The following is a 72,089-nucleotide window of genomic DNA, read 5'->3' on the forward strand; positions in this document are numbered from 1 at the left end:
TTGGTCTCTATTCCTAACTTAATGTCAGAGTTAAAGACCTATGGCACATTATCGGCTTTCAAAGTTAACATCCAAAAGTCGGAAGCATTAAATATTTCCTTGTCAGATTCCTTGTTTAACCTTCTAAAACTAGACTTCCCATTTAAGTGGGCGGGGTCATACATTACATATTTAGGCATCCGCCTACCGTGTAAGGTGGAGGACACGTTCGCAATTAATTTTCCCCCACTACTATCAGACATTAAAAAGGATCTTCTGAAATGGCAATCAGGCATGTTCTCCTGGTTTGGTAGGTGTAGCATAATAAAAATGAACATCAGACCACGTTTATTATATCACCTCCAGACCCTTCCCGTCAAGGTTCCAAATGCCTTCTTACGTACTGTAAACAATACTATAGGTAGGTTCATCTGGGCCCAGAAACGTCCAAGGTTGGCACAGGCAATTCTAAGACTACCTAAAACATCAGGTGGCATTGGCCTACCAGATGTGAGATTGTACCACGCTGCGTGCCACTGGTCGAGAATTCTGGATTGGTGCAAACACGAAAAACTTAAACAATGGATTCAAATAGAGCAAATTCTCTCGGGGTTAGAGTTAAAGGGGTTACCCTGGTGTCAGAAAAGCATACCAGCTCAAGTAGCTAACCACCCTACGGTAGGAGAGACTTGGCGTATTACTCAGAAGACTAATCGAGAATACCGGATTGCACCGGCCCCTTCCCCACTTACCCCGGTAATAGGGAACCCGGACTTTAGGCCGGGGTGTCAAGACGACAGTTTTCAGGAGCTGAAAGGCAGTGACAGGAGCCAACTCCGACACTTCATACTGAATGGACAGTGGTTGACCAGGAAAGCTATTATGGAAGACCCGCTCTTAGCCTGCCTTTCATTCTGGCAAAAAATACAATTAGCTCACTTTATTAAAGCACAAATCCCACCGCCACCGTATCTGAGACCCCTGACACCTTTCGAGCAGATAAGTCTAGACCAAGAACCAATGCGACACACCATCTCGCTCACATACCAACTCTTGATCGCTACTCCCACAGGCTATAAGCCCCCCTACATAATCAGATGGGAACGGGATCTGGGCATACAGCTTACCGAGAAGCAAGTGGAGAGAATGCTTTTTTTCACTTTTAAAACCTCAACTTGCTCGAACCAGCAAGAAGCGGGATTTAAAATACTGTCCCAATGGTATCACACACCAGATAGGCTACACCGGATGTTCCCCCAGAGCTCGGATCTCTGCTGGAGGTGCGGAGAGGAGGTGGGCACCCTTCTCCACATCTTCTGGTCCTGCAAACACTTATCATCCTTTTGGTCCGAGGTACATAGAATTGTTCAAAAGTTCGCGGACAGGGAGCTACCCAGGAGCCCAGAATTCTTTTTACTGCATCACCATGACATCCCGAGCAAAGCTTACAGGAAGTCGATTTTGCCCCTGTTGAGCACTGCAGCAAAAAGTTGTATCCCATTGCTCTGGAAGCAAACGGAACCCCCGACAGTCGCGATGTGGCTAAAGAAAATTGCCGACATTTACGAAATGGAAGACCTGATAGCAACAGACAAAGGAAACAGTGAAAAATTTCTTAAGAAATGGTACTATTGGCGTGAATTTTTCTACTCGGAGGAGCACACGGGGCTGTTAGTGTAAACACAGGAAAACAATTGACGAAACAGGACGAGGAGGCACAGACAGGTAACAGTGGTGCCTGGTGGTTGACCGGGGGGGGCCGGGGGGTGAGGAGAGGAGACCGGGTTGACCCCCCGGGTCGCCCCTCACCCTTCCCTTTCCCCTTCCTACTCTTTCCCTTCCCTCCCCCCCCTTCTTAATTTTTTTTACTTTAATTTATTTATGTTTTGTTTTCGCCCCCTCTCTTTCCACTTCACTTTCATCTATTGTTTTTTCTTTACCCCTTTTTAGCATTCTCAGGACCACTAAGGTCACATTATTAATAATAGAAACTAATGACCCCGTGGTCATACCTTGTAAGTTACTGGTTTCATACTTATAAGAGATTAAGCACACAGGGGACTCAGCGGGCTCCCATACCTTGAGATAGCTTACCGAGCAAAGTTGGTTTAGTCCTTTTTTTCCAAAAAGGCGTTCAAGGTGGGAGGGATGCGACCAGAATAACAGAGATTCATCGGTTTTGAACTAATATAAAGTTGTAACCTCTGTGTTATTACATTTGATTGACTATATTTGTATGATTTGCAATATAACGTGTATTTCACAAATAAAGAATTTAAAAAAAATAGCGCCTGCAATCCGCCCTCAAACAGCTGCAGCATTGTCTCCAGTGTGAAAGCCCGAGGGCTTTCACACCGGAGCGCTGCGCTGACAGGACGGGAAAAAAAGTCCTGCCAGCAGCTTATTTGGAGCGGTGTGCTTACCGCTCCTCCACCGCTGCTCCCCATTGAAATCAATGGGGCAGCGATGGGATACCGCCGGCAAAACGCCGCTATTGCGGCGCATTGCGGGCGGTTTTAACTCTCTCGGCTGCTAGCGGGGGTAAAAGCGCCCGATAGCGGCCGAAATGCGCCGCTAATCTGGCGGCGTTTTACCGCTGACGCTTCGGGAGGCCCGGTGTGAAAGGGCTTTAAAAACTCCTCAATTAAAAAAAGGACTCTTATCAAAACCTTTGGACCCTATTACAGAGTCAGATCTGCATGTAGATCATAATTTTATCCTGAAGGATCTATATGGAAGCCATTTTCTGAAAATCCTATGATATCTCCCACTTTCCAATATGTGCCAGATTAATGCCATCCACGGGTTTTTAATGGTTCACCATATCATGAAATTAGAGTAGGCAAACTCATAGTGTAAAACTTTAATAAAAGCCAAGAACAGATGAACTACTCGTAAGTTTAAAATTAATAAGCACTTAGTATAAACATGCCAATCCCGAGAGACAATCCAAACACTTCCTGATACAGACAAGCATGGTGATGTCACATGCATTGGCACGTGATGACGTCACCACACTTGTCTGTACCAGGAAGTATTTGGATTGGCTGTTAATGTTTTACACTATGAGTTGCCCTACTCTAATTTCATGATATGGTGAACCATTTGAGGACATGTGGATGGCATTAATCTGACACATATTGAAGAGAAGAGAGTCCTCCTTAATTAAGGAGATGGTGCCCCTGGGGATCACGAGTATTGGATCAACACAGTATTCATACCTACACAGTGGTGGATTTCTACACAATTGGGAATGATACTTTTATATTTACATTATTTTATATTCCTTAATTTTGCACTGTATTTTTACATCATTGTTATCTCACTTACGAGTCTTTAAAGTGTCACGTATACCGCAGCAATCTGTATCCACAGTTTACGTATACTTTAACTGTAAATAGCCAATCATATTTAAAGGGAAATAAAAAAAAAAAAAAAAAAAAAAAGGACATTTGCACCTTGCATGTTGAGATTCCAAAACAAACATTCAGCTTATTCACCAACAATCACTTTGATAAAGAACCAACTGCTTCCAATGCTTTAAAGAAAAAAAAAAAAAAAATCAGCCCCAATTTCTGCATAGAAAGAGACACACACAACATGGTTTATATAGAAATTTTAATTCTCCCCCCCCACATCTCCTACAGAATTAATATTTTTAAAAAGACAGACTTTACATTTCAAATATATTACTGGCTCTGAATATTAAAAAAAAAAAGAAAAAAAAAAAAAAGTAAAAACTCAATCTACAAGCCATGGCACAAACAGTTAATAGCAAAGAAAAGTGCAATTTGTTAAGCATGGACACCCTGTGGCCCTCCAGCTGTTGGATACAAGCTGGGACTTGGTTCCTAAGAAGCTAAAAGGACAAAGTTACACAATCTTGAGGTAAACAGCATGTTCAGCAGCTCATCGGTTCAAGTTACTGCAGAGGAAGACATGGGATCACAGGGCATTGCATAAAATGGAATTACTGTATAGAAAGTCATTCTGCTCCTAGAAACAAACCTCCATTTTCCACCCTGCCCTAGCCCAGTGCTGTGACAGAACATAAGATTAAAGGGGAGCTCTGCCGCTTTATTGGAGTGTATGTGGATCGTATGAATTGATGTGAACCTGACTAGGTCTGAAAAGTGTACACACGTATCTTTGTTTAACCAGATAAACAGATAACATTTTCAGACAAATTATGCAGAATCAGACAAAATACAAGCTGTGGGTATTGTCAACTGAAAAATCAAAGGAGCCGCATGAAAAATGGTCAGCCAAACAGTGACCGCATCCAATCAGAAGCAATTACTGTTCAGGTTTTCAGTCAGCCCTGGGTGTCTGCACACAATAGCCAGCAGTACAGATGCCCCCATCCACCCTGTTTAGCATGGATATGGGGGGGCAGGTCTGATTATTTTTCTCTTGTTCAGCCCACAGGGAACAAGAAAAATGCAGCCATGTTAACTGGCTTTTGCCTTAGGCTTGGTACCTGTGATTCTAGGGCTTGTGATGTTCTGCAGGTCAAGATTAAGGGCTCATTCATACCATGTCCATTGAGCTGCATTGGTAAATGTAGATTAACACAGTGCAAGGACATAATAAGTAATTATTTTCTATGTGCCCTGTTCACACTAAAGCATTGCATTGAGGTGGCTTGCCGTGTGCTGCACCTCACTGCATGTGAATGCAACACCCTACAGTGCATAAAGTTGACTAAAAGTGATACTAAAGCTTAGTTTTTGTTTTTTTAAATAACAAACATGTTATACTTTCCTGCTCTGTGCAAGGGCTTAGCACAATGCAGTCCCAGATCCTCCTCTTCTAGGGTTCCTCGCCAGTGTTCTGGGCTCCTCCCTACTGCCGTGTGCACTCACTCCCTAGCCCTGCTCTGTGTGTCCATAAGACAAACAGAATAGGGCTCGGCCCCACCTCCACTTCCTCCTCACTGGCTGTAATTAATAGCAGCGGGAGCCAATGGCTCCTGCTGCTGCCTCTGAGCCAATGAGGAGGCAGAGAGCCAGGACAGCAGCCACTCTCATGCACATTGCTGGATTGGGCTCAGGTGAATATTAGGGGGTGCTGCAAAAGGAGCTGCATATTGAAGGTTTTTAAAATATAGAATGCAAGAAGGTATATACATTTTCAGGCTTTAGAACTACTTTTGAAAAAAAAAAAAAAAAAGTAAACAATGCGATACTTCACTGTCTCTACACAATGTACACCAGTGTTTTAGCATGCAGGCCGATATGATCAAATCCAAAGCCATGCTCCCTCTTGGCACCAAGGCCCATCCCGTGTCATCAAACTCTCAAATACCAGAGCTTCATTGGACAGTAGGCGCTCTGCTATTAGACATGTGAATGACAGGTCTGGGCGTAGCAGGGAGGACAGTGATACCGATTTCCATCCAGGAAAAAATTTCAGGCCATGCGTAGAGCCCTGACTTTGGATCCAGTTGACTCTACAGGGAGCAATTTAAAAATTAATGCAGGTACCACATCTGTACATAAGTACTGTTAGAACTTTAGGAACTTTTTGGGCTAGGTCATGTGGCTAGGTCATGTTCATTTCATGCTTTGCTCCTGAACGCCAATGCATTAGCAGTAATTCCTGGCCATCTATAGTTTACTTCCTGCTCATTCTTAATGCAGGGGCAAAAGAAGCCACACCATTCCACAGAGGCCCATCCCAGAACACTATTTGCCTAATATACTTCCCTACTTTTTAGCTGCTACTTGCTCCATGCCAAATCAGCCGTCACTCAAAACTCGCAGTATGACTGTCTACACGAGAGTTCCATAGAAACAAATGAGCAGACAGGCAGAGGACATAGGGACAGGTTTCAGGGTGGGTAGGAGTGTTGCTTGTGCTTCTCCTATGGAACCGTAAACCTCTGCTTTAATTTTTAAATAAAAAAACTCAAGCCAACTAGCCCTGTTCAATAATACGAATTCATATTATGTGAAGTAACCCACAGCAACCAATCAGAATCCATCTTGCGCTGACCTAGGCACAGTGAATTATGACTGTTTGCTACACGCTACTGCACTTTATTGAATAAAGCAATAAAAGAAATGCTCAACGTGCAAGCAAAGTAACAGCAATGGCCTTTCAACTTGAAAGTTTTAAGAATTAAAAGAGATGATCATACAGTGAGTGACATTACTATAACAAAATTATTATCCCACTCAAAACCAGTGTGGAGTTCCCTTTCTAAAATCAGTGCACCACAAGAACACAAATTTTCTACACTTAACATTTACAAATAATAATAGCGTCTTTCTAACCCTGATAACTTATCCCAACAATGGTGAATGCAGCTTCAGGGCCTGTCAGTTCTTTAATCTAATAATACAAGAAAGAATTGATAACCTCTCTATACCGACACAAAGTTACATGACGAGTGAAAACATTAATTTCAATGGCAGCTGTTCCAATCAATGCGACTTTTAAAAAGGCTCCTTCACTCCTTTGATGTGACTTAGAGTTCCATACACTCTAATGTAGCATGAAAGTCACAAGCAATTCGTGCTGGAAATCACACGACAATGGAGTTACAGCAGTGTAAACCAATGCTTAAAATGGAACCTACAAATTCTTGCCCCCAATAAAGGTTTTTCAGCTTATGTAAATATACTTAGAGTGTTAAAATGTTTTAAAAAAAGAAAAAATATAATTCTCTTTATATTTTGTACATGATTACAAAATAAAGAGAACTGCGTTTTTTTTTTAAAGTATATTTACATGTGGCATTCGCACATATTTGTAAGTATGCATGCAAAAATACTGACCAGCAACTCAGATTTCCATTACTTTTTTACTGATCAATACACAGAGCACGTTTAGGGACCTGTGTGCAAGGGCACAATGAAAACGATAGGCTGCATTTTAAATCAGTAAAAAAAAAAAAAAAATGCTGTATGCCGGAAAACTGAGTGTTTTCAGGCAGCAGTGTGCAAGAGGCTTTACAGTTCTTTCCGTACAAGGCTATCCTTTTGCACAGACTGACCAAGAAATGATTGACGTGAGAGGACTGTCAGCCAGTTTGACCAATGACTCTTACGAGTTATCTCAGCTGCTGCTCCGCTGGAATGTCAACTCCACTCCACAGCGCTTTACCGCCGACAACGCCCCCGCCCCAGTGTGAAAGGACCCTTACAGATGTAAATAAAAGAATAGGAGTAAAGGGCGATTCCTGTACAGTCAGCTCAAGAAGTTACATGTCAAGAGCAAGTAAACACACAATAGAATGTATGCAGGTGTACACACACAGTATGTGACTTGCCAAATCTCTGTTGTGTGGACTTTGTTCATTTGCATAAAGATTTGAGGAATGGGCAGAAACAGTCTGATGACTTTAGTCAATCCAAAAAAAGAAAAGGAAAAAAAGAAAACCACAAGTACAAAAAAAATGACCGTTATACGTATAAAAAGGAGTGTATTACTACCAACCCCCTTTGACAGCGATGGAAAGCATCAGTCAGTTGCTCAGCTGGTGCAAATGTCAATATGTGAAAGGAGTTCGCGGTGCTGGCTGGTGGGGTACATGGCTTGACAACGCGGGCACTCTAGAAAACTTTCATCAAGGAGATTTTTGGGTTTTGGAGATGGGTATTTCTCTCTCGTGGACAGTTTGTCAAACTCAGATACGAAATGGTTAGATGTATCGACAAAATAAAAGTCACGTTTCTGTGAGAGACCAAAAAAGAAAAATGGATTAAAAGATTTGTTAACTTCTGTGAAAATTTAAATCTCCTGCACATCTCAGAGTGTTTGAAGTAATTACCAGAAACAGGCAATATAGACTGCTTATGTTTGCTGCCCATTGCAGTCACTATTTAGACATTAACTTTATCTTAATAAAGTAGTTAGGCTGTTTATTACCAGAAAGGTCACAGTTTGCTAGATTGCAAAAGGGGGGGGGGGTTTCCACCCAAAAATAGAACGTCCGCTGTCCGGATCTCCCCCCCAGTGTCACATTTGGCACCTTTCAGGGGGGAGGGGAGAGCAGATACCTGTCTAATACAGGTATTTGCTCCCACTTCCAGTGATAGATCGTCGCAGTATCTGCAGCTATCTATGCCATGTCCGCCCCCCTGCCTTCTGGGAGACACACAGGTCCCAGAAGACAGGAGGGACCACTCAGAACGCGCAGCGCAACTCGTGCATGCGCAGTAGGGAACTAGGCTGTGAAGCCACAAGGCTTCACTTCCTAAATTTCCTTACTAGCAATGCCAGTGCCTCCACCCGGAGCTGAGGGACGGGTCGGCTTCAGGTGAGGACATGCAGCTGCAGTATTTGTAGCTGACTTAATTTTTTTTTTTCTTTAGGCGGAACTCCACTTTAAGCTGCCCTTACATGGATCAAAATTCGGCCAGTGTCTGATGATCAGGACGAATTTCAATCCATGTATTGTCATTACCATTCACGAGAAGTCGATTGGGATGAGACTGGTGGAAAATTTCAGTTCGATCAGGGCTGTAGCCAATAGGCTGCAGCCCTGATCGGGGGGTGTGTGAATGGAGGAATCTGTTCAGTTTTTCCCTTCAGCCGGCTGGCTGAACGAACAAACACTAAACCATGTATGGGCAGCTTTAGCATGCATATAAACAATAGATGGCAATCTAATGACATGCAGGGCAATCTATATCCTTGCACAGTTGGCTCTGATCTGGGAAAGGTCTTCTAATTTGTTCAACTGATTGTTTCTCTGACAAAAGCCAGTTGTGGCATTTGGGAGAACCTGGAGAGCTTCATGAGATTTTAACTTAAACTAGGTATTTACAATACATATTTATAGGCAGCTTTAGGAGACTTAAGAATAAAAGAGGTCTCTGCACATTATTACCCCTCCTGCCACCAAGCATCACTGATCTCTGCAGGACTGGAAAGAAACTGCTGGCTGAAGAATCCAACACTTCCCAGGGTGTCACAATTCTCATCTCCCCCTGGGCTCAGTGGTTCAATCCACCAGGTCCTACTTCATAACTATGTTCATTAATACTGTAACATGCTAGCAAGGAAACAAAGCATGCAGCAGGAGACCAGGACGTCAACACTGCCAAACTGTTGGATTCTAAAGATTATTAACCAATAGTTCCTCCTTACTACAGCAGAAATAGGTGGCATGGGTGTAAGGAGAAACAAGCTTTACATTTCTAAATTAAGAGAAAAACACAATTTTAACATCTATATTAGCAACAGAGTTTATTTAAAGTGTAAGTTCACCTTTACAGAAAGGTGAACTTACACTGGACCCCCTCCTCATCCCCCCCGGTCCAGCTAACCTGGAGTCCAGCGATCTCCCGCACTGACAACTCATATCGCCGCTGTATCGGTCCTAGGAATCCCCACGGCTTTCTCTCCTCTTTGCCTGGTGACAGGACAGGCTATGGGGGTTTTGATTGGTCAACGACGACCAATTAGAATATGCTTCTAAACATACCTCCTGACAAGGCACGTTTAAGAGATTAAGCCGAGGGGATTTCTAAGCCCTGGACCGGTGAGGCGGCTATACAAGGTCTCCTAGCGGATGATCGCCACTCTCCAGGTCAGCGGAAAAAAACATCTCAGCTGAATCTCAGGGGTGGGTATATTGTTAAAAACTAAGACAACAGCTGCAGACCAGGCTAGCAGTTGTTTTAGCTGTATGCATATGATAGAAATAAGAACCCAAATAGAACCTAGGCTTACCCCCGGCTCCAGCTTTGTTATCTGGTCCTGAGTCTTACGCAATTCCTTTAGAACTTTATACAGTTGGTGCTGAACGTTCTGCCTGTCAACCTTCTCATTTTCCAAGTCAGCGGTGCACCTCTGGATCTAATCACACAAGAAACAACGTGATAAACCAGCCTCTTTAAAAGTGTTATTCATAAAACTCTTACATTACAAAATGCTATGTACAATATACTAGGTTAGTAAAGGTTGTGAAGGGGTAGGGGGAAAAAAAAAAAAGGGGAGGGAATGAGGTTACAATTCACATGCTAAGAAACAAATATTTTGGTAACATGCAAGACAGATATATAGGTATAATGGTAAATAATTAGAATTTTAAAATGTGTGATCGCAAACACCTTTTAATGCCAACTAACATCATTAGTCTAATGCAAAGCTTTAAAGTACCAAGACGCCAAGTCTCAATGCTGCAAAATCTGGTGCTGTAAAAATATGTTAGCCATTTAAGGATGCCTTTATTTTTCATCTACAATAAACCAATGCCTCTTAACATGGTAAACAAAACAAAATGAGGTTTATGCACAACACAATCTAAACCTCTCACAAAAAGCATAAGTCCGTAAAAAAAATACAAGGATATCTATGAATGATGGCAAGTGACCCACTGTGATCAGCGCGCAGAGGGAAAGCCACTCACACAGATCTGAGGAGGACCAGGAAGATTGTGGCCATCATTTTAGTAGCACTGACTACTATAATGATTGTCTCCTTCCCGAGCAGCCTCTCAAGTATGAGACAGGCATACTTAGATGCACCAATGTGCTTTTGCAATAAAGATCATACACTAGACGAAAGGTTCATCCAAGCAAAGTTTTAAATTTTAAAACTAGAATGAAATGGAGTTTTATAAACTAAATTGAGCAGGCTGAACAGCTAGATCAGGGTGGTTACGTTTAAGGGAATGTGCGCAGCATTATGCCCCGTACACACGGTCGGATTTTCCGATGGAAAATGTGTGATAGGACCTTGTTGTCGGAAATTCCGACCGTGTGTAGGCTCCATCACACATTTTCCATCGGATTTTCCGACACACAAAGTTTGAGAGCAGGCTATAAAATTTTCCGACAACAAAATCCGTTGTTGGAATTTCCGATCGTGTGTACACAAATCCGACGGACAAAGTGCCACGCATGCTCAGAATAAATAAAAAGAGACGAAAGCTATTGGCTACTGCCCCGTTTATAGTCCCGACGTAGGTGTTTTACGTCACCGCGTTCAGAATGATCGGATTTTCCGACAACTTTGTGTGACCGTGTGTATGCAAGACAAGTTTGAGCCAACATCCGTTGGAAAAAATCCATGGATTTTGTTGTTGGAATGTCCGAACAAAGTCCGACCGTGTGTACGGGGTATAAGAGTACACCCCTTTTGAAAAAGTACGATTTTAATCAATATCTCAGAGAACATGAGAACAAAATTGCTCATCTTGTCTCTTCAGAATCCCCATAGGTGTTCGATTGGGTTCAGATCAGGAGACATACTTGACCACAGAATCACTTTCACTCTGTTCTTCAGAAACACAACAGTGGCCTTAGATGTGTGTTTTGGATCACTGTCATGTTGGAAAATTGCATGACGACTAAGGGCACAGAGTGATGGTAGCATCTTCTCTTTCAATATAGAGCATTACATCTGTGAATTCATGATGGATACCATCAATGAAATGCAGTTCCCCGACACCAGCAGCACTCATGCAGCCCCAAAGAAGGACACTGCCACCACCATGTTTCACTTTGTACTCCTCACCTTTGCGACGCCATACAGTTTTGAAGCCATCAGTTCCAAAAACATTTATCTTTGTCTCATCACTCCAGAGTGCAGAGTCACAGTAATCATCTTTTTTAACATGGACCATGGCAAATTCTAGGTGGGCTTTTTTGTACATGAGCTTTTAGGAGAGGCTTCCTTTTTGGGCGACACCCATGCATGCCATTCCTCTGCAGTGTACGGCGTATTGTGTCACGGGAAACAATCGCCCCAGTTTGGATTTCTACTTATTTAGATAACTAAAGTGAACTTGAATGGCGATTTTTTACAACTCTTCTCAACTCCTCCGTGGACGGCCTGGATGTCTCCAAGATTGTTGCAGTTCCATCTTTGTTAAATTTTTGTATCACTTTTGGCAGGATCAGCCAGGTATTTCAGGTGATACAGGGGGCCAAAATTACACAGCACAAGCACTGTTCTGTATAACATGCTTTAACCACTTAAGGACCAGCCTCGTTTTAGATTTTAGGCATTTACATGTTTAAAACAGGTTTTTTTGCTAGAAAATTACTTAGAACCCCCAAACATTACATATGGTTTTTTTTTTTCTAACACCCTAGAGAATAAAATGGCGGTCGTTGCAATACTTTTTTTTGCACCATACAGCGGTCTTATAAGCGCACTTTTTTTGGAAAAAAATTCACTTTTTTGAATAAAAAAAATAAGGCAACAGTAAAGTTAGCCCAAATTTTCTTTATATTGTGAAATATAAGGTTACACCAAGTAAATTGATACCCAACATGTGATGCTTTAAAATTGTGCCCGCTCGTGGAATGGCGTCTTTTACCCTCAAAAATCTCCATAGGCGACGTTTAAAAAAATTCTACAGGTTGCATGTTTTGCGTTACAGAGGAGGTCTAGGGCTAGCATTATTGCTCTCGCTCTACCGGTCGCGGCGAAACCTCACATGTCTGGTTTGACTACCGTTTTCATATGCAGGCACTACTCGTGTATGCGCTCGCTTCTGCGCACGAGCTCGTCGGGACGGGGGTTTTTTTTTTTTTTTTTTTTTTAAATGTATTTTTATTATTATTTTATTTATTTTTACACCATTTAAAAAAAAAAAAAAAAAAAAAAATTGTGTCACTTTTATTCCTATTACAAGGAATGTAAACATCCCTTGTAATAGAAAAAAGCATGACAGGACCTCTTAAATATGAGATCTGGGGTCAAAAAGACCTCAGATCTCTTATTTACACTAAAATGCAATAAAAAAAAAAAAAAAGACATTTGAAAAAAAAATGACATTGAAAAAAAATATGCCTTTAAGAGGAGTGGACGGAAGTGACGTTTTGACGTCGCTTCCGCCCAGCAGTGTCATGGAGACGAGTGGGCGCCATCTTAGCCTCACTTGTCTCCAGGCAGAGGACGGAGACGGACGCGATCGCCTCCGCCGCTACCGACGGCTCCGGATCGCGGCGGAGGGCACCCTCTCCCGCCACTGATAAAAGTGATCTTGCGGCGAATGCGCCGCAGGGACCACTTTTATCAGAAAGAGGACCGCCGCTCAAAAACGGGGATACCAGAGTTATGGTAGCTAGCTGCTGCAATAACAACGATATCCCCCTTCAAAGTTTGGACGTCCATCGGCGTGCGGCGGTCCGGAAGTGGTTAAAATGAGCAGGATCCATTTTTTTTTGGGGGGGTGTTAACAAACGTTTAATGTAACGCCCTTTTATAATCAAACTGTCTGCTGGACACCTGTTTCATGAATAATTATACTCGCCTGTAGAATAATTCTTGTTAATTAGGATTTTGTTGTCTAAAATGTAACTTTCCTCCTAGGACTTTCATTGGGGTGTATTCATAGTTGCAACATGGTCTTCAATGAATTTGTGAGCAAAAATACTGTCTGCCAATTAACCGCTTCCCGACTGCCGCATGCTGATCTACATCGGCAGAATGGCACGGGTGCACCAATAGGGCGCACCTGTACATCCCTTCAGACTCGATGTCTGCCAGTGGCCCGCGACGATGAGAGGCAGAACGGGGAAATGCCTATCAAGAACACGCTGAGGGAAAACATTTAACCCCTTGATCACCCCCTAGTGTTTAACCCCTTACCCTGTCAGTGACATTTACACAGTAATCAGTGGCTATTTTTTAGCTCTGATCTCTGTATAAATGTCAGTGGTCCCAAAATAGTGTCAAAAGTGTGCGATCCGTCCGCCGCAGTCTCAATAAAAATCGCAGATCACCGCCATTACCAATAGAAAAAAAAATAATAATAAAAATGCCAAAAAATCTATCCCCTATTTTATAGATGCTATAACTGTGCAAAAGTTATCGTGTCTAAAAAAATAGGAGATAGATTTATGACTTTTTTTTTTTTTTTTTAAAGTAATGGGGGCAATCTGCGATTTTTATCGGGACTGCGACATTGTGACAGACAGATCGGACACTTTTCGGACCATTGACATTTATACAGTGATCAGAGCTAAAAATAGCCACTGATTACTGTATAAATGTCATTGGCAGAGAAGGGGGTTTACACTAGGGGGCGATCAAGGGGTTAAATGTGTTCCCTTAGTGTGTTCTAACTGTAAGGTGAGGGGACCAAATGGGGGAGGAGACCGATCGTTGTTCCTATATACTAGGAACACACGATCTGTCTCCTCTCCAATGCCAGAACGGGGATGTGTGTGTGTGTTTACACACACCCCCCCATTCTGGCTCTGTCAGGAGCGATTGCGGATGCCTGGCGGACATCGTGGCCACGCGCATCAGCTCCTCAGCGACGCGGCACACGCCCCCTATACCCCTTAAAGCGGCCGCCATACAACTACGGCGATTTACGCAGGGGTGCCATTTTTGCTGCCGTCAAAAAGAGGTTAACAAATCTTGGTTGACATCAACAGCCCACATTTTTGGGAGCATTTTGTAGTATAGTGTCCCATAGAAAAATGTTGATTCTGGGGTGTATTATTTTATACTGAGCACTGTGTATGTATAAATTTAAAAAAAATGAGAGATTTTATATATATATATATATATATATATACACACACACACACACACATATACATACATATACACACACATATATATACACACACATTCTATAACCCCCCCCCCCATCTTTAGTCAGGTAACTATAAGCTTTTGCAAATTAGTGCTTTATATCCCTAGAAATTAGGGATCTACGATTTTATTTTTCCCCACTGAGCACCGACTGCTCTCCTCTTTCCCCAGTTTAAAATTATAGTCCACCTTTCTCACTCACATGGTCACTTTTCACAACTCCCCGTCCTCCACACACTTGCCTGAATTGTGGGTTCTTCTCCCCATACACAACTGCTTTATTTTGAATTCAACGTTTTTCTGCCCACACAGCCATGTCATCCAGTCCCAGATCCATTCATGGGGAGCTGTGAATTGAAAGACTACTAGCCCCATGTGCCAATACAGCATAGATCTCCATAAACAACAAGTTCTGTGATGCCACAGCACTTATAAGTCTGTGGTTTACTCCCTCCAGCTCCAAATCAGGTCCAGGGAAGAGTCTACAGGAGCCTGTGCATTACAGACACAGAATGTAAACATTTATACAAAGAAACAGAACAATCATTCACCTGCTGCTCCAAAGCTGCCACATTCTGCTGGTCCTCTTGCTTCCTCAACAGCGAGTTCTGCATCTGCTCAATCTAGAGAATTTGAAAAATAAAAAAAGACTTCTGTGTTAATTAAATGCTGATAGTTGTGGCACAACAAAAGAAAATAGGTGTATAGTCGCTATTTGGCCGCATCATGAAAAACAAAATCTGTTGCTATGGGTGTAAAACAAGTACAAAGATTAATGCTTACATTTTTGCACACAAAATGCACATGGATGGATACACAATTGACATAATAAATGCTCCCTTTGCACTGCATTTCTGTGAAAATCACATGCGATTCTATGCGGTGCGATTTAAGTCTTTTGGTTTTTTTAATGGCTCAAATTGATTTTGCATCTGCACGAAAAAAGGTGACAGCAGCTTTTTGTTCACACTGGAACCAGATCTCATAGGTGCTTACACCTATGCGATCCAGTTCAGGCAAATGCACTGCGTTTTGCGACCTGCTTTTGGGGTGTCCTCAACTTTTACATGAGCACAGTGCCATTGCTGTGGTGCAGGAAACGCTGCATTTCCTGCACTACATCAGTACATAAGGGTCTGTTGACACTAGAATGCAGTGTGGATGAGCTGCATTTCTGTGTGGCTTCCCGTACTGCATTCCAATTGCATTGCCCTTGCAATCTGCTGCAGGGGTCAGTTCAAAGTTAACGATACCCCAAAAGCAGGTCACAAAACGCAGTGCTTTTGCCCACGCGGTACAAAAGTACCAAGTTAAAAAAAAAAAAAAAAAAAAAAAAAAAAAAAAAATGTACTGCACTATTTTTGGTGCAGTGCGATTTCAGCTCATTAAAAATGAATGAATTGCCCTGCACAGAACTGCATGTAAATCGCACAGGAACTGTGCAGCATTCCTGTGCGATTCACATGCAGTTCCCAGTGTGAATGGGCCTTATTTTTTTTCCTTTTGCCTTGAGAGGTGTTAACATGGGCCAGCCTGATGTGGAGAAGAACCCTTACTCTCTGTGGGAAGTAGTGACCTCTTTCCAGAGATCTTCCACCCCCCTGAGCAAGAGCTCTCTAATGAGCAGAGAGCATGCGATTTTCTAAATGTAGAACTATGCATGTCTGACTCAACAGACCTCTGCAATAATACTGCTTCCCCACAGAATGCAAGGGTGCAGCATTCTGGCAAGGAACAGTCTTTTCTACACAGGCTATGACTGCTTTAGTAAGAAAACTATAAGAATATGAACACACTTGTTTTGATGCATCTGAATTGTAGCAGATTTACATTAATGGTTTATTGGGCTTTAACATCTTTATTTTTATACTTGGCCTGTTTGCAGCTATCATTGTACTTAGTAGTGGACAATAGAGTTGCACCGATAACCACTTTAAGACCGAGTGCAAGTACCGATACTGTTTGTTTTTTTTTTTTTTTTTTTTTTATCTCATTCGACAGTGGCACTAATGAGAGAAAATACATATACATATATACACACACACACACACACACTTCTTTTTTTTTTTTATCAGCCGACTTTGGTGAGATATCAAGGGTCTAAACAGACCCCTGCAATCCCCCTTTGAGACAGTGAAAGGGACTGAGGACACAGATTCCCCAGTCCCTTTCTCTGCAGCCTCAGCTGCACTGAGAATGAATGAACAGGAGACAGTGGCTCCTATTCATTCACAAACGTAAGCATTGTGAAAATAGTTTACGATGCTCAGTTATAAATGGACAGAGTCAGTGATCACTCACCGACTCTGCATTCGAAAAAGGAAGGAGCCGGTAAACGACATTTACAGTCTCCTTCCTTCGATCTCCCTCCTGACAGATCCAGGACATTGGGGGACTGGAGGGGCGCACAGAGGGGGGGACAATGGGTGTGGCGGTGGGGGAGTTTCAAGCAACGACCTCCCTGTATAGATTTCCATAAAGCAGCAGGGAGAGAGAAACAGGAGGAAAAGCGGCTGTCAGCTTCTTTATTGAAATCTCTACAGGGAGATCGGTGCTTGTAACCCCCCCGACGCAATGATCATCCCCAATTGTCCAGGTATCGGGCCAAGTATCAGAAATTTGCTCGGTATTCGTGCAACCCTAGTGGACACCATGGCAGCAGACCAGAAATTATCTGTTCTACACGCCTGAATAATTCAATATACATACACAATAGCTTCTGTAATGCACTGCAACTATGTAATCACTGGCAAAAGACCACAAACTGCTAGAAATAAGCAGCCCCTATATAAAAACTTAGCCAAGCCCAGTCTATTTCCAGTTGCTTGTTGTCCCTGAATATTTTAAAGGAGCCAACGTGCTATAAAAGTATTCGTTTTTGTTTAACACGATTTAGTTTGCTTACTAAAATTAAAATCACGTGTTAAAGTATTTACATGTGTGAACAATAGGGTGTACTTAATGTATAAAGCAAAGTTAAATAACAAATACATGGTGATGTAATGTGCAAACACAGTTAGAACTGGACATGCTACAATATAAAAACAACAAGGGTGGTTCTGGATGCCTTCCAAATTCCATTTCACCAGACAAGAAGAAGGTGTGTGAACAAAGACTACCATCTTCCAATATATAGTTTTTTTAGGAGGAGATTTGCCAAATAAATATAAGTCACCTCTAACAATGGGTGATAGCATGTGTGGCTTGTGCTGTGTTAGTTACAACGCTTACCATCATACATTCCAGATAGCACTGCATGTGCTGAAGCTTACAGTTCTGACGGTAGTACAGCCATTCATGGAACATTCTTTTCACAGAATACAGGGTGTTCTATGAATGGATAAGGGGAGGGTCAATTGAATGTCACAATCTCCTCTAGTCTAATCATGCCCTGCCCTGTTTTTGGTTTGAATAATGCAAGGTGTTTTGTATTCAAGGTGGACGTATGAGTGGAGATTGACCGATTATCACTGTACTTTCACTGGACATTTCTGTGTTAGAAATTCAGCAGTTACAGAACTCTCCAGGATGATTGAAAGTAAAAATCTTACAAAGAAGTATGGGTAAAGCTTTTTAGGGTTAACTTTTCTCAAGGGTGACAGGAGGGCCTTTACATTTGCGCTTTTGTGACCAAGAATTAGCCAGCAGCAACCTATAGCTGACGTCACAGAACCACGTCAGGATCTGGAAGGATCCTGACCATGATGTCAAAAGCCACCCAACTGCCTGATTGACAGCTGGCTTGCTTCTCAACACAAGGCAAAGAGCCAAAGTCAGCTGTGCCCACACCCTCTCTAGTGAGTCTCTAGTGAGTGCTCGAGGGGAACTCTGAAAACTGAGCCATCAGCGTTCTTGAGATCGCTCAGTTCTTGGTTTTAGAGTCCACATGGGAGAGCTGCAACATCGCACCAATGTTACAGCATTGAGGGGAGTATACAACTCCTTGCATTAAATCAGAGGTGATTTAACATTGCAAATGCCCCCAAACCAGCCCTCCCCCAGTTCAGTTTTAATCAATGCAAAAGGTGCCAAATACAGGGCAATCTCAGAACAAAAACTGTCTGCAAAAGACTTGAGACTGGGGCGGAGGTTCACCTTCCAGATACAGCCGGAGCTAAAATGGAATGTTTTAGATCAAAGCATATTCATGTGTTAGAATGGCCCAGTCAAAGTCCAGACCTAAATCCAATTGAAAATCTGTGGCACGACTTGAAAATTGCTGTTTACAGATGCTCTCCATCCAATCTGACAGAGCTTGAGCTATTTGGCAAAGAATGGGCAAAAATGTCACTCTCTAGATGTGCAAAACTGGTAGAGACATCCCCAAAAAGACTTGCAGCTGTAATTGCAGTGAAAGGTGGTTCTACAAAGTATTAACACTCTTTCACATTTATTTGTAAAAGATGTTGAGAAACACTTATTTTCCTTCCATTTCACAATTATGTGACACTTTGTGTTGGTCTATCACATAAAATCCCAATAAATTTACGTTTTTGGTTGTAAAATGACAAAATGTGGAAAATTTCAAGGGGTATGAATACTTTAACGCACTTTATAAGGGGGCCATTGTTGCTTATGAATGACAGGCACTGCGTTGAGACCAGAGGAAGCAGTCATTGCTAGAAGTTTTATATTAAAGCTGGATATTCAGGAAACATAAGTGTATTGGGGGGGGCAACACACACTGATCTAGCCCCCCACCACCACCCAAATAAAATGATTCTTTAGATACCAAATGTGGGCATACAACGTCTCATCAAGTGCTTCAGCACTATTTACATATTGCACTTCTTTTTATATTGTCTTGCATGTACATGCACCAGCTTTTGCCACGGAGAACGACAACAGTCATACCTGACAGTTATTCTTGGTGGCCTGACCCCATGTTCAGCTTTACACATGCACAAGACTATAACAAGGGAAGGAGCTGAAGGAGCAAACCTGCCCAGGGCCCTGGCAATCTAGATCGTGATTAGTGATGGTTAAGCAGACAGGGTCATTTTTATTTTATTTAAGAAACACTACTGCGATTGGAGCTATTCTGTTCCAGATAAGCGCAAGTATAAAGTGTCAACCAACCACAAACAGCATTCTATACACAGTTCTTTCTCTGCACAGAAAGTCAATAACTAAGCAGATGCAGAAAGAAGGGCTCACATTTATAACATCCATTTTTACACTTCAGATCCCAGCTAGAAAAATCAAAGTGTTTATACCTGAGAAGAGAGCTCAGAGTTCTTCCTCTTCTCCTCTTCATACATTTCCCGATACACATCCAGTTCTCTCTTCAGTCTCTGCATCTTGTCCCTTAGATGTCTGCGGTCATCATCCCGCTGCTGCCATTCGCTCTCAGTTCGTGATTTCAAGGCGATTGACAAATCTGCAGCCTCTCTCTTCTTCTCTTCAAGTTTCATTCTCATTTCAGAGAGTTCGGAATTTAACTGCTCTGTTATCTGACGTTCTCCATCAAGATCTTTTCTGGCAGCAAGAAGAAGCCGGTCATAATATTTCTGTTTATCATCTTCAAAAAAAAAAAAAAAAGACAGACAAAAACCATTATCCAAAATGGAAAACTTGTTAACTTGTTACATTTTTGCCATAATTAAAAAGGCTAAAAACATTGTGGGAAGCATCAAACCCATTGAGAGATTTCCAATCCATTCTTGTCCTTGTAACCACCCAGTGGGGACCCAGAGAGCAATATAATATTTGACAGAGGATAAACTAGCCAGAATGATGGCGATTGCTGGCAGTAGTAGGAAAAAAAAAAATTGTAAAGCAGTCTCAGCGTTTGGCTACTTTCACACTGGTTTGCATAAAAACTGCCTGTAATGGAGCGGTTTTGCTGCACTTTTCCATTCATTTTAATTGGGAGAAGCATTTTTGGTGCAGTTTTTTTTTTTTTTAACTCCCCAAACATGCTTAAAAAATGCTGCAAGCAGGAATTTTTACACTGCAATGGAAGCACATTGCCCCAGTGTGAAAACATTCATAGATTTTAAAAGGAAGCATTTTTCTTGGGCTTGTCATACATTTTATTTTACCCAAAAGTGCTTGAAAAACTCCTGTGTGAAAACAGCCATAGGGCACCTTCACACTGGTTTGCTTTAAAACTACCATTAAAATGCCTATGCGTTTAATGGAGCATTTTTTGCAGCGTAGTTTTTTTTACAGGACAAGGTGACTCAAAAACTGCACCAAAAATGCTTAGTGGGGGCGTTTTTGAGGCGGTTCCCATTCATTTCAATGGGGAGAAGTGTTTTTGGTGCGGTTTTTTTTTTTTTTTTTTAGCTCCCAAATCATGCTTCAAAGATGCTGCAGGCAGGATTTTTTTTTTCACTGCAACAGCGCACCGCCCCCAGTGAAAACATTCATCGATTTTAAAAGGGAGGCATTTTTCTTGCGCTTTTTTTTGTACGCAAAAGCAATTTAAAAATTCCTCAGTGTGAAAGAGCCCTTAGAGCTTGCTGGCTAGAAAAATCCTCTGGGGGGGGGGGGCATCTGTGGCCCTAGCATGTTCTGCTCTAATAAACCGAGTGCTCCCAAGTTAAAAAACAAAAACAAATAGTGTTGCTAATATGATATGCTAGTAATCTGTCACCAGGGCAGCCTGTCAGTGTATAGCTGTGAAATATGGGAGAGCTTCCATTTACCAAATTTATTTATTTTTTTTTAAAGTAGTGGCAATAAGAATGTTATCCTGAATACACCAATTTGAAAGTCACTGATCTGGAAAAAGCATGAACAGGAGTTTAGACTTCAGTGTCCACGCATGTCCCAGGTTATTGAATGTCAAGAAAGTAACACCAGGATCATGACAGCAGACCCAAATCCTACACCTTGCAACACAACTTAGCAATGCCAGCTGGTTAGAAGGACAGTTCACAATCAGGCTCGGATGGTGTTCTGTTTCAGGTAAAGGGACCTCATGGAAATGGTTTAGCAAACTTAACTGTTTAGCTAGATTGATCAAGTTAGGTGTCAATAGTAGGCTAACAGATGTAAGGAATATTCTTCACAAATTTTGCTCGTTTCCTGGGGAAGCATAAAAACACAAGGAAAGTGAGGTCTATGCCGGAACTCTAAACAGTGAGATAACAATTGATGTATGCAGACCAGCCACTTTCTCATTAACGGAGCAATTTTTTATCATTTTCTAAACCTAATGGATAGTTCCAAAAAAAACAAAACAAAAAAAAAAAAAAAAAAACTATAGGACAAAAATTACTTATATTGCTGTTACAAGGAATGTAAATATCCCTTGTGACAGTAGTAAGTGGTGACAGGTACTCTTTATGGAGGGATTGGGGGTCTTAGACCCGATCGAAGCCCAATCCGAATGTGCGTGTCTCAGCCTGGGTGGTGGCCGCGCCAAAGGGTGTCTCGGGCCTCCCACAATCATGGCAGCCCCTGTTAGCGGGCATCCACTCACCTGCTGCCTCCACGTCCCTCACCTTGTTGTGTCACTGCCGAATCACCAGCCGTCCCATTAAGGTGAATGGGACTGTTGGTAAGTCAACAGTGGGTCAGAGGAGGAGCCACTGTGGGACAGATGACAGTTGCTGTTTAAAAATGATGGATTTAAATCAAGTTGATTTAAAGCAAGCCTTTTTACTAGCGATTTAAATCAAATCCACCCTGCTGCTTTGACATTGCATTTTTTTTTTTTTTTTTGGGCAATACATGCAGAAATCAGGAACTGCACCATCACTGCTGATCTCCTTGTTCTGCTGTTTGTCTTGCTTCGTGCTGTCCACCTGCTGCTCCAGATCGAAAATTCTGGCCATCAGTCCCTGGACATAGGCTTCGCGTTGCTGGTCATACACCAACCACTGCTGGTTCTTCTCTAGAGCCTGAAAACATAGGAAAAAACAAAATTGAAACAGTTAATTATAATGGAAACTGAAGAGATGTATTGTAAGGTATATAAAAAAAAAAAAAAAAAAAAAAAAAAAAAAAAAACACCACACAGCGTATGGGGTCTGACTAATGAAAACCCATTTTCAACCTATCTGCTAAATTAAATTAATCTCTGGCAAACCTTCTACATTGATCTCAGGTGTGAATGGGGAGCAGGGGTGTTAAATTTGGTATTATCTCTCTCGCTCATACTGGTCACTGGAAGTTCAACATGGCACCTCATGGCAAAGAACTCTGAGAATCTGAAAAAAAGAATTGTTGCTCTACATAAAGATGGCCTAGGCTATAAGAAGATTGCCAAGACACTGAGCTGAAGGATGGTGGCCAAGACCATGCAGCTGTTTAACAAGACAGGTTCCACTCGGAACAGGCCTCGCCATGGTCGCCCAAAGAAGTTCAGTGCACATGCTCAGCACCATATCCAGAGGTTGTCTTTGGGAAATAGAAGTATTAGTGCTGCCAGCATTGCTGCAGAGGTTGAAGGGGTGAGGGTTCAGCCTGTCAGTGCTCAGATCATACGCCGCACACTGCTTCAAATTGGTCTGCATGGCTGTCATCCCATAAGGAAGCCTCTTCTAAAGATGATGCACAAGAAAGCCCCCAAACAGTTTACTGGAACCATGTCCTGTGGTCTGAGGAGACCAAGATAAACTTATTTTGTTCAGATGGTGTCAAGCGTGTGTGGCAGCAACCAGATGAGGAGTACAAAGACAAGTGCTGCCGGCACTGGGGAGCTACAGTTCATTGAGGGAACCATGAATGCCAACATGTACTGTGACATACTGAAGCAGAGCATGATCCCCTCCCTTCGGAGACTGGGCCGTAGGGCAGTATTCCAACATTATAAATGGCCCCAAACTAACCTCCAAGACGACAACTGCCTTGCTAAAGAAGCTAATAGTTAAGGTGATGGACTGGCCAAGCATGTCTCTAGACCTAAACCGTATTGAGCATCTGTGGGGCATCCTCAAATGGAAGGTGAAGGAGCGCAAGGTCAGGATTGCAGGATCCAGACAGCAGCATACTGCAAGCCCTCTCCAATCTTGTAGCTCCCATAGCAGCCTACAGTGACAGATTTTGAACGACACCTGGCTTTGCATAGTATTCAGTAATGAGATTATTTCTCCCTCTCACCCGTGGAGGTTTGATATAAGTACACAGGACAGAGATACGAGTTTATAACTAAAGCACACTTTTCAGGAGCAAACTAGCGATTTAGCCCAATTCTTTCTAGATCACGTAACATCTAAGCCCAGTGTTGTCCAAAGGGGGATCATCAATAAAAAAAATCCTTTCCAGCTCTAGCTAAAACCAGATGGGAAAGCAATCAAGTCAATTTTCTTTGTCTCAGTCCAGAGCAGACAGTCCTGCAATCATGGGATTACTGCAACTCATTTATTCAGCAGGTCAGATGGGTCACAACCACATCTGGAAAAGGAATGTTTGCACTGCTTTAGTCTTTAGAAATAATTTAAAATTGGTCACCTGTTAACTTTTGCACAGTCTTTGTGCTTTATCATCATACAAAAGAATACTGACATTTAAAGAACTGATATACTCACATCTTTCAGCTGCGCTTCCAGAATCTGGACATTACTCAGAGTTACCCCTTTCGGTGTGTCCTGCAGAGAAACAATTATGCAAGTCCCATAATCATAAAAAGGTGAGAACAAATGTAAAATGATTCATGGTACTGTAGATCCTAGATTGCTGATTGAGCTGTTCTACCACTGGCAAAAGTAGGCCCTATTTACACGTTTGTGTATTTAAATGTGTGATAACGGTGCCGTGACAGTCAAATTGTATCTTTTCTCATCTCTGTACTTGCGTGTTCAGCACTATTAGAACACAGCCCTTATTTTCAAGAACTTAAGGCAGAACTGAAGGAAAAACATGGTTTTCAATTTTGTGTTTACAAACTTTTTATTGAACAATTATAATTTAAAAAAAGAGTTACATAGGAGATCATATAGAAGTAACAATAATACATGCGATTAAAACATTACTTCCAAGAGTAAACAAAATAATATGATATAATAAATATGTTTATATGGTTTTTCATTTTGGATGGAGTAAGGAAGGGTTAGAACTCTTCTTCTAGAACTTTTCATGTTTTTTTGCCATCTGTGTCCCATTGGAGAGAGTTCCCTTCTCTTCTGTTCCCACAGCCAAAACAGGAAGCGCGAGGAAATCCTTAGTGGTCACCAGAACTAGCGTCCCCCTTGGTAGATTTTCCCTTCATTCTTGTTTGGCTGTCGTCCCCGAAGGAAGCCTCTTCTATAGATGCACAAGAAAGCCAGCAAACCGTTTGCTGAAGACAAGCAGACTAAGGACATGGATTATTGGAACCATGTCCTGTGGTCTGATGAGATCAAGATAAACTTATTTGGTTCAGATGGTGACAAGCGTGTGTGGCGGCAACCAGGTGAGGAGTACAAAGACAAGTGTGTCTTGTCTACAGTCAAGCATGGTGTTGGGAGTGTCATGGTCTGGGGCTGCACGAGTGCTGCTGGCACTGGGGAGCTACAGTTCAATGAGGGAACCATGAATGTCAACATGTACTGTGACATACTGAAGCAGAGCATGATCCCCTCCCTTCAGAGACTTGCCCACAAGCATGTATTCCAAAATAACAACCCCAAACACACCTCCAAGACTACCACTGCCTTGCTAAAGAAGCTGAGGGTAAAGGTGATGGACTGGCCAAGCATGTCTCTAGACCTAAACCCTATTGAGCATCCTCAAATGGAAGGTGGAGGAGCGCAAGGTCTCCAACATCCACCAGCTCCATGATTTTGTCATGGAGGAGTGGAAGAGGACTCCAGTGGCAACCTGTGAAGCTCTGGTGAACTCCATGCCCAGGGGGGTTAAGGCAGTGCTGGAAAATAATGCTTATAAAGTGATCTCGCACAGAAATAATTCAACAAGTAAAGTGCGATGTGCAAACAATGGAAATAATTAAAGTCTCAAAAGGATAGGTAGGTGGCTCCAGCAAGGAACATTAAAAAAAAAAAAAAGTGATAACAAAATGTCCAATACATATGCAAAAAATTGGTAACCAGTGTCCATAGCATAAGTAAAGTGCTGCAAAAATACAGCATATATTTTAAATAGTAAGCCACACAAAAAGAAAAGAAAAGAAAAAAAAAAAAAAAAAAAAAAAAAAAGGTCAAAAAGTCAATGGTGAAAGTGTCCAAACAGATTGGTAAATGTGGGAGAAATGGATGTTCATAGGGTGGTAAAGCAGGGTGGTTTAATAATAGATGACCCACTCAGTACTCCTCAGTATCCATATATAGCTTCATATAGTATTTCTCACACCACCAGTCTCCCAGAACTCTCACCTCATATAATATAATATAATAAAACGCATGTACGGATGAGTATAGCTCTCCACCGCTTCCCTTTAGGTTGTTCTCCAACATACACTGGTATTGGGGCCAGGAATAGCTTCTCCAGCTGTATTATCCTCCACTAGGCATCCCAAAGCACTCCGGTGCATCAGTACCACAATAATGGGGGGGGAGAAGAACAAAGTGCCTCCAATAGCGTAGTAAGGTTTTTAAAAGAAGGGGTACATTTATTGGTAACATAAGGGTGGACTCTTACATGTGAATAGATAAAATCAGGCAAGAACAGATAAAACCGGCGCTCTCAGCGCTTCCTTACATCACTTCCGGTGCACGTCTGACTCCAGCCACTCCCTATGCGTTACGTCACATCACGTGACTTCATCTGGGATGGAGTTGAAGACTTCATCTGGATACTGAGGAGTACTGAGTGGGTCATCTATTATTAAACCACCCTGCTTTACCACCCTATGAACATCCATTTCTCCCACATTTACCAATTTGTTTGGACACTTTCACCATTGACTTTTTGACCTTTATAAGCATTATCCTCATTTTTGTGTACTGTGAACACTCATAGGTTTTGCTGCAGATTAATTTATTCACTTTATTGTTTGGGTTAATATACATTTATCTATTATGCAGAGCAGCGTGAGGGACACTTTCACAGTGCTGGAAAATAATGGGCACACAAAATATTGACACTTTGGGCCCAATTTGGACATTTTCACTTAGGGGTGTACTCTTTTGCTGCCAGCAGTTTAGACATTAATGGCTGTGTGTTCAGTTATTTTGGAGGGGACCGCAAATTTACACTGTTATACAAGCTGTACACTCACTACTTTACATTGTAGCAAGGTGTAATTTCTTCAGTGTTGTCACATGAAAAGATAGAATTAAATATTTACAAAAAAGTAAGGGGTGTACTCACTCTTGTGAGACACTGAAGTTATGTAGATGTGGGGATCTGTCAGTTTATCATTCAACCCGCTGGGTGATGTGTGTGTACCCAGCTTAAGTCTGACCATCTGATTGCACAATGTCTTTTGGATCCATCATTAAAAAAAACAACCCAAAAGATTTCCCAACACACTTACTAGCCTTTGCAGTAAGGCCAGTAATAAGTTGGGGTGGTTGCCACGTTTTTGCACAGTTGGTTGAATTGGGTGCAGGGACACACTGGATGCCTTTGCTGCCATTCTTCTCTTGCTGGGCATCACGTGCGTCCCTGTAAGAAGGGGTGGGCTCCCTCCAGGTACACCTACCTCTAATTTATTCACTAGATGCACTTGCTAGATGTGCCCTTACTTAGACTCTAAAAACTGTAGTTAGGACCACAGTATGCACAGAGGAGCCTTGATGTGGGCACTGCAGCTTACACATATATTCACAAATGTGTGCAAACAAAACCCTCTGTTTTCAACGTAAATGGTTTGACAGAGTAAATTTTGTTGGTTTGTTAGGTGGGGTGGGTGCCATTTTGTACACTCCTTTGGATCTACCATCAACTATGTGGGTCAAGAGCCTGTTTGATTTACTGTAATTCAAATTGAACAGATCAGGTTTGTTTTATTACATAGTTTTGGTAACTCTAAGAAGTATATTGTACAATCAGATTTATAGTGTACAACATATTCTAATTATAAATCTGATTGGAAAAAATAAAAAGCCAGCAATGGCTTACAGGGCAAAAGTAGCAAATGTTGACGGTGTGAAATACTGGTAAACCAGCCTTCTTCCCGTGGAACCTACAAACTTACTCTGGTTAAATATCGCCATCTTGTGGAAATCATTTAAACTTTAGGAATGGAGGAGATAGAGATAGATAAAAAAACACACACACACACACACACACACACACACACACACACACGAAAAGTCTGGATACATTTAGGTATTTTTATGCCATGCGATTGTTCCTGGCCATAGAAGTAGGAAATAGTAAAGCCACAGACAGCCAGGCAATTAGTATTCTCAGAAAGTCTGCAATGGCAGCCCCATAGGTCTCCTTACAACGCTCATATTTCTTTCTCTAACCTCTGGTTCATAGCTGGACATACAGTAGCGCTCTATGCCCAGTGATGATGACTTTACTGGTTGTGGTACTACAGATGATTATATAAACTCACACAGCAATAGAAGTACTGACATGAGTCCTGTCAGGATTAATAGCATTGGCATAGTATGGTATAGAATTTCATTTTTTTATTGATCTAGGCAGGCTATGCTGGGTTGCTATATTTAAAAAGTGGAAAAAAAAAGGATAAAGCGGTATATATCCACCATAACCTGGTCTGACATTAATCCTATTTAGGAAGATTTCATACATATGGCAAGTTCCACATATTTAGATTACTATACGTTCACCAGTTCATTGTACAACAGGGAAAAAAAAAAAAAAAAATTAAAATCCGTCAACTATTTTCATTCCACCAACCTCACTAGTAAAAAATAAACAAAAATGAAAAATTAAATTCACAAAAGGGCAAAGGCAAACATATAAAGCGAAACAAATTGTGGACAAGGAAAGATTACTCCTGCGCTTGTGAGGGTCTGTTTGGGTTTGAGAAAAGTAGTATTGTGAAATTATAGCAAAGCTGAAAGAGATGGTGTTGCATGTCCCGCTGCCCAGAAAATGACCCCGGGGTGGTCAGGTAAGGCTATATGGAGAGTGATGGATGAAGGGCGCGTGATCAGTTGCTCACATCAAAAAGTATAAAATGTATTCATATGAAAATAAAAAGACAATAAAGGCAAATAAAAGCAATTAAATAATGCCAATACTACGTATCAATACAAACAGGTAAAAAAAAATATAAAAAACATGGAAATTTTAGATAAAAATGGGTTAAAAGTATCATGAGCCCATATTGAGGCGGGTGTTTAGAGTTGGCTGACGCGTTTCGAGGATTACCGTCTTCATCAGATCCTTTGAGAACCAGGGCGCAGTCTCTATGGGCCAGTAGGCCAAAATCTGTACATCAACATAATGGCTAGTTGGAAAAGATGGCCTGAAATGGGGAATATGGTTTTCTGTGTTCCATACCAGTCCACGTATAGGCGTTCTATGTGGTAGTAGATGGTGTGTGTGTTCTCCTTTAAATTTGTAGAGAAGGGATTGTAGGATGGTGTGGACCTGTCACGGGCTGGATGAAAGGGAGATTATTCAGCCTGTCTGCGTCCTCCTGGGAAAGTGCTGTCCTGTATTAGAGAGGGTGGAGGGGGGTGAAGATCTCTTGAGAGGTTACTGCAGCCAAGTGTGTCTGCAGCTGTCTCTCTGCCTCAGATAAAAGAGTGATCTAGCCATTATGTTGATGTACAGATTTTGGCCTACTGGCCCATAGAGACTGCGCCCTGGTTCTCAAAGGCTCTGATGAAGAGGTTATCCTCGAAACGCGTCAGCCAACTCTAAACACCCGCCTCAATATGGGCTCATGATACTTTTAACCCATTTTTATCTAAAATTTCCATGTTTTTTATATTTTGTTACCTGTTTGTATTGATACGTAGTATTGGCATTATTTAATTGCTTTTATTTGCCTTTATTGGCTTTTATTTTCATATGAATAAATCTTATACTTTGATGTGAGCAACTGATCACGCGCCCTTCATCCATCACTCTCCATATATAAAAAGCGATACACCCATCTATTACAAAAAGAATGCACAGTTTTTGTTCTAAGGGGGCAGAAAAAAAAACCCCAAAGACCACTCAAGAGGAAATATGTTCTTCCTGACCATACAAATGCAGTTTGGATCAAAGGATTACCATACTAGACTTTAGTTGAAGCAGTATTAAACCAAAAAGCAACGATGTATTATATTGCAGCACACTTATTCTTAGATGTGGTGACTGCATTAGTTACATTTTTTGAGCTCTTATTTTTAGCTGGTGATCTGCCAAGTAAGTCTGTTTTTCAACAGAGCACGCTGTCTTTCTGAACGAAAAGGATGCCACATCGTTTAATGGGAATGAAAATCATCAACCTACAGACGGCTGAATTCAAAGACCCCCCGAAAATCAAAGTGAAAAAATTATGCAGCAGGCTAGTCTATTTTGCTGAAATGTCATTGCAGCAACTCAAAATGGTACTCGGTAGTTTGTATGGCCCCAGGGTTTGTATGCATGCCTGACAACATCGAGGCATGCGCCTAATGAGATGGCGAATGGTGTCCTGGGGTATTTCCTCCAAGATCTGGAACAGGGCATCACTGTGCTCCTGAACAGAGGTGCAACCTAGCGTCCTCAGATGGACCGAAACAAAGTCCCAGAGGTGCTCTATTGGATTTAGGTCAGGTGAGCGTGGGGGACATTCAATGGTATCAATTCCTTCATCCTCCAGGAACTGGCTGCATACTCTCGCCACATGAGGCAGGGCATTGTCATGCATCAGGAGGAACCCAGGACCCACTGCACCACTGTAGGGTCTGACAATATGTCCAAGGATTTCATCCCGATACCCAGTGGCAGTCAGGGTGCCATTGTCTAGCCTGTCGAGGTATGTGCGGCCCTCCATGGATATGCCTCCCCAGACCATGACTGACCCACCACCAAACAAGTCATGCTGAACAATGTTACAGGCAGCATAACGTTCTCCACCGCTTCTCCAGACCCTTTCTCGTCTATCACATGTGCTCAGGGTGAACTTGCTCTTATCTGTGAAAAGCACAGGGTGCCAGTGACAGACCTGCCAATTCTGGTGTTCAATGACAAATGCAGCTCCACGGTGCCAGGCAGTGAGCACAAGGCCCACTAGAGGACGTCAGGCCAACCTCATGAAGTCTGTTTCTGATTGTTTGGTCAGAGACGTTCACACCAGTGGCCTGCTAGAGGTAATTTTGTAGGGCTCTGACAGTGCTCACCCTGTTCCTCCTTGCACAAAGAAGCCAATAATAGAAGAAATGGCCGCACTCCATACTGGATCAAAATGATTTTTTATTTCAGAACATCCAAAGTGTTGACAAAAGACAGAAAGCTGGTAGATGCATTTCACACACTCCAAGTGCGCTTAATCATTAATGATCATTAATGGGCATTGATGAACGCTCTATGTAGTCCATTAATTCTTCTGATCACTCAGCATATGCCTGGCCGTACGAGCAGACAGCTACACTGACAGTCTGCTCATAGAGCTCAGTGAGCTCTACTCATGACTACAAACACAGGGGGATGATTTTGAATTTCCTCATATATAACTATTTAATTCCATGTTTTTAATGTTAATGTATGGTGAATTTTAAACCACTTTGGCTCCAGACCTTTCTTCTGACACTTTTGTTTACAGGAAGGAGGGGGTAAGGGGGAGAGAGGAGAGCAGAGGGGACAGCAGCATATGATGCAGGGACGCACTGACAACGGTGGTCAGGGCTGAGTAACCCTGATTTCTGTGGTCAGAGCAGAAAGGGCATACAGAAAGTGGCAGGTTCAGGGAGGTTTTCTTTACAGTTACATAGCACAAGCACTGTGCAATCTGCTTTAAGGGACCAGGATCTGCATTTTCTTTTTTTGGGTTAACAAACACTTTAATGACTTTATGAGGTGCATATTTGAAAGTCCCTTACACCTCGTTTATATGATTGCTGTTCTACTTGGGATAATGCCCTTTATGAACTTATTCATATACTGTATATTTTTGAGACTCCAAAGATTTTGTTTGTTTATCTATAGATCAGAAGATGCAGTCCACTTTAATGCCTGTTGTATTAGGAGTAAGCGCTTTTTTTATGCTTGAAATTCAACAGCAATGTACTTAGCTCTCTAAGTTTTTGTAATAGAGAGAGACCTTCAACACGCCACATAGTCCCAAAGTGCCAGTTTTGCGTTATGATATCAAATTTTAATCCTGCAGCCATACATCACTATTGTGTAAGTTCGGGCTGCTGTGATTTGTGTGCATCTCAAATAATCAGGAAGTAATCTCTTATACACAGTGCAAGGACACACCAATATGGCCACTTCAAAATATGCTACTATACAACAAAATGCAAAAAATATAAAAAAAAAAAAAAAAAAAAAAAAAAAAAAAAAAACACACACCACAAACTGAAGGATAGCAACCCTAGAATGTAATATTTTTTTAAAGGCTGAAATTAAATATTCAAACAGCAGCATTTTTCATACACACGTGACTAGAATGCAGAATACAAATTTATATGGAGAAAAAAAGAATAAAAAAAATAAAAATAAAATAAATCGCTAAATGTAAATTTTTCTCCAAGATTCCAGAAACATTTCAGTAATAAAATTGGAAAACCCCCGTTAGACTTACCGGTAATGGTATTTCCATGAATCTTCCAGGACAGCTACTTGAGATGATTGGCTCCGCCCTCTACAGGAAACACAAATCAGGCACAATTTAAAAGGCCCCTCCCTCTCCTCTGACCCTTAGTTGTTAGAAGATCAAGTAAACCTCCAACAAAAAGTGCTCTCGGCAGAGGAATAACAGAAACTCGCTAAAACACCACCAGGTAAACAAAAGGAGACCAGTAATACAGAATAGGGTGGGAATATAGACGCTGGCCTGGAAGATTCATGGAAATACCGTTACTGTTAAGTCTAACGGAGGTTCCCCTCCTCATCTTCCAGGACAGCTACGATTCTATATCTTGGGGAGGGACGACAGCATGAAGCACTTTCCTACCAAAGGAGAGGCCCTGGCTGGAGAGCATCTGGACTCTATAATGCTTGATGAACACATGAGAGGAGGACCAGACAGCAGCTTTAGACATTTCTTTCCATGATGCTCCCGCTCTTTCTGCCCATGACGTGGCCAAAGATCTCGTTGAATGAGCTCCAACTCTGGAAGGAGGGATGTGACCTGACGCTCTGCAAGCTTCACAAATTGCTTCCCTAATCCATCTGGAAATGGAACTTTTAGATGCTTTGGTCTCCTTCTTGGGGCCACTAAACAACACTAAGAGTTGGAAGGAGCTCCTAAACTCACTAGACCTTTCTAGATAAAGCAGAAGGCATCAAAAAAAAAAAAAAAAACTAAATCTTTACTCTTTTACATTCTTGGGGGAGGAACAAAAACTAGGAAGAACTCGTATAGTTACATAGTAGGTGAGGTTGAAAAAAAAAAAAAAAAAAGACACAAGTCCATCAAGTCCAACCTATGTGTGTGATTATATGTCAGTATTACATTGTATACCCCTGTATGTTGTGGTCGTTAGGTGCTTATCTAATAGTTTCTTGAAACTATCAATGCCCCCCGCTGAGACCACTGCCCGTGGAAGGGAATTCCACATCCTTGCCGCTCTTACAGTAAAGAACCCTCTACGTAGTTTAAGGTTAAACCTCTTTTCTTCTAATTTTAATGAGTGGCCACGAGTCTTGTTAAACTCCCTTCTGCGAAAAAGTTTTATCCCTATTGTGGGGTCACCAGTATGGTATTTGTATACCTCCTGGGACCTGTGAAAGCTGGAAGAAACTTTGGGTAAATACAAAGGATCGGGCCTAATCACTACCCTGTCCTCTAAAAGCCTCAGGAAAGGGGCTATAGATCAGAAATCCTTCTCCCCGATGTTATAGCCAAAAAGAAAGGTAATCTTTAAGGAAATCAATTTCAGAGAGGCCTCGTGCATTGGCTCAAAAGGAGCCCTAGTTATAGCATTTAAAACCAACGACAGATCCCAGGGAGGAATCTGTTTAACAGCCCTGGGTGTACGCCTAGTTCTGGCTGAAAGAAACCTCCTGACCAAAGGGTCCTCAGCTAGTCTTTTTTTCTGCAAACAGACAGGGCAGAAACCTGAACCCAAAGGGTGCTGACAGAAAGTCCTTTCTCCACTCCTCTCTATAAAAAATCTAATACATAGGGAGTAGAAAAAGAATCTATTCCTGTCATCTGCCAGGAAACAAAAAAGTTTTCCCAAACTTTCCCATAGACCTTTCTTGTGACTAACTTATGGCTGTCCAGGTTAGTCTCAATAACCCTCTCTGAACACCCCCTTAGCTGTAGGATGTGCCGCTCAGCCTCCAGGCCATCAAATGGAAGGTCTGTGGGTTTGGATGGAGCACCGACCCCTGACAAAGAAGATCCCTCCACTCCGGCAGGGGCCAGGGAGGTTCTATTGAGAGAGGTCTCAGTGAGGAGAACCAACTCCTCCTGGGCCACCAAGGGGCAAGTAGGATAATTTCTGCTTAATCTTGAAGAATCTTCCAAACTACCAGCAGTAAGAGAGGAAATTGGGAGGGGAAGGAGTAGGCTAGAGTGACTTTCCACAGGAAGGAGAGCGCATCTGTCCCTAAGGACTCCGTCTCTTTCCAGCGAGAAGAAAACCAGTAGTTTGTTGAGACTGGATGCAAAAAGATCCACTCTAGGAATACCCCACTTTAACACATCTCCTGAAACGTGTCTTGATTCAGTTACCAACTGCTGGCACTGAGGTTTATTCTGCTCAGATAGTCCGCCAGTCCCAATGATGTGCACTGCCCTAATAGAAGAGAAATTGTTCTCTGCCCAGGACAGAATCTGCTGGGTTAACAAAAGAAGAGTATACAAGCGAGTGTCCCCCTGCTTGTTTAGGTATGCCACGGTCGTGGCATTGTCTGAAAAAATCAACAGGTCTTTTGAATTGACCCTCTCCTTCAGAGCAGCTAAAGCCTTCTCCACTTCTAACAGTTCTCTGAAATTCGATGGGTGGCATGCCTCCTCTGGCACCCAGGCTCCCTGGGCCTACCAGTCCCCTGAGTGAGCTCCCCAGCCCCAGACTGTCATCAGTAGTAATTTTCATTGGGGGATTCCGTGCCCAGTCCTTCCCTCCCTGCAGACCAGGACAGATTGAGAAAAACCTCTATTGGAAGCTGTATGAGCTGATTTAAAGAGCTTTTTTTCTGCAATCCCAATGACGCAGAAGAAACGCCTGAAGGGGCCTAGAATGCAATTGGGCCCATGGCACACCTGGAATGGCTGCAGTCATTAAGCCCAATAACTGCATGATCTGACGAAGGGAGGCCTGCAGGAGCAACCTGAAGTTCTGCATGGAAAGAAGACTCTTTAAAATCTTTTCTACTAGAAGAAAAATCTTTTGGGCAACAGTGTATTAGGTAACCTAAAAAGGGAATGCTCTGGGAGGGAACCAGGCAAGACTTCTGCCGACTGACCTTCCACCCCAATTTCTGAAAGGTCCGTAAGATCAATTGTAGATCCTGAACAAGGCTCTCTTTTTCCCAGGCAAAGACCAAAAAAATCGTCTAAATATGGAACGATCTATATCTTCTGTATCCGAAAATAGGCCATGATTTTTGTGAAAATCCTTGGTGCTACCGAGAGACCAAAAGGGAGGGCTTTGAACTGCCAATGACTTGGACCATTTTCCATGAGAACTGCATATCTGAGGAACTTTTGATGACTGGCAGATTGGTACATGAAGTTAAGCGTCCTGAATATCCAGGTTTACCATGAACACTCCTGGTAATAACAGATTTCTTACAGAATAAATGTTTTCCATCCAGAATCGTCTGTATACTATGAATCTGTTCAGGACGCTTAAATTTATGTCCATCCGAAACCTGCCGTTTCCCATATCACAATCAGACTCACCATGGCCTGCCGTCTCGCTTGGTTTCTCAGCAGATAGGTAAGAAAAAACCTCTGGGGTGGGGGGGCTTTTGAATTCCAACCTGTAACCTCTGTCATTTGGAGGATAAAAGGATTGCTGGAAATCTCTGCTCATTCCTTGATGAAATGGGACAAACTCCCTCCTACCCCCCGCTCTGGTGTCACTGGGGATTTTTAGTAGGGGCTGAAGGAGCAAACAGTGCCCCCCCTTTTTTCTTGTCCTTGTTAAATGACCACTTCTTCTTTGCCTGTTGCCTATTTGTCCTAAAATTTACCTTGTTCTGAAAGCCACAAAAAGGGCCTCTTTTTCTGGGGCTTATTCTTTTGAGAAGATGGAAACTGTTTACTCTTCCTGGAAGAACGAGCTAGGACTTCCTCTAAGGAAGAACCGAATAAGAGTTTGCCCTCAAAAGGTATGCCGCAGAGTTTATTCTTGGAGGTAAGATCACCTTCCCAAGATTTCAGCCAGAATGCCCGTCTAGCTGAATTAATGAGTGCTGAATTTCTGACCACAGATTTTACAGAATCTGCTGCCGCATCAGCCAAAAAAAGCAACTGACTTAGCAATAAGGGTTAGAGAATCCCTGATCTCCTCTATGAGGGTATCAGAGGAGAGATGGTCAAGGCGTTGGACCCACACATCTAAATTCCTAGCAACACAGGTTGACTCTACAGCTGGTCCTAAAGAAAAGGCAGAGGCATCCCAGGCTTTACGTAGTAAAAAGAGTCGGCCTTCCTATCCATCTGATCCTTAAGGACTCCAAAGTCCTCAAATAAAAGATCTGACTTTTTAGATATTTGTGACATAGGAGCAACTAATCTAGAACATTTGAAAAAAAAAAAAACTTCCTCAAAATCGGACTGAAAGGGAAACCTTCTCTAGTGTCCTAGATTGGAACAACCTTTTTTCAGGATCTTTCCACTCAGAAAGTATCACGTCCTTGAGTGAATTATGCACAGGAAAAGACCTAGCTTTCCATCCTTTCAGACCTCTGTACATTTTATCCTAAACAGATTGGGCTTGCTGAGGCATCTCAATCTGTTTAGAAGCATATATTGACTTTAATAGTTCAACTGTAAAAAGATACCTAGTTGAGCTACCAGCATCCTCATCCTCTAATGCAGACTCCTCAGATGTAGATACCGGATTCTCACCTTCTTCCAGGTCAGAAACAATACATGAACTACAGGTCTTTGATACTAAAAGAGGTGGAGATCTAGCTGAGACTGAAGGCTCCTGAGTCAGAGGTTTAGAAGTGGAAGGCCCTAGCCGGGCTACTCTGTTGTTAAAAGGACCAAAAAAAGGCCACTACCTCCTTAATAGAAGTCATCAACTCCTTAAAAGAGGCAGTAGACCCAGAACCTGCCTTTGACAGAATACAATACTCACAAAACAGTTTCTTACAACTACTAGAAAGTCTGGCTCTACCATTCCCACATTTTTTCTTTACAGGTTTGTCAACCTAGGAAAAAAAAAAAAAAAGAAAAAACAGAAAACAAAAACCATAAAAAAAGACTTATACAGACCCCCCCTGCAGCAGTAGCTCTTTATCCACAGACAAGGGCTTACCGTGGAGGCAGTATTGGACCCAGATGCCACCGCTAACTCAAGCGGGTGCTCCATCCTCAGGCCTGGCTGGTGAGACTCCTCTGACCGCCGCTGCACTGCTAAACTAGCCTGCCCTACATCTGGCAGACTGTTTCCAAAGCAGCGAGTCCCTGGCATTGTACCACGCTGCGATCCTCAGCGTCCTGGAAGTGCGTCGTGTCACTACCGGTTCAGGCACGTCACTGGAAGTCCTCCAATGCAATTTTGGTACACCCAACGCGGGGAAGACACAAGGAAGATGACTCTCCCCACAGCTATACGCTGGACCTGGAAGGGAGTTGCCGCTGCTAAACCTCCGGGGAGGCAAGTAACCCAATATATACAGGGGGCCCTTCTTAGACTAAAAACCTAGAAAAACACCCCAGACATGGCTACAACCAGTCCTGGATATCACCACAGAAGGGGGGTCCACCAACCACAATTACTAGACCTATAAAAAAAAAAAAAAAAAAAAAACCCACACACCATTACAATGTGCTCCTGGAGGGTCTGGAAACACAAAACAACTGAGGGTTGGGAGGAGAGGGAGGGGCCTTTTAAATTGTGTCAGATTTGTGTTTCCTGTAGAGGGCGGTGCCAATCTCTCAAGTAGCTAGTCCTGGAAGATGAGGAGGGAAACCCAGATCCCATCAGAGAGGGTTTGTTTGGGGAAACATCTGACAGTACCTGGCCAGTCTGTGGCACGCTGGTCTTGCACTGAACTATGCGTGGTGGAACCTCTGGTATCTGCTTGCGAATCTCTCTGGAAACGTTCTCTATGGTTTTGGCTTCTTGATTTGCCTCTAGGACCAGCTCTTTATTCTTGGCATTCAGTGCATCACTACGATTCCGTATAATATCAAGATCCTGACCGTTTTTCACCTTCTGTGTTTCAAGGTCAAGTATTTTCTACAAGGACACAATTCAATGCAGTCATGATTTTACCCCTCATTTGAAGTCACTTCATTTTCAAACAAGTTGAAATCAGTTTGCAAAAAAAGGTTGTAGTCGGTGCTTTTCCTAGGTTAAACTAGCCAGTACAAGAAGTGTTCCTCACTCATCTACTTTAACCCTGAGAGTATCATCATTTAATGCCACTTGAGCTCAGGAAGGTTTTACCCCCTTCACGGCCAGGCCATTTTTTTTGCCATTTAGCACTGGGCTACTTTAACTGGTAATTGCATGGGCAATCTGACACTGGGGTGGAACTGACCAACTGCCACTGACATGAGCAGTGACACTAATACAGTGATATTATACAGTCACTGTACTAATGACACTGGTTGGGAAGGGGTTAAAAGTGGGCCTGTGTGTAATGTGTGTACAGTGTGCTGCATTTATTAACATATCCCTTTGTTTTTTATTCCTGCTTTGCAGGGATAAAAAGCAGAGATTGTTCCCTCTGTACAGAGCCCTGTGTTGATGGTCAACACAGGGCTCTAGGCTGTGATTGGACACAGCTGATCAGCAGGTCCCGGCCATGAATCATTAGCTGAAATTTACTGAGAGACCCCCTGCTGTATACAATTACCGAGGGTGTCAGCAGGCGACATACAGGCCGCCCGTCCGCAGTACATTGAAGGCGGGCAGTGCGCAAGTGGTTGAAAATAGTTTTTTTTTTTTACACACCCTTGTATCACTAAAGCTGAACCAAGCACACAGATCAATTCATAGTTAGTATACAAAACAAGGAGCGGTCTTGCCTGCTAAATGCTTTGTATTTCAGTCCATCCTGTCCTGACATCTACACAGTACCGTAGCACAGCATAGCCAGCACAATGACTTGACTTTTGTGCAGTCCAACAATACAGCTAGGTCACCACTCTTTGCTTTAACTTCTTGTCACCACATGGGAATGAAGGACACCTTACTGGACCCAAGTACCCCTGGGTGGTTGCTGTACATGAGAATTGAAGAGGCGGAAATCAAGTCATAAGTATTTACAGTACATTGTATTTAAAATGCATTTATAGAAGTCCAGTCTGTGCTTTTTAGGCTGGGCTTCTCCTATGGGACACAGGAGTGCAATTTGTTTTGCACTCCTGTGACCCATTTTCAACAGAGAGCGGTCTGAGGTCCACTCTTCACTGACGTCACTGGAATCAGTCGAGGCACTGCGTCATCCCGACTTCAGAAGTCTGGATCCGCCAGGTGCCTGGACTGATAGTCTCAGCGAGCCGCTGAGACGGCCACTCCCCGCCCCTGCACAGCTCAGCGCTTCAGTGAGCGTGGAGGAGCAGAGCAGGAGAGATGCTGACAAAGTCAGCAGCTCTCCACTCGGGGGAGGTGAGAGAATCGAGCCATCGGCGGTGTATGGTGGCTCGGTTCTCAGTGCAGAGACGCTGGGGGACAGATGCAGCATAGGTCTGATGCTGCATTCACATAGGCAAGTATGAATCTAGAAAACTGCATTCATTAATTAGTGCTTTTTAACGTGTGCCTGGAGTTTCATTTTAGGGCCCAACATCCACAGGCTTTACTGAGGGTCACAGCAACATCCATCACACTCATTCTGTAATGATGCAAAAAGAGACCACATCCATCAATGGTGTGTTACCTCCAACAATCTGTTCTTCTCTCCATCGGACATCTTTGATTTGGACGATTCCTCCAGTTTCTTTTTTAAAGCAGCATTTTCTTTCCTGAGCTTTTCCACATTGTTGTCACTTTTTGGCACAGGAGATTTTAGGCCCAGCTTGTTAGTCAGGATTTTGGAGGTCATATTTTTGTTGTGTTCTAAGGAAAGAAAGAAGTTTACACTATCTATATAGACACACACACATAACATTTGATACGTTTGCAGAAACGTATGGTTCTTTAACCCTTTCACTGCCAGGCCCTTTGCTCCATTTTGTACACTGGTGACCAGATGATTTTTGCAATTTTTCCTTTGCTTTTTTTATTTCTCACTTATAGCTTTCAGAATTTATGAAAGACCCCCCAAACCATATATTTTCTGAAAGCACATGATCCGTAGAATAAAAAGAAGGTGCTACTGATTTTTTAGACCCCGCGGTATTTGCTCAAATGTTTATCAAACCAATATATTTGCAAAAAATACACTAAAACCATTTTTAGCAGATAAAAACACAGCTAATTTTACAAAATTCCTACTAAATATAAAAGCTTAACCTGTATTGCGTTAAATAACAAATATTTTTAACTTTTACATTGCGAGAAATAGTGAAAATCGAACGTACGCAAAAATGTGAATATTTCTCTAAAAATCTGAAGGTTTTCATTTTTTCCCCTACAGCTTTCAGAATTTGTGAAAGACCCCCAAAACCATATATTTTCTGAAAGCATATGACCTCTAGAAAAAAAAAAAAAAAAAAAAAAAAGAAGGGGCTACTGATTTTTTTAAACCTCGCGATATTTGCAAAAAATACACTAAAACCATTAATAGCAGATAAAAATACAGCCAATTTTACAAAATTCTTGCTAAATCCCTACTAAATATAAAAAATGAACCTGTATGGAGTTTTAAATTGTGCCTCTTTGCAAAATGGTGAAAATCGAACGTACCCAAAAATTTCCCTAAAAATCTGGAAGTTTTCATTTTTCACTTAGGATACTTTCACACTGAGGCGCTTTACAGGCGCTACAGTGCTAAAAATAGCGCCTGTAAAGAGCCTCTCTTGTGTCTCCAGTGTGAAAGCCCGAGTGCTTTCACACTGGAGCGGTGCACTTGCAGGACGCGAAAAAAAAGTCCTGCAAGCCGCATTTTTGCAGCGCTATAGGAGCGGTGTATTCACCGCTCCTAAAGCGCGCCTTCCCACTGAAAACAATGGGGCAGAGCCGCAAACCCGCTGGCAAAGTGCCGGTTTTCGGGCAGTTTTAACCCGTTTTCGCCCACTAGCGGGGGTTAAAACTACCCTGCTAGTGGCCGAATAGTGCTGCTAAAACGACGGTAAAAGTAGAGCTAAAAATTGCAAGGTAGACTTACCGGTAACTTGTTTTCCAATAGGCTTTCAGGACAGCACCCGAGAGATCATGGCTCCTCCTCCCACAGGAAACACCTCATCAATTAAGTCTTTAAATTGGAATCCTCCACGTTGCCTCATCAGTTGTTTGTAGAGAACTCCAGCCCCAGCTGCAACACATAAGCGACAGTTATATCATAGTATTACAGCATTAGCATAAACAAAGGGCGGGTTACTGCTGTCCTGAAAGCCTATTGGAAAACAAGTTACCGGTAAGTCTAACTTGCAATTTTCCAAAACGTCTTTCAGGACAGCACCCGAGAGGATAATCGAGACTTACTCCATTTAGGGTGGGACAACAGCCTGTAAGACTTTCCTTCCAAAAGCCTGGTCCCCAGCCGTCATGAGATCTAACCTATAATGACGGGCAAAGGTTGTCAGACTTGTCCAAGTAGCTGCCTTACAGATTTGTTCGGGGGTGGCGCCAGCTTTTTCTGCCCAACTCACCGCCGAAGCTCTTGTAGAATGAGCCCGGACATTTAATGGACTCTCTTGACCTGTAAGGGAATAGGCTTCTGAGATAGCCATTCTCAACCATCTGGCAATGGTTCCTCTAGAAGCTTGTCTTCCTTTTTTATTACCGGAAAATAAAACAAACAGAGCATCTGAACATCTAAAGTCTTTAGTGTTTTCCAAGTAACTCAAGACTGCTCTTTTTACATCCAGGGTATGGAATTCTTCTTCCTTCTTACCCGATGGATTAGAACAAAAAGGTAGGAAGTATTATTTCCTGAGTTCGAGTCTGGATCGAAGCGACCTTCGGCAAAAAATTAGGATCCGTCTTCAGAACAATTCGGTCTGAAAAAATGGAAAAGAAAGGCTCCCTGATTGATAAGGCTTGCAGCTCACTGACTCTTCGAGCTGTTGTAACAGCCACTAAAAACACTGTTTTCAAAGTAATCAATTTCAGGGAGGCTAAATTAATGGGTTCAAAAGGTTCCTTGGTCAGGGCCTGTAGAACAACCGATAAGTCCCATGCTGGACAGCTTTTGATTACCACTGGTCTAGACCGGGTAAGAGCTTTGAAGAATCTTATTACTAGGGGTTGTGATGAAATGGATTTTTCCAGGAATACCCCCAGCGCAGCAACTTGAACCTTGAGGATGCTGACCGCTAAGCCCTTGTCCGCCCCTTCTTGCAGAAACTCAAGCACAGAAGAAATTTGTTTTGGAGATCTGTCAGATGCTGTGCACCAGGAGTTGAAGATTTTCCAGACTTTGGAATAGATTGCTCTTGTAACCTTCTTTCTACTGGATAGGAGGGTAGCTACCAACCTATCCGAGAAACCTTTCCTCTTCAGGAGCTGCTCCTCAGTAGCCAGGCCGTGAGCTTTAGTTTTGCTACTTCCTGGTGAAGCAGAGGACCTTGTAACAGAAGGTCTTTTCTTAACGGAAGGTGCCAGTAAGGTTCTTGTTGCATCTGAAGAAGGGATGAAAACCAAGGCCTTTTTGGCCAGAAAGGAGTGATGAGGATCACTGTTGTCTCCTCCTTCCTGATTTTTGCTATGACCCGAGGGATAAGCTGAAACGGGGGGAATGCGTAACAGGGGTGAAACTTCCAATCTTGTGCCAGAGCATCCACTCCCAGTGATGCCTCGTTCCTGTTCAGGGAGAAGAAGCGAAACATTTGCGAGTTTTCCTGGGTGGCGAAGAGATCCACTCTTGGGCGCCCCCATTTCTGCACTATTAACTGGAAGACTTCTGGATTCAATTGCCACTCTGCCTCTAAAATCTGGTTCCTGCTTAGGAAGTCCGCTACTCTGTTTAGGGTCCCTTTTAAATGGACCGCGGATAAGGATAGAGTATGGAGCTCTGCCCAACTCAGAATGCCTTTTGCCAAGCTCTGCAGAACTTTGCTTCTGGTTCCCCCCTGTCTGTTTATGTAAGCCACCGCCGTGGCGTTGTCTGACAGGATCTGAGTATGTTGCCCCTGGACTTCTTCCGCAAAGGTCAGTAAGGCCATTTCTATGATATAACTGTCGCTTATGTGTTGCAGCTGGGGCTGGAGTTCTCTACAAACAACTGATGAGGCAACGTGGAGGATTCCAATTTAAAGACTTAATTGATGAGGTGTTTCCTGTGGGAGGAGGAGCCATGATCTCTCGGGTGCTGTCCTGAAAGACGTTTTGGAAAATAGCGCTGCTTTACCGCCGGCGCCCACCCAAGTATGAAAGTAGCCTTACAGCTGTCAGAAAAGACCCCTCAAACTAGCACATGAGCTGTAGAAAAAAAAAGTGCTACTGATTTTTTGGGCCCCGCAATAATTGCGCAAATGTTCATCATATTGCTATTTTCACTAAAAATACACTAAAATCATAAATTTTGCACATAAACACAACGTAACTTACAATATTCCTGCTAAATTAGTACATTAGTACTAAAGCATCATTCACATGTGGCATACTAAAGTGTACGCCCATGGATGGCCATGTTTACCCACACAGGGATGCACAGGTGTTCCGTGCATCCCCATACAGGCAGTCCCATTTATGTCAATTGGGATGCAACAGCTGCACAGCCATAGATGTGGTTCCCAATCTGACATCCATGTGGGTACATGACCCTGAACGCAGACAGTGTGAGGTCAGGGACATGCATGCGGACCTACATGGATATAAAATTGGGAGCAGCGGCTCTGTGCAGGTGCTACATTCCACATGACATCAATGAGACCGCCTGCACAGAGATGCTCGGTCCACCTGTGCATCCCTGTAAAGGTACACTGTGTATGCTCAGTGTGAACAAGGCCTTAGGCCCCTTTCACATAAGCACACCGATCGGGCTTGCCTGTCCGTTTTTCAGGCAGGCCCAATCGGACCACCGATTGTTCTGATATGGAGAGGCTGATGTAAATGGACATGTGTCTGTTAACATCCGCTTGCATCCGATCCAGTCCGCTAAAAACAGACGGATGGGGATTCCATACCCCATCCATCTAGCAGATCGGATCGGATGGCGTCCGATGGAAATGGACAGGTGGTCCGTTTCCATCTGACATGTGTCTGTTAACATCCGCTTGCATCCGATCCAGTCCGCTAAAAACAGACTGATGGGGATTCCATACCCCATCCATCTAGCAGATCGGATCGGATGGCGTCCGATGGAAATGGACAGGTGGTCCGTTTCCATCTGACTGTCCCATAGAGAATAGCGAGCTGTGTCTGCTCTGCATTAGCAGAGCGAACACGAACCTGTCATCCGCCTGCTCAGCAGGGATCAGCAGACAGATCCCCCACTGAGCAGGCGTATCTGCTTGACAAACTACGCTCCATGTGAAAGGAGTCTTACCCGAAGCGGCCTGTCCATTAGGGGAGCACAGGCGCCACCCTCCTGCAGGATGCCGGACTCATACGTTTGTATGAGTTTTTTTTTTTTCTTCAAGCCACATGATTAGAGCCTGAGGCTCTAATTAGCTTTAAAAAGGTTGGGCTCAGGGCGCAGAGCATTGCACCCCGAACCCACCCACTTGTGACAACAGCTAATTAATATTCGCAATCATCTTCCGGCTTCTCCTCCTGGTCAATCAGGATGGATCAGGTTGGCCGGGAGGAGAAGCTGAGATATACCCCCCCCGCCGCAGTCCCCAGCCTGTCAGATTACCGGAGCAGAAGCTGCAGGAGTAGAAGGAGGGAATGCTGCTGGAGCAGGGATGGATCGGGGGTGCGGGGGCCAAGTGATGGGGGGACATATCTCGACCCCCCCATGCCGCGAGCAGCACCTGAAGCCGGCAGAAGCGGCAGAGGAGGGATGCCGGCTTATGATGGTAGCTGCGGGGGGATAGGAAATGAGAGTGGTGGGTAGTTATAGGTGACATTTAGTAGCAGGGGTGGAGAGGCTGTGGACAGGGAAGCGGCAGCATGGGGGGGGGGGGGTGGTCATATTAAGGGGTTATTAACTCTGATCAGCGGGTTGTCTGTTGAACAATTCTGATATAAGCTTATGGTCATTGAAGTGACCATAAGCTTATAGGAGAGGGAGAAAGGAGGTCCGTACGCCGTAGTGACTTGGTCACCTGCGGGCACTTCTGTAGGTCCGTACGGCATATGCACTTGGCAGTGAAATGTTTAAGGAATATGTAGATAAACATCAACGAAATGGTAGCACACTGGATTATTTGATTGCTTGGTGAATGCTTTATTATCAAAAGCCAGACAAGTGACAGGGAATGCAGTTAACGCGTTTCACAAGATATGTCTTGCTTGATCACAACTTCCCTAACATTCCATATTCCTAATATGTGCCTGCTGTACCATGTACTTGTATGAGAAAGTCTTCTGTTCTCTTTGTATTGCTTCCTTTATGTGAAATCCCTGGTGTTCCTGCCAGTCCCTCTGCTTTCCTAATAACTGATCATACTAAGCAGGAGAGCACAGCATGGCCAGTTTTCTAGCTATGCTCTCCTCCAATGATCAGACTTGTCCTGACTTGGCCATTTGAGTTAGTCTTATAGAGATAGACATGCCACATTGTCATTGAGTGCCAAGATGTATTCTGCTACGTTTTTGATAAAAAAAAGAATCCCAATAAGAGTATATTGATTGGTTTGTGCGAAAGGTATAGCATCTATAAACTGCTATATATACACTGGAATTTTTTTTTTTTTTTTTTTATACTAATGGCGGCGATGAGCAACTTTTAGCGGTACCGGGATACTGTGGCAGTCAATCTGACACTAACATCACCAGTGACACTAATACAGTGATCAGATCTAATACTATATACATGGTCACTGTACTAATTACACTGGCTAGGAAGGAGTTAACATCTAGGGTGATCAAAGGGTTAACTGTGTGCTTAACTATGTGTAATGTGTGTACAGTGTGCTGCTTTTGACCAATGCCTTTAATTGATGAGAAACTGACAAATCCTTGCTTTCTACAGGAATGTGTGTTATTTATACACACAGAGCTCTGGGCTAGGAATGTACACAGCTGATCAGCATGTCCCGGCCATGAATCATTGGCCGGTGTTTGCTGACTGTTGTCAGATTGTGTATACAATCACAGCGGGCACTGGGCAGGGAGCGCACCCAAAACACGGAAGTAGGCAGCAACACACCAGTACCCTGCTTTGCCTACAGCGGCCACCCGTCCGCAGTACATTGCGGGCAAGCAGCCGGAAAGCGGTTATGGTATAAAATGTTTGGGTAGCAGCATCTCCTCTCACCCCTTTATACTTACCCAAGTCCTAACTTGATGCAGCGATGTGCCCGTCTGTAGCGGCTCTCTTCTCTCTCATAGGTTTTGCTGACACACAGAGACCTCAGTACACAGCTTGCTATGGGGGTGTTTGGAAGGGAGGGGCGGTGAGCGCTGGCAGGAGACCCCAGAAGAGGAGAATTGGGGCCAGAAAGCCTTAAAGGGGTTGTAAAGGTCTGTGCTTTTTCACCTTAATGCATTGCATTGTATGCATTAAAATGAAAAAACACCTGGCAGTGAAAGCCCCAGCCCCCCCCGTTTTACTTACCTGAACCCTTGAACCCCATCTCTCTGCTAGGTGGTCCTCGGCTGTTGATTGGATAGATTGATAGCAGCGCAGCCATTGGCTCCTGCTACTGTCAATCAAATCCAATGACGCGGCCGCCGGGGGGGGGGGGGGGCCGAGTCCTGCATTCGTGCTGGACTCGGGAGTGCGCCCGCAAGGTAGCGCTTCTCCCAGGGGGGTTGCCTGATGCGGGGAGGAGCCACGAGAGCTGCTGGGGGACCCCAGAAGAGCAGGTTCGGGGCCACTCTGTGCAAAACAAGCTGCACAGTGGAGATAAGTATGTTTGTTATTTAAAGGGGTGTTCCGGCTGCGATTTTTTTTTTTTTTTTTTTAAGTCAGCAGCTACAAACACTGTAGCTGCTGACTTTAACCACCTCAATACAGGGCACTTACACCCCCTTCCTGCCCAAGCCATTTTTCAGTTTTCAGCGCTGTCGCACTTTGAATGACAATTGCGCAGTCATGTTACACTGCACCCTAATGAAATTTTTATCATTTTTTCCCCACAAATAGAGCTTTCTTTTGGTGGTATTTGATCACCTCTGCGGTTTTTATTTATTGCGCTATAAACAAAAGAAGAGGGACAATTTTGAAAAAAAAACAATATTTTTTACTTTTTGCTATAATAAATATCCAATTTTTTTTTTTTTAACAAATGTTTTCCTCAGTTTAGGCCGATATGTATTCTTCTACATATTTTTGGTAAAAAAAAATTGCGATAAGCGTATATTGATTGGTTTGCGCAAAAGTTATAGTGTCTACAAAATAGGGGATAGATTTATAGCATTTTTATTATTTATTTATTTTTTACTAGTAATGGCGGCGATCTGCAATTTTTATTGTGACTGCGATATTGTGGCGGGCACATCGGACACTTTTGACACATTTTTGGGACCATTCACATTTATACAGTGATCAATGCTATAAAATTGCATTGATTACTGTGTAAATGTGACTGGCAGGGAAGGGGTTAACACTAGGGGGCGCTCGAGGGGTTAATGTATGACCTAAGGAGGTGATTCTAACTGTGGGGGGAGGGGACTGACTGGGGGAGGTGACCGATCGCTGTCCCTATGTACAAGGGACACGCCATCGGTCTCCTCTCCTCTCTGACAGGACGTGGATCTGTGTTTACATGCACAGATCCACGCTCCTGCTCTGTTACCCGGCAATCGCGGGTGCCCGGCGGACATCGCGGGCGCCGGGTCCCGAGCGGCGCAGCCGGCGGCGCACGCGCGCCCCCTAGTGGCTCGGGAGGGCGAGGACGTCATATGACGTCCTCCCAGAACAACAGAAGCCTCGTCCCGCCGTCATATGACGGTGGGCGGTGGCTTAGTGGTTAAATAAGTAAACTTACCTGTCCTGGGTGCCCGCGATGTCAGCCGCCTGAGGCCGACCCATCCCTCGGCTCTCGGCACCGCCATCCTAAGTAAGGGAAACAGGCAGTGGAGCCTTGCGGCTTCACTGCCAGTTTCCTACTTCGCACATGCGAGCGGCGCTGCGTTTTGTGAACGGGACGCGATGTGTTGTGAGACACACACAGTTCCCATAACACACCGAGCCCCATTCCCCAGAAGACAACGCAGGGAGCAGAAGACTGAACATCACCGCGGTGTAGGAAAAGCAGATTAGGAAGACTGCCTAGCAACAGCCATTTCACGTAAGTAAAAAAATGTTTTTTTTTCCTCCATTAGGTATTTTTTTGTGCATTTTTTTTTTTCAGGGTGGACCTCCACTTTAATAAGGACACTTACCAGTCCAGCGAGCCCGCGATGTCGCTGCCGGCACCTCCATCTTAATGAAGGTAAACAGGCAGTGGAGCCTTGCAGCTTCACTGCCCATTTCCTACTGCGCATGCGCGAGTCGCGCGGCGCTTTGTGAATGGCCCTGTTTTCTGAGGGACACACACGTCCCAGAAGGCAACGGGGCCACTCGCCAAAGAGGAAGCACCACGGAAGAGGCAGGTTAGGAAGACTGCCTAGCAACAGGGGTTTCAGGTAAGTTCATTTTTTCTTTTCAGATTTTTTTTTTTTTTTTTTTTTTTTAAGACTGTTAATGCAATTTTTTATTTTAGGGTGGCCCTCCGCTTTAAAAAAAAAAAAAAAAAAAAAAAAAAAAAAAAAAAAAACACACAACAAACCTTTAGTGTCACTTTAAGAACCCTTTCACAGTAAGGCAGTTTTCCGGCTTTTTAGCACTAGAAATAACACCTGTAAAGCACCTGAACGCTGCCTCCCATGTCGCCCGAATGTGAAAGCCTGATTGCGTTCACACTCGGGCGGTGCGCTTTCGAGACGTCAGAAAAAGTCCTGCAAACAGCGTCTTTGGGGTGGTTTGGGAGCGCTCCTAAATCGCCCCTGCCCATTGCGCCTGAAAAGCGCACCAAAGACGCTGTTTGCAGAACTTTTTTTTAATGTCCCGCAGGCGCACCGTAAAGCACTCGGGGATCTCACACTGGGGCTGCAGGGGAGGCGCTTTTCAGGTGCTATTTTTAGCCCTTTAGCGCCTGAAAAATACCCCAGCACGAGAGGGGTCTAAGGCTGCCTTCACATGAGCGAAATCACCGCAATTTCAAAATGGCTGAAATACGCAGAATGCGTTTGTGATCCCATTACTTCTAATGACAGCCCAATCTCGCTATGATTGTCGGGCAGCAAATCACAATGCGGGACACGGTCACCCAAAAGAGGCTTGTGATCCATGCTGAGCAACAAGCGTTGCCATTCGCCGCAATTTAACGGGCAAAAATTGTGGCGCCATGAGAAGTAATGGCATCGCAAACCCGCCCCACGTTTTCCAGCCATTTGAAAACACGGCAATTCCACCCGCAATCATGTGTGAGAGCAACCTACGTGTGTATGAAAGTAAAACCTCCCTGTACAGGGGACACCCATAAGAAAGATGTCCTCCAAGAATCACACACATAACCCCGGGGGGGGGGGGGGGGTCAGTCTATCACCCAGCCTTCTATACAGCCCCTGTCACTCACCCTCCGAGCTCTCCTCTCAGCCGGGCAGACGACTGTCAGTCACCCACAATGAGCCCGATCATTACAAAAATAGACACTTCACTTCCGGGACGTTTGAAAACCGCGCCGTGCCAACGCTGTGCGCGTCCCCTAGTGCTCAGAATTTCTGTCCTCGCTCCAGGCGCCATTTTCTTGGAGTCATTATTACAATGATATTATCTTCAAACGCTAGAGAGAGCTGTGGAGCACCTCCGAGAAAAATGCGTGGCTCCACACGTTCCCCCCACTGGGAGGAGTTGTTGCTGAACAAATAACTGCGTGGTGTGAGGTAGATGAGCAGATTGCAGTAGTGTGTAATAGTAATTAATGTCACGTTTATAACCTCGGGCAGTCATTAGAGATGAATGATTTCACACACTGCTCCACTGAAAACAATCCATGTGTTTTCTCATAGCTCCCAACTGTCCCTGATTTCGAGGGACTGTCCCTGATTTGGAGCAATGTCCCTCTGTCCCTCATTCCTCCTCATTTGTCCCTCATTCCTCCTCATCTGTCCCTCATTCCTCCTCATCTGTCCCTCATTCCTCCTCATCTGTCCCTCATTTTGGTCTGATCTATATAGATGTCTATAAAATGCACTTTTTATCTTTCAAAAAGTGTTTTCCAGTGCTAAACCTTTCATCTGATTCCTAAATTGCTGCATTTGTACATTTTAAAAACCAATATAAAGGAATATTAGTGGTAATTTATTTATTTATTATTTATTTATTTCAGGTACTTATATAGCGCCGTCAATTTACGCAGCGCTTTACATATATATATTATACATTCACATCAGTCCCTATACCCTCAAGGAGCTTACAATCTAAGGTCCCTAACTCACATTCATACCTATACTAGGGCCAATTTAGACAGTAATAAAAAGCACTTGTAAATTTAACCACTTCCATACCGGCCTATTCTGACACTCCTCTCCTACATGCAAAAATCATCATTTCTTTTTTAATAGAAAATTACTCAGAACCCCCAAACATTATATACATTTTTTTAGCAGACACCCTAGGGAATAAAATGGCGGTCTGGCAGCTTTTTATCTCTTTAACAATACGATAACAATTTTTCAAACGTGTTTTTTTTGGGGGGGGGGGAACAGTTTCATGATTTAAAAAATAACAAAACAGTAAAGTTGGCCCAATGTTTTTGTATAATGTGAAAAATGATGTTACGCCGAGTAAATAGATACCTAACATGTCACGCTTTAAAATTGCACACACTCGTGGAATGGCGCCAAACTTCGTTCGCTTAACCAGTTCAATACAGGGCATTTTCACCCCCTTCCTTCCCAGGCCAATTTTTAGTTTTCAGCGTTGTCGCACTTTAAATGACAATTGCACAGTCGTGCAACGTTGTACCCAAAAAAAATTGACGTCCTTTTTTCCCCCACAAATAGAGCTTTCTTTTGGTGGTATTTGATCACCTCTGCGGTTTTTATTTTTTGCGCTATAAACAAAAGAAGAGCGACAATTTTGAAAAAAAACACAATATTTTTTACTTTTTGCTATAATAAATATCCCAATTTAAAAAAAAAAAAAAAAAACTAATTTTTTCCTCAGTTTCGGCCGATACGTATTCTTCTACATATTTTTGGTAAAAAAAATCGCAATAAGCGTATATTGATTGGTTTGCGCAAAAGTTATAGCGTCTACAAAATACAGGATAGATTTATGGCATTTAAAAAAAAAAAATATTTATTTTTTTTTTACTAGTAAGAGCGGCAATCGCAATTTTTTTTCGTGACTGCGACATTATGGCAGACACATCGGACACTTTTGACACATTTTTGGGACTATTCACATTTATACAGCGATCAGTGCTATAAAATTGCACAAGGACACAAGGGGTTAAATGTGTTTCCTAAGGGAGTGATTCTAACTGTAGGGGGCGGGGACGTACAAGGGGAGGAGAGCGATCTGTGTTCTCAGTACAGCGGAACACTGATCGGTCTCCTCCCACAACTGACAGGACGTGGATCTGTGTGTTTACACACACAGATCCACGGTCCGGCCCGGTTAACGGCAATCGCGGGTACCCAGCGGACATTGCGGTCTTCGGGCACACGCACCGGGTCCCGGCCGGGAAGCCCAGGCCGTCATATGATGTCCACCCAGGATGGGAGATCCCATCTGTGGACGTCATATTACTATGGCCGGATAGCGAAGTGGTTAAAAATCTCCATAGGCGACGCTTTATAATTTTTTACAGGTTTAGAGTTATAGAGGAGATCTAGTGCTGGAATTGTTGCTCGCGCTCTAACACACACGGCGATACCTCCCATGTGTGGTTTGAACGGCGCTTACATTAGGCCTCATTCACACAAGGCGGACTCCGTTTCTACGGAGCCCGCCTCGGTCTGCCGGCTCAGCGGGAGATCAGTCCGTTGATCTCCGCTGAGCCGGCGGATGACAGGACCCTCTCTGCTCACTGAGCGGGGAGGGGCATGTCAGGCACCGCTGCCGCCTATGGAGGGATCGGTTGAAAACGGACAGCATGTCCGTTTTCATCAGATCTCACCCGATCCGCCAGCGACGGACCTGGACGTAGAGCCATCCGTCTGCTTTTAGCGGATCGGACGGGGTCGGATGTCAGCGGACATGTCTCCGCTGACATCCGACGCTCCATAGACTAACATGGAGCGCCCGTTCAGGTCCGCCGTCAAAACTGACAGGCGCATCTGAACGGTCCGATCGTGTGAAAGGGGCCTTAGAGTTGCCACCTCATCCCTTTAAACCTGAACACATATTGATTACACAGGTTCTGTGGCTGATTGAGGTGGTAATTAAACTCACTTGGTTCCTTATCTGCATTAAATCAGCCACAGAACCTGTGTTATTCATATGTGTTCGGGTTTAAAGGGATGAGGTGGCAACCCTAGTTTACATATGTGGGTGGGACTTATATGTGCGTTCGCTTCTGAGCGCGAGCTACCGGGACAGGGGTGTTTTAAATAATTTTATCTTTTTTTTTATTTTATTTTACTTTTTTTTTTTTTTTTTTTTTTACACTTTCTTTTACATTTTTTTTGTGATCACTTTGTAATAGGAATCATTCGTGACAGGACCCCGCATCTCTCCTCCAGGCTGGAGAGCATGAGATCAGAAAAAAAAAATCCACGATTACCAGCCGCAATCGCCGCTTTGTTTACATCCGCGGCCCGGACGTAACGTCACAACATCGCGCCCGGGCCTCCGCGGTCAAAGAGATGACTGGTGACCATCTGGTCACCGGAAATCTCTATGGTTGTCATCCGGCAGCGGCCGATCCTTTCTCCGGGTCCCCGATGTCACGGGAGAGCCCGGAGAAGCACCGGATGGCGGCGGGAGTGGGGAATGTCCCCTCCCATCGCCTGTAAGAACGATCAAGCGGCGGAACTGCCTCTATGATTGTTCTTATGGTGCACAGAATCGCCGGCTGAAAACAAGGCTATCTGAATGATGCCTGTAGCTGCAGACATCATTCATATATTCTCACTGATAGTCAAGGAAGTTATATGACGTCTTTGGGCTGGAAGTGGTTAATTAACCTTTTTTTTGGTTAATTCTCCTTTAAGGGGGTGTGACAGAGGGGCGTGTCCTATGCCTACATACAATTGCTAGTGGGTGTCCCTCAATCCCATCTTAAAATGTTGGGAGGTATGATTTTCTGGGTGCCTGATTCCCAGCATGCACCTGTGAAATATGGACATCAAAAAACACACCAAAAATGCAACAGCTTTTTTTGTATGCCTTTTTGATGCTTTTTCTATTCAGTTTATTGAAAAGCATGGAACTTGCAGCACAGTAGTGTGAAGAGGCCTATAGAGGATTAAAGGGGTTGTAAATCCTCAAGGTTTTTCACCTTAAGGCTGCATTCACTCCTGAGCGTTTCAAAGTCGCGCACTTTTGCCGCGATTTTGCACAGGTCACCAATGTAAAAAGCAGATAAACGCCTGTAAGCTGCCCCATAGAAGCTCATGTTCTTTTTTGAGCTTAAAGTGCTTTTTTTTTTTTTAAAATAACAAACATATTATACTTACCTCCACCGTGCAGCTTGTTTTGCACAGAGTGGCCCCCATCCTCGATTTCTGGGGTCCCCCCGGTGGATCTCGTGGCTCTTCCCCGCATCAGATTACCCCCTAGGAGAAGCGCTCTCCCACGGGGTTACCTTGCGGGTGCGCTTCCGAGTCCAGCATTTGCGTCCATAGGCACGAATGCCGGACTCGGCCCCACCCCCCGGCGCCCGCGTCATTGAATTTGATTGACAGCCAATGGCTGCTATCAATCTATCCAATCAAGAGCCAGGACTCCGTGCAGAGAGGGACAACGCATCTCCGGCGTGGGAATTACGGAGCTCAGATAAGTAAAACGGGGGGCGGGTGACTGCCAGAAGCTTTTTCATAGGATGCATTAAGGTGAAAAAACATGAGGGTTTACAACCCCTTTAGGGCATTTTTCAGGCATTTTCTTTCAGGTGACAAAACGCTCAGATGTGAACAGGTGCCATTGAAATGAATAGGATTTTGCTTTTTGGCCTTTTTTTGGGCTTTTTACGAGCGTTTTATGAGCTGAAAACGTTCAGGTTTAAATGCAGCCTTTTGCATTAAGGTAAAAAACCTTCTGTAGTGCAGCAGCCCCCCGAGGGCCCCCTTTTACTTACCTGAACCCGATCATTCAAGCGACGGGGACCAGCAGAGCAGCTCCAGCTGCTGTCTCAGGTCCTCATTAGATAGGTTGATAGCAGCAGAAGCCATTGGTTCCCGCTGCTGTCAATCAAATCCAGTGACACGGGTCCTGCTGTCTGTGTCAATGAACGCAGCAGCAGGACAAAGGAGCGCGCCCACACAAGTGCAATGGGAGGATGCCAGCAATGGGAGGATGACAGCGCCCGCAGCCATTGACATGTATTGAACACGCAGCGACAGCCTGTGAATGATTGGCCCTGGATGCAGGACGTCAATACATACAGAAGAAGAACAAATAACGATGACTACTTCTAGCATACAGAACAGGAGAAGCTGTACTGTAGCCAAAACATCAAAAGGGCTAATTAGAGACTGCTACTGCCCTTATACTGTGTGCAATGCTATATGTGAGGGGACAGTCCTTGAAGCAAGCACATGTGTGGGAAAGAGACTGAGCTGCTGGATGAAGGGGTCCCTGCCATAGCTGACCACAATCAGGTGGGAACTCAGAGAACCAAAAAGACTGAGAACCTACTCCCTGAGAGGGTGTGATTTGGATGCCTGGTGAGATCAGAATATACTATAGAGAACAACCACCACTTGTAAGGAAGGAAAATAGGAACTGGCTCATCAGGATTGAAAGAGAGAGATCATCAGCAACTTCTACCCTTGTCTGACTTGAGCTAGATTTTTACTGAATGAGAGCACGTGTCTGAGACCCAAAAGAGGGAAACCTGGGTCTGGTAAGAGCCTAACATCATACAAATTAAAGCGGACATTCACCCAAAAGGGGAAGTTCTGCTTGTTTGCATCCTCCCCCCTTCACTGCCACATTTGCTACTTTTTTGGGGGGTGGGCACGGGTACCCGGTTTTAAAAGGCACCCGCTCCCACTTGTGGGTCAGATCGCCGCAGCGATCTACGAGGATGTTTGGCCCTTCCTTCTTCCCCCCACTAACAGGGCCACTAACACAGCTCAGCACAACTCGCGCATGCAAAGAGGCAAACTGGCTGTAAAGGCTTTACTGTCACTTTCCTTACCTAAATGTCGGTGCCTGCACCTGAAGCCGATTGAAGAACTGGCTCTGTTGCGGACATCATTGGATCATGGGACAGGTAAGTGTCCTTATGTTAAAAGTCAGCAGATACAGTATTTGTAGCTGCTGACTTTTAATTTTTACTGGGGGGAGCCTGGAGCCCCTTTTTTAATCTGTTGTCTGCTAGAAACCATTGTGACTTCTTCAAGGGCCAGTCAATCACTGGCCAGTGGGATAAAACTGGGACTGTATAGCATGTTAGGACCGTCTTTATATACTGTTGCTCGGTAAATGCAGTTCAGTTCTGTTAATTAATACTGTTAGTTAATACTGTTATTCAGAATACTGCAGGTGTTTAACCATATATCTCAGAGTAACATTATTGTCTTATTGATTGTATAAGTACACTTTCTAATAATCTCTGCTTTTAGGCTATGCTTGGCCTAATAAATTCTTTGAAATACCTTAAAGTGTGTCAACAAGTGCTGGGTGAGCGAGGTGTGTCATCTTCTGGTGTGCAAGGAGGTGTAAGTACATCTTTTAGGGAGACGCTCTCCCCTGGGTGAGATTTTGGGTGGAGTTTAGGTCTGTTTTTTATTTGGTATGGGTAGGGAGGGCCCTGGGCAGAAGGAGAATAAGAACAGGCTACCCCAACTTACGCCATGTAGGTTTGTATTCTGGAGAGCACAAGGCTTTCCAGGTCAAGGTCTAGAGAAAGACTCTATGGGAGGACTCATTGAAGGGGGACTCATATAAGATAACATGGAAAGTTAGCTGGATTTGGTGTCACTCATGTGTTCTACACTGTTGAAAGGAAATGTGAAGTTCAGAAGGTGTTGTGCCAAATTGTTGATCATGTCATTAACTAGTAAACTGTTGATAAAGCAAGCTGTGTGGCCATTCCTTTATTTGTGGAGGTGGGCCTCGGGACAAGAGTAGGTCTCAGGAATAGAGCATGTAAGTCAGAAAATGGCAGAGTTTCTCCCTTTACTGATGTGTGTGACCCTATCTGAAGAGGAAGCGGGGCAGAGTCCTTGGTCTGCTTGCCGGAATTTTCTGCTCTGAATCGCGACTGCTAACATGTGCATGGTCAGCAAGTTTTAAAGGGCATAATAGATAGGGGAAAAAACGATGTGGTTCCTCCTTCCTTTGGTGCTCTAATCTTAAAATTATTTTGCTTAATGGTTATTCCAGCCCTAGGAGTAGCAGACAACGCTACGCCCCTATCACTGACCAACTTGCAAGAAGGCACCCCTTTGAAATTCCTTATGCTTTTCTTGGGAATAGGGACAATTTCCTATGCAGACTTGGAAGCCTGCCCAACTTTCCAACTTTATTAGAAGTTTGGGGGCCAGATTAGATCCGTAGGTTCCTGGGCCCCGTATTCATTTTGTTGTGCGTAACAAAGTGATTTCCCTAAATTGCTAACCACATCCTACGTGCTACTTATGGAGCAGAAATATCAATCGATCCCCAAGGAATGGGAATGGAAGTTGGGTAGACTTTTAGATGTTTTCGTTTATTGTTAACAGAATAAAGTATCAACTACAGAGTGTAAAACTCATCCTCTTACATTCGTATGTTGAAGAGAAGATGGACAATAGGAGCCAGAACCCAAATGGCCTGTGAAAATTAGGAGGTAATGGTTTGGAGCGGTGCCGTGGACTTGGGTATGCCTTTACTATGAAATTGCTCAATGTTCCCCAACCATCTATATATACACTATATTACCAAAAGTATTGGGACACCTGCCTTTACACTCACATGAACAATAATGGCATCCCAGTCTTAGTCCATAGGGTTCAATATTGAGTTGGCCCACCCTTTGCAGCTATAACAGCTTCAACTCTTCTAGAAAGGCTGTCCACAAGGTTTAGGAGTGTGTCTATGGGAATGTTTGACCATTCTTCCAGAAGCGCATTTGTGAGGTCAGGCGCTGATGTTGGATGAGAAGGCCTGGCTCACGGTTTTCGCTCTAATTCATCCCATCACAGGTGTTCTATCAGGTTGAGGTCAGGACTCTGTGCAGGCTTGTCAAGTTCCTTCACCCTAAACTTGCTCATCCATTTCTTTATGGACCTTGCTTTGCGCACTGGTATGCAGCCATGTTGGAACAGGAAGGGGCCATCCCCAAACAGTTCCCACAAAGTTAGGAGCATGAAATTGTTCAAAATGTCTTGGTATGCTGACCCCTCAAGTGTTCCCTTTATTGGAACTAAGGAGCCCAACCCCTGAAAAACAACCCCATGCCATAATCCCCCCCCTCCACCAAATGATTTGTACCAGTGCACAAAGAAAGGTCCATAAAGACATGGACGAGCAAGTTTAGGGGGGAGGAACTTGACTGACCTGCACAAGTCCTGACCTCAACCCGATTGAACACCATTGTGATGAATTAGAGCGGAGACTGTGAGCCAGGCCTTCTTGTCCACATCAGTGCCTGACCTCACAAATGCGCTTCTGGAAGAATGGTCAAACATTCCCATAGACACACTTCTAAACCTTGTGGACAGCCTTCCTATAAGAGTTGAAGCTGTTATAGCTGCAAAGGGTGGGCCAACTCAATATTGAACCCTACGGACTAAGACTGGGATGCCATTAAAGTTCCTGTGCGTGTAAAGGCAGGTGCCCCAATACTTTTGGTAATATAGTGTATTTAAAAATGCAGGAGACCTGCAATACATTTTTAAATAAATGTTTATATCTTGTGTACAGAGTGCAAGGGAAGCTGGATGAATTTTTCCGAGCAGTGCCTGAGGACTGTTGGAGGGACTGTGGTCAGAGAGGCATGTTTTTACACCTATGGTGGGACTGGCTTCCTATAAAGCTTTTTTGAAATGTTAAGTCTGATTGAGAGGGTTATACAACAGCCTGTCCCTGATGTCCCTTTAGTGGTTTTATTACATGCTACACGTGCTTCTCTGGGTACATTTAAAAGATCTCTTGAATGCTGGGAAAAGTTTGGTTCTCTTAATTTGGAAGACACTTAGAATTCCCACTATGAGAGAATGTGCTAAAAGTTCAGGCAATCATTGAGAATCATTGAGGAGTGGAGACACGTGTGTAATGACAAATATGACCGTTTCTACCAAATATGGGCAGTGTGGAATTAATTTAACGGGAACCATGTGTGGACATTTTTGAAACCATATGATTTTGTTTATTTAATAAAGTGCTGATGGGTAGCAGGAGACTGGCAAATTGGTGTTAAAAGGTTCCTGTTTTTCTTCCACTCTTTTCTGACTTTACCTCCTAGTAATTTTTTTCATCCTCTCTTTTCTCCTGTGCTTCATTGTCCAAAAGATGTTATCAGGACAAGGATTTTGCACCCAATGCCATTTGTATGGTTTCTCCATAATTTTCTCCATATGGTAATGTCACAAAGGAGTCTATTCACGAAACATTTGCTATGCAATCACTCAGTTATGATCATCAGCTCCTTCTGTTGGCCATAATGTGATATTTTTCTGAAATATCTCAATCAGGAAAATACAACATTATAGCCATTAGATGGAGCTGATTATCATAGGAAATAAACATATTGGGTAAAAATAAGAATTATTCATCACAGCTGAGCAAATGCTCGAGACCCTCGCACAACATTGTTTTTTAATAAATAGACCACATATTTGTAGCAATTGTGGATTTTTATGTACCCTTTCTGCTCTTTATGTTTATACTTTATGTCATTACATTTAGTGCCATTTTAACCACTTCCAGACCGCCGCACGCCGATATACGTCCTAACTTTGAAGAGGGATATCATTGTTATGGCAGCAGCTAGCTGCCATAACCCTGGTATCCTCTTCTTCGGCCAGTGGTCTAGTTTCCGATAATAGTGGTCTCTGTGGCGGATTCACAGAAAGATCACTTTTATTGGCGGCAGGAGAGAGCCCCCCTCCCGCCGCGTTCCGGTGCCCTCCGCCGCTTGTCGGAGCCTTCGGCAGTGGCGGAGGCTATTGGATCCTTGTCCTTGCTGGGTATGGAGATGAGTGAGGAGAAGATGGCCCCCACCCATCTCCATACCATTGCAGGGCAGAAGCGATGTCAAAATGTCACTGCCGCCATTAGCTCTTAAAGGGCCATTTTTTAATTTTATTTTTTCAAATGACATTGCATTTTAGTGTAAATATGAGATCTGAGGTCTTTTTGACTCCAGATCTCATATTTAAGAGATCCTGTCATGCTTTTTTTCTATTACAAGGGATGTTTACATTCCTTGTAATAGGAATAAAAGTGACACAATTATATTTTTTAAAGAACAGTGTAAAAAAACAAAAAAAAAACAAAAGTAAAATAAATAAGAAAAAATTTTTTTTTTTTTTTTTTTAAACGCACACCGTCCCGCCGAGCTTGCGTGCAGAAGCAAACACATACGTGAGTAGCGCCCACATATGAAAATGGTGTTCAAACCACACATGTGAGGTATCACTACGATCGGTAGAGCGAGAGCAATAATTCTAGCCCTAAACCTCCTTTGTAACTCAAAACAAGCATCCTGTAGAATTTTTTAAACGTCGCCTATGGAGATTTTTAAGGGTAAACGTTTGTCAACATTCCACGAGCCAGTGCAATTTTGAAGCGTGACATGTTGGGTATCAATTTACTCAGCGTAACATTATCTTTCACAATATAAAAAAATTGGGCTAACTTTACTGTTGTCTTATTTTTTTATTCAAAAAGGTGTATTTTTTCCAAAAAAAGTGCGCTTGTAAGATCGCTGCGCAAATACAGTGTGACAGAAAGTATTGCAATGACCGCCATTTTATTCTCTAGGGGTGTTAGAAAAATAATGTATAATGTTTGGGGGTTCTAAGTAATTGTCTAGCAAAAAAAAATGTTTTTAGCTTGTAAACAACAAATCTCAGAAAGAGGCTCGGTCCTTAAGTGGTTAAAAATAAAGATTTTGCTTAAAAACCTTGTTCTAGTAACTGGTTTAGTAACTTGTTCTACTAGGTATTAGTCATATCATCTGCTTTGCAAATGGGAACGGACTACTTCTGTAATCCTTTTTTAATTCATTTATGGCCAGAAGGATCACAAGGTCACTACATTTAATAGAATGTATTTTCTTATCTACCTTAAGAGTAAATATGAGCTCAGCATTCTCTTTGACTCATGGACAGCAATAATGTTATCTTTATACTATATGATTTTTATATTTACATAGTTACATTGTTATACAGTTAGCAAGGCTAAAAAAAAAAAAAAAAAAAAAAAAAAAAAAAGGATACTGTGAATCTAATCTCTTCCTTTAAAATATTTACATTTACAGCTATTTCTATCTGTTGTGTTTTTATGTCACTACAGTCATGTTTGCATAACCAATTGCTCCTCAATATAAAACTATCATTTTTGTTTAGTATTTTTAGCACAATTTAGAGTACATTTAGAACACCCTGTGCAGAGATGGTCAAAAATCCATAAGTGCACATCAAGGCCTCATGCACTCAGGGCTTATAAAAATGCTTTCACAGATGTTGAGTGTTGAGTCTCTAAAAGCACCATAGCTCTTGGGGTCCATACACACATAGGTGTACAGAATGCGTCTAAACACCCATAACATGCATCTAGTGTTTAAGCGTAAATGTATTGCAATAGCCAGAATAAAATAATGTTCTGGTCAATAGAATCAGGGCCGGACTAGGAATAAAAACCAGCCCTGGAAAATATTTCATACGAGCCCCATAGCATTGTTATACCAGCCCAACATCATAACGTCATTATTTTCTTGTTCATGAAAGGGAAAACCATGCATTTTAAAGACAATTTGAAGAGTGTATTATATGTAGATAAAAGAGGGAAAAATACTGCGCTAAACCAAAACGGACAAGAGAAAAGCACACAATAGCTACTAACACTCAAACAAACAAGGTCTAAAGCAATATACAAAAATTAGTGTAGCACTAAAAAATGAGACCAAATTAATGGAAACATCTGTGCATAAAACTGAAAAGAAAAACACACAGTAAAAAGAACTAGTGACTAAAAATCACCAGCTCTCAGTGACAGTGAAGATATTGTGAGTATACACCCACTAAAACACATGAGAAAATGTGTATAAAGGTTGATACATGCAATACAAAATTAAAAAAATATAATAAGTGGAACACAATGTGAGTTATATAATCTCACATATAATCCAAGTCAACCGATCAAATGCCTGTACAAACTTCAAGGAATTCTCAGATAAAAAGTTGGGTACTCTTACTGAATATGGTGGACACACATGCCGTATGGCAGTGGGTCAAACGAGCTCTGAACCCTTGGTTCCTGATGCTTCAACGCTGTAAGGATGCCACGCTGGATGGGATGGTGGATCTTGTGACTCCAAACCATAAGACATGACAGCAAAGGAAAACCGACAGCCGCATTGATCCAAGGGATGGTAGTAGGGGAAAAAAGGTCACAGTGCCCAAACAAAAAATGGATTAGAAAAACAGGCTCCATATGGTGCAGGTCAACCAAATACGGTTTAATGTAGGTTAAATATTATACAAAGAAATTGCAGGATATATGGGAATAAAAGTGATCACAAAATGTAAAATATGGATAAAAGCGATGTGGGAAGCGAAAGGATGCTGTACTGATGCGTTTCAACTCTATTGGTCTTCAACAGGGGCATAATTTTGTCTCCCCACATTGCTGCTGTATTTATAGACTATTAGCAAATGAAATATCATCCGGAACCGCCCCCATCATGGCGGGACTGGAAGTGAAGCAGACAGCGTGCGCCTCAAACCTCGATATCGGTCTAGTGGAAAAAAACAGGCTGAAGCCATTGCCCATCTCACTATATAGCACCAAGTACTCAATAAAAAATAAAAGCACGAGGTTAAATAGTGCTGAAGGGGACCGAGTGTAGAGAGGCCACGTGATCTGCACTCCAAGCCTCGCCGTGAACAACAGGGCAAATGGGTGCATGTGAATCGTTTCCGCCAATACTAATGGGGGAATAAAGCATGGAGGCACACAGACCACATGGTATCCGCTCAACCAATCACCATTAAGGGGACGTAACCACCATCCCAATGCGCGTCATACGTGCCCACGCTCCCGCTGAAGGGGCGCGGCAACGCTATAGTGTCATCGAGTAGGAGGTGGATACATCACGATGTGTCTCTGTATGGCAGAGACATAGAGACATCACCAAGCATAGCGCGGTGTGGGCGGATCCTCATCACAATCGCAGGACAATGGCATTTGTTTGGACTTTGGCGTTTATCGTTTGTGAACTCACATTGTGTTCCACTTATTATATTTTTTTAATTTTGTATTGCATGTATCAACCTTTATACACATTTTCTCATGTGTTTTAGTGGGTGTATACTCACAATATCTTCACTGTCACTGAGAGTTGGTGATTTTTAGTCACTAGTCCTTTTACTGTGTGTTTTTCTTTTCAGTTTTAGGCACAGATGTTTCCATTCATTTGGTCTAATTTTTTAGCACTACACTAATTTTTGTATATTATATATAGAGAAGACAGATATGAAAGCACAGAGGGCTCTTTATATATAAAAGCAAATTCCAGTTAAAAGTGGTCAATTCTCAAGGGGTACCCCAGGAACTCTGGGAACGTAGGGGGGGGGGGGGGGACTCTGTTGACCAGAGACCACCTTCCACAGAAAGAATACACTTTCATGATTGGCTGGCAAACATTCAAGGATATACCCTTTATCGCAAGGATAGAGAGGGTAAAAAAGGGGAGGGGTATGCCTATATATCAAGAATAATGTACAAGTGAATGTGAGAGATGACATCACTAAGGGAGCTAGGGAGGAGGTGGAATCCTTATGGTTAGAGCTCCAAAGGGATGAAGCTAAGGGGAAAATAATACTGGGAGTATGCTATAGTCCCCCTGACCTGAGGGAGGAAGGGGAGACAGATCTCCTATCACAATTTGGATTAGCAGCAAGGATGGGAAGTGTTATCATAAGGGGGGATTTTAACTATCCAGACATAGACTGGGTGGAGGGAACCGCGCATTCATCTAAGGCTCGCCAGTTCCTAAATGTCTTGCAGGACAATTTTATGGGACAGATGTTAGACTCACCAACTAGTTGAGCTTTAAGAGCACTTTAAATAAGGGCATTACCCAATGCATCCAAATGGGTAATAAATTTAAAAGAGCGAACAAAAGTCCTGGATGGCTTAACTCCAATGTAAAAATGCATATAAAAGCAAAGGAAAAGGTCTTCAAAAAATACTAGGTTGAGGGATCATCATCAGCATTCAGACTTTATAAAGAATGCAACAAGAAATGTAAGGGTGCAATAAGGACGGCTAAGATAGAACATGAAAGACACATAGCGGAGGAGAGAAAAAAAAATCCCAAGAAATTCTTTAAGTATGTAAACAGTTAAAAAGGGAGGACAAACCATATTGGCCCCATAAAGAATGAGGAAGGACATCTGGTTACAAAGGATGGGGAGATGGCGAAGGTATTGAATTTATTGTTCTCCTCAGTCTTCACGAGGGAATCGGGGGGCTTCAGTAACCAAAACCGCAGTGTTTATCCTCATGACACATCACAGGAAGCACCTCCATGGTTAACAGAGGACAGAATTAAAATTAGACTTGGGAAACTTAACATTAATAAATCATCGGGACCAGATGGCTTGCACCCAAGGGTACTTAGGGAACTCAGTCATGTAATTGCCAGACCATTGTTCCTAAATTTTAATGACAGTCTACTGACTGGAATGCTACCAGCTGATTGGAGAAAAGCCAACGTAGCACCAACGTAGCACCAATATTTAAAAAGGGCCCAAAATACATCCCTTACAGACCAGTTAGCCTAACATCAATAGTATGTAAACTCTTGGAGGGGATGATAAGGGACTATATACAAGATTTTAGTAATGAGAACAGTATCATTAGCAGTAATCAGCATGGATTCATGAAGAATCGTTCTTGCCAAACCAATCTACTAACCTTCTATGAGGAGGTGAGTTGCCAGCTAGATAGAGGAAGGCCCGTAGACGTGGTGTATCTGGATTTTGCAAAAACATTTGACACAATTCCCCATAAACCTTTACTGTACAAAATAAGGTCCGTTGGCATGGACCATAGGGTGAGTACATGGATTGAAAACTGGCTACAAGGGCGAGTTTAGAGGGTGGTGATAAATGGGGAGTACTCGGAATGGTCAGGGGTGGGTAGTGGGGTCCCCCAGGGTTCTGTGCTGGGACCAATCCTATTTAATTTGTTCATAAACCACCTGGAGGATGGGGTAAACAGTTCAATCTCTGTATTTGCAGACGATACTAAGCTAAGCAGGGCAATAACTTCTCCACAGGATGTGGAAACCTTGCAAAAAGATCTGAACAAATTAATGGGGTGGGCAACTACATGGCAAATGAGGTTCAATGTAGAAAAATGTAAAATAATGCATTTGGGTGGCAAAAATATTAATGCAATGTATACACTGGGGGGAGGACCTCTGGGGGAATCTAGGATGGAAAAGGACCTGGGGGTCCTAGTAGATGATAGGCTCAGCAATGGCATGCAATGCCAAGCTGCTGCTAACAAAGCAAACAGAATATTGGCATGCATTAAAAAGGGGATCAACTCCAGAGATAAAATGATAATTCTCCCGCTCTGACTCTGGTCCGGCCGCACCTAGAGTATACTGTCCAGTTCTGGGCATCAGTCCTCAGGAAGGATGTACTGGAAATGGAGCAAGTACAAAGAAGGGCAACAAAGCTAATAAAGGGTCTGGAGGATATTAGTTATGAGGAAAGGTTGTGAGCACTGAACTTATTCTCTCTGGAGAAGAGATACTTGAGATGGGATATGATTTCAATATACAAATACCATACTAGTGACCCCACAATAGGGATAAAACTTTTTTGCGGAAGGGAGTTTAACAAAACTCGTGGCCACTCATTAAAATTAGAAGAAAAGAGGTTTAACCTTAAACTACATAGAGGGTTCTTTACTGTAAGAGCGGCAAGGATGTGAAATTCCCTTCCACAGGTGGTGGTCTGAGGGGGCATTGATAGTTTCAAGAAACTATTAGATAAGCACCTGAACGACCGCAACATACAGGGATATACAATGTAATACTGACATATAATCACACACATAGGTTGGACTTGATGGACTTGTGTCTTTTTTCAACCTCACCTACTATGTAACTATGTAACTAAGGTAAGGGGAGGTGGGTTACTAATATAAGGGGGAACCTTTATATCAGTGCCCGCTTACATTATTGTGTTCACTCCCTCTTACATCAGTGACCCCCCCCCCTCAGACTGGCCTAGCGGTGCTGTCACTGACCTCCTCTCAGGTGCACCATGCTGGGCTCAGTCAGTCGGCTCCAGCTTGGTGGCTTTGGTTTTATCCTATAGTCTCCTCTCCACAGTCCACACATGTCTGACTTCTCCCATGACCCCCATCCTGGCGGCACACCTGGAGGCCTTATGCTTCTGTCACATCCTGTACATAAATCACATCTTATTGCAAGGTTGCCATGGCCAGATCTAGGGGTATGCTGGGGTGTGCTGTGCCCCTCCAGATTTCAGTTGCACCCCCCCTTAAACCCCCCCTCCACCTTGAATGCTCTGCCTGGCCATGGAGCTCCTTTCCCATCCCAGTGTGTAGCTAGCTACTGCAGCTGCACTGCCATTCCTACCAGGGAATTTCACAGGTCAGACCTGCCTGCCCTCAATGATCCTCGTCCTCTGCCACATTGCCTCTCCAGTGGCGATCCCTGTCCTCTGCCTCTCCAGTAGTGATCCCTGTCCTCTGCCCCTCCAGTAGTGATCCCCATCCTCTCCCTCTCCAGCGGGATCACTGTCCTCTCCCTCTCCAGCGGAGATCTCCATCCTCTCCCTATCCAGTGAAGATCCCCATCCCCTCCCTTTCCAGCAAAGATCCCTGTCCTCTGCTTCTCCATGGGAGATCCCTGTCCTCTCCAGTAAAGATCCCCATCCTCTACCTCTCCAGCAGAGATCCCCATCCTCTACCTCTCCAGCAGAGATCCCCATCCTCTCCCTCTCCAGCAGAGATCCCCGTCCTCTCCCTCTCCAGCGGAGATCCCCGTCCTCTGCTTCTCCAGTGGAGATTCCTGTCCTCTCCTTCTCCAGGGGAGATCCCTGTCCTTTCCCTCTCCAGTGTGGATCCCTGTCCTCTCCCTCTCCAGCGGGGATCCCTGTCCTCTCCCTCTCCAGCGGGGATCCCTGTCCTCTGCGTCTCCAGCGGGGATCCCTGTCCTCTCCCTCTCGAGCGGGGATCCCTGTCCTCTCCCTCTCGAGCGGGGATCCCTGTCCTCTCCCTCTCGAGCGGGATCCCTGTTCTCTTCCTCTCCAGTGGGGATCCCTGTCCTCTCCCTCTCGAGCGGGGATCCCTGTCCTCTTCCTCTCCAGCGGGGATCCCTTTCCTCTTCTTCTCCATGGCGGATCCCTGTTCTCTCCCTCTCCAGTGGGGATCCCTGTCCTCTGCTTCTCCGGCGGGGATCCCTGTCCTCCCCCCTTTCCAGCGGGGATCCCTGTCCTCTTCCTCTCCAGTGGGGATCCCTGTCCTCTCCCTCTCCAGTGGGGATCCCTGTCCTCTTCCTCTCCAGTGGTAATCACTGTCTTCTCCCTCTCCAGTGGGGATCCCTGTCCTCTTCCTCTCCAGTGGGGATCCCTGTCCTTTTCCTCTCCAGTGGGGATCCCTGTCCTCTCCCTCTCCATCATGGATCCCTGTCCTCTCCCTCTCCAGTGAGGATCCCTGTCCTCTGCCTCTCCAGTGGGGATCCCTGTCCTCTTCCTCTCCAGTGGGGATTCCTGTTCTCTCCCTCTCTGGTGGGGATCCCTGTCCTCTTCCTCTCCAGTGGGGATTCTTGTCCTCTTCCTCTCCAGTGGGGATCCCTTTCCTCTCCCTCTCCAGTGAGGATCCTTGTCCTCTTCCTCTCCAGTGTGGATCCCTGCCCTCTTCATCTCCAGTGGGGATCCCTGTCCTCTCCATCTCCAGTAGGGATCCTTGTCCTCTTCCTCTCCAGTGGGGATCCCTGTCCTCTACCTCTCCAGTGGGGATCCCTGTCCTCTTCCTCTCCAGTGGGAATCCCTGTCCTCTCCCTCTCCAGTGGGGATCCTTGTCCTCTTCCTCTCCAGTGGGGATCCCTGTCCTCTTCATCTCCAGTGGGGATCCCTGTCCTCTTCATCTCCAGTGGGGATCCCTGTCCTCTTCCTCTCCAGTGGGGATCCCTATCCTCTTCCTTTCTAGTGGGGATCCCTGTCCTCTTCCTCTCCAGTGGGGATCCCTATCCTCTTCCTTTCTAGTGGGGATCCCTGTCCTCTTCCTCTCCCGTGGGGATCCCTTTCCTCTCCCTCTCCAGAGAGGATCCTTGTCCTCTTCCTCTCCAGTGGGGTTCCCTGTCCTCTCGCTCTCCAGTGGGGATGCCTGTCCTCTCTCTTTCCAGTGGGGATCCCTGTCCTCCTCATCTCCAGTGGGGATCCCTGTCTTCTCCCTCTCCAGTGGGAATCCTTGTCCTCTCCCTCTCCAGTGGGGATCCCTGTCCTCTCTCTTTCCAGTGGGGATCCCTGTCCTCTCCCTCTCCAGTGGGGATCCCTGTCCTCTTCATCTCCAGTGGGGATCCCTGTCCTCTCCCTCTCCAGTGGGGATCCTTGTCCTCTTCCTCTCCAGTGGGGATCCCTGTCCTCTTCCTCTCCAGTGGGGATCCCTATCCTCTTCCTCTCCAGTAGGGATCCCTGTCTTCTGCATCTACAGTGTTGACCATTGTCCTCTGCACTGCCAGAGGTGATCCCAGTCCCCTGCCCTTCTGACCTCCTGTACACTGCCCTACTAATTCCTGTATAACCCCCTGCTGACCTTTCTTTCTTTGCCCTGCTGACCCCCTGTACACTGCCTTACTGCCACCTATTCACTGCCCTAAAAACCAATAGCTTTTCTACACTGCCTTACAAACTGCTGACCCTATCCTCTGCCCTGCTTACCCCCTAAACATTGTCTCCACCCAGTCCTGTAGTTTTCAGCAGGAAACCTGTAGGAGGAGGAATTTGTGGGTTCCCCCCACAGCTCTGCTCTCTGCACAGGCTATGTACATCACAAACATGATGTCACTGTTACTTTACAAGGTATTGCCTGGGCTTGCAAAGGCATTTGGTGCATACAAAGTGGATTTGTTTTCTTTGTAGATAAGGAGGAATATATTAAAATGGATGTTTTGTATTTTGTTGCTCAGAGTTTAGCTTTAAACAGTCCAGTGAACTAGTGATGTTTTGCCAATGGGGCCTATTGATCAACAATGACCAAAGTTTCCCCTCTACGTTATTTTCTTTTTCCCTTTAATGTCCTGTGATAGAGTGGTTCCATGTTATAGACCTAACTCCCCCTTGGTGCCATGCTGCAGCATTCTGGATTGTACAGTCATTGTACACAAAACATGATTAGCCAATACCTGTGGGAGGATGAGGAAGTTTTATTTCTTATATAGTTTTCATAGGGAATGTACACACCATTAACACTCATCATACCATAACAACGTACCCAAATAATAAAGTAAACACACAACACGGATTGTGGAAAAACTTTAGGCCGTGGCCCCTTTAATGGGTTTGAATAAATTTTAATTCTGAAAAAAACTTTAAAAGAGAAGTGACGGAATGTAAACAAACATTCATACTCACCTAGATGGCTGCAACATATCAATCAAACAATCAAACACCGCTGAATGCTCAGTTACCGGGTCCACACTGAGCAGACAGCAATGACTGTCAGTCACCGGCTCTCTGCTCTGCTCCTCCAGTGCTCACTGGTGCTCTGGACTGTAAAGGGGGCAAGAGTGGCTGATTCAGCCTCTCAGCTGCACTATATTATATATATAAATAATATACGTATACAATATATACGTGATTCTGCACCTTTGGGTAGGGGATGCACGCGCACCACTTCTGCTGTGACTTTTCACAGCAGAATCCTATGAGTGGGTCCCGGCCAATGGATGTGCGCGGGCACCCGCCGATCGTCAGGCAGGACCACAGGATGGAACTCTGCCTATTTAAACAAGCTTAGTAAAAGCACCACACATAGTACACACAAAAACACATTAGGCACATATTTAACTCTTTGATCGCCTTAGCTATTTAACCCTTTCCCAGCCAGTGTCATTAGAACAGTGACAGTGCATATTTATAGCACTGATCACTGTATTAGTGTCACTGGTTCCCTCAAAGTGTCAAAAGTGTCAGTATGTCCGCTGCAATATTGCAGTCCTGCTATAAGTTGCTGATCACCGTGATTACTGGTATAAAAAAATAAATAAAAATTCCTGTATATATACCATAGATTGTAGATGCTATAACTTTTGTGCAAACCAATCAATATACACTTATTGTTTTTTTTTTTACCAAAAATACGTAGCAGAATACATATTAGCCTAAATTTATGAAGAAATTAGATTTTTTAAAATTTTTTACTGGATATGTTTTTTAGCAGAAAGTAAAAATTATTGTTTGAAAAAAAATTTGTTGGTCTATTTTTGTTTATAGCGCAAAAAATAAAAAAACCGAAGTGGTGATTAAATACCACTAAAAGACAGCTCTATTTGTGGGGTAAAAAAGGGAATACATTTTATTTGTGTACAGTGTTGCAAGACCGCGCAATTGTCAGTTGAATGTGTCGCAGTGCCGTATTGCAAAAAAATGGCCTAGTCATGAAGGGGGGTAAATCTTCTGGAGGTCAAGTGGATAAAGTATACTGTACAATTAAATTTAAAAAACAAATGGGTGTTAGAGGTGACAATCCCATGGGGATACTTCTCTAGTTTTTTTTTCTTTCATGACCCTAACATTCCAACACCAACACTTAACAAATCAAACCACCCAAATAATGTTCTTTTAGACCAGGGGTGTCAAACTCACTTTCATTGTGGGCCACATCAGCATTATGGTTGCCCTCAATGGGCTGGTTGTATCTGTAAGACTAGATGTCCCAATCACCCCACTATTCCTTACATTAGATGTCAAGAGCCCCCACCATTAGAAGTCAAGAGCCCCCCACCCTCCTTTACATCCAGGGCTGGTGCAAGGACTTTTGACACCCCAGGCGAAACCTAATTTTTCCGCCCCCCTGGCTTCGCCCCTGAATCCACCCCCTTTGCCTGAGAATCAGTGTGACAGGAGTCGGCACTAGAGGAAGAATGAGGTTGCAGTAGAGAGCACTAATCATAGAGGCGCACAGGGGATGTTTGCTTTCGTTCCATCAGGACATGTCCTCCAGTGCTGCTCCTCTATAATGACACTACAGAACGGCTGCCTGCGTAACATGCAGCAGAGGCATCCCCTGCATCCCCCTAGATCCCAGCAGCGCCCACTAGAGGTTATAACATTACAGAGGTATTTATAATACAGCACTGAAAACTTACATAGAACGGAGACGGAAAGTAATGAAACCAGCGGCTGGACGCCCTAGGCAGCAGTGCACCCTAGGCGGTCGCCTAGTTTGCCTAGTGGTAGCACCGGCCCTGTTTACACCATAGTGCTCCCCCATTATCTTGTGCTGCTTCCGGGAAGAATCTGGGGGTGGAGCTGGGAAGTTGAGGGTCTGGAGGAGGACGAGAGGAGGCCTGGAGTCTGCTGCATGCCGAGACCAGGGGGAGACGAAGATGAGGGGGTGCTGCACAGAGAGGCACACAATCTGTAGGAGTTCTGTACTCCTCTCTGCTGCCAACTTCTGAGATGTGGAAAGGGGGTGAAGGCAGAGAAGAGCCTCTCTGGGGCTGCAAGGAGAAGCTCAGGATCTGACAGAGGAGTTCTTTGCTCCTCTCTGCTGTTGACTGCTGAGATAAGGTGGGGACAGAGACAAGAGAGTTGCCGCAGCTACAGGAGAGGTGCGAGGGCCACATGAAATGGCCTGGAGGGCCATATTCGGCCTGCAGGCCTTGATCTTGACACGTGTTTTAGACAATGTCACCTTGTTCTACTAAAGAGTACAAAAAAAGTCTCTCCTGTACAACAGGCATCGCAAGTTGAGTCAAGGACTTTTCTCCCACAGTCTATCTAGCCTTGGATACAAACATTTAGGTACCTATGTATTTATTAAAGCAGAACTAAATTTCCACTGTTACATACTGGGAGCAGGCTTTTTATTGCAGAAGAGGCATGCAATGGGGTTGATTTACTAAAACTGAAGAGTACAAAATCTGGTACAGCTCCACATGGTAGTCACTCAGCTTCTAACTTTAGTTTGTTCAATTAAGCTTTGTCAAAGAAAACCTGGAAGCTGATTGGTTTCTATGCAGAGCTGCACCAGATTTTTCACTCCCCAGTTTTAGTAAATCTCCCCCAACGCCTCTTCTGCAAACTGCGATCTCCAGAATGTAAACTGAGCTGCACATGCGCAGCTCACCTTACAGCGGCCAGCCCAGTCCCTGTGTGTTGGAGTGACTAGCTCCCGCACATGAATATAGCTGAAAACCAGCACACAGGAGAAGATGGATTTCCAGCCTGAATTTGTTTTTTTAATTACAGTATTTGTAGTTGCTGACTTTTAATATAAGGACACTTACCTGTCCAGGGATCCCGTGATGTCGGCACCCCAAGCCGAATCGTCCATCGGGTGCAGGCGCCAGCTTTGCAAGTAAGGGAAACTGGCAGTGAAGCCTTAAGGCTTCACTGCCAGTTTTTCCCACTGCGCATGCGTGAGTCGCACTGCACTTTCTGAATGGTACCATTTCTTCTGGGATACACACAGGTCCCAGAAGGCAGTGGGGGTAAGGAGGAGGGGCCAGACATAATGTAGATTGCTGTGTGGCAATTTTACCAGGAAGTGGGAGTGGGTACCTGTCAAAATCAGGTACCCGCTCCCCCCTCCCCCCCAGAAAGTGCCAAATGTGGCAGTGGAGGGGAGGGGAAGGGGGGGATGTGTTGTGAGCAAATGGAGCTTCCCCTTTTGGGTGGAAATTATATAAAATAAATTATACAAAGAAACACAACATTTTAAGGTGAAAGAACCAGCACTGTAAATATAAAAGTTTGGACTAT

The 72,089-nt window shown here is 43.8% G+C and overlaps 1 protein-coding gene across 1 annotated transcript; it reads right to left on the reverse strand.

Annotated features, from left to right (window-relative positions):
- Positions 1-3,667: 3,667 nt before the first annotated feature.
- On the reverse strand, positions 3,668-49,484 carry CEP55 (centrosomal protein 55). Its single transcript, XM_073596029.1, has 9 exons — positions 49,367-49,484; positions 39,469-39,647; positions 37,599-37,820; positions 23,976-24,035; positions 22,199-22,346; positions 19,710-20,014; positions 15,045-15,116; positions 9,664-9,789; positions 3,668-7,659 (listed from the first exon to the last, which is right to left on the reverse strand). Exons 2-9 carry the CDS (start codon positions 39,631-39,633, stop codon positions 7,459-7,461), a joined length of 1,299 nt encoding a protein of 432 aa, XP_073452130.1. The 5' UTR covers positions 39,634-39,647; positions 49,367-49,484; the 3' UTR covers positions 3,668-7,458.
- Between the last annotated feature and the right edge of the window lie 22,605 nt (positions 49,485-72,089).

Source organism: Aquarana catesbeiana, linkage group LG08 (assembly GCF_042186555.1).
Source record: "Aquarana catesbeiana isolate 2022-GZ linkage group LG08, ASM4218655v1, whole genome shotgun sequence".
In the NCBI taxonomy this organism is placed as follows: domain Eukaryota; kingdom Metazoa; phylum Chordata; class Amphibia; order Anura; family Ranidae; genus Aquarana; species Aquarana catesbeiana.

What these genes read in the sequence shown, in the direction of transcription:
- CEP55 (XM_073596029.1), bottom strand. Translation starts at nt 39,633, where the DNA reads ATGACCTCCAAAATCCTGACTAACAAGCTGGGCCTAAAATCTCCTGTG. An exon ending in CAAGGAGATCAGCAGTGATG is followed by an intron (nt 20,015 to 22,198) that starts GTGCAGTTCCTG and finishes TTTTTTTTGAAG; the next exon opens with ATGATAAACAGAAATATTAT. An exon ending in ACTCTGAGCTCTCTTCTCAG is followed by an intron (nt 15,117 to 19,709) that starts GTATAAACACTT and finishes CAAATTCTCTAG; the next exon opens with ATTGAGCAGATGCAGAACTC.